The sequence below is a fragment of the Magallana gigas genome, chromosome 4, assembly GCF_963853765.1.
Source record: "Magallana gigas chromosome 4, xbMagGiga1.1, whole genome shotgun sequence".
NCBI classification, from domain to species: Eukaryota; Metazoa; Mollusca; class Bivalvia; order Ostreida; family Ostreidae; genus Magallana; species Magallana gigas.
This window is the reverse complement of record NC_088856.1, coordinates 55,912,669-55,984,757: the sequence shown is the minus strand read 5'-3', so window position 1 is coordinate 55,984,757 and position 72,089 is coordinate 55,912,669. Positions and strand designations below refer to the sequence as shown.

The 72,089-nt window shown below is 33.6% G+C and overlaps 2 protein-coding genes and 2 long non-coding RNA genes across 5 annotated transcripts; 2 read left to right on the top strand and 2 right to left on the bottom strand.

Annotated features, from left to right (window-relative positions):
• The first annotated feature begins 25,373 nt into the window (after positions 1-25,373).
• LOC109618535 (uncharacterized) lies at positions 25,374-31,213 on the top strand. The gene is made up of 4 exons (XR_010712705.1): positions 25,374-25,720; positions 25,988-26,009; positions 29,288-29,491; positions 30,664-31,213. It is a non-coding gene; the product is annotated as an uncharacterized lncRNA (long non-coding RNA).
• A 6,124-nt stretch (positions 31,214-37,337) lies between these two features.
• On the bottom strand, positions 37,338-48,701 carry LOC105326464 (copine-8). 2 transcript variants are annotated; one of them, XM_011426516.4, is made up of 20 exons: positions 48,540-48,701; positions 48,194-48,234; positions 46,810-46,853; positions 46,484-46,587; positions 46,209-46,248; positions 45,936-46,009; positions 45,280-45,340; positions 44,478-44,581; positions 43,730-43,834; positions 42,854-42,895; positions 42,144-42,219; positions 41,890-41,946; positions 41,345-41,406; positions 40,308-40,460; positions 39,956-40,031; positions 39,619-39,746; positions 39,187-39,289; positions 38,796-38,853; positions 38,370-38,443; positions 37,338-37,691 (listed from the first exon to the last, which is right to left on the bottom strand). In XM_011426516.4, the coding sequence occupies exons 1-20, from the start codon at positions 48,611-48,613 to the stop codon at positions 37,491-37,493; spliced, it is 1,677 nt and encodes a 558-aa protein (XP_011424818.3). In that variant the 5' UTR covers positions 48,614-48,701; the 3' UTR covers positions 37,338-37,490. The 2 variants fall into 2 exon arrangements, with proteins under 2 accessions (XP_011424818.3, XP_065939199.1); XM_066083127.1 differs by lacking the exon at positions 37,338-37,691 and adding an exon at positions 37,947-38,023.
• Positions 48,702-51,975: 3,274 nt separating this feature from the next.
• On the top strand, positions 51,976-57,764 carry LOC105326463 (large ribosomal subunit protein eL20). Its single transcript, XM_011426514.4, has 5 exons — positions 51,976-52,055; positions 52,454-52,633; positions 54,977-55,106; positions 56,515-56,624; positions 57,619-57,764. The coding sequence occupies exons 1-5, from the start codon at positions 52,038-52,040 to the stop codon at positions 57,709-57,711; spliced, it is 531 nt and encodes a 176-aa protein (XP_011424816.1). The 5' UTR covers positions 51,976-52,037; the 3' UTR covers positions 57,712-57,764.
• A 9,740-nt stretch (positions 57,765-67,504) lies between these two features.
• LOC136274982 (uncharacterized) lies at positions 67,505-70,998 on the bottom strand. The gene is made up of 2 exons (XR_010713452.1): positions 67,911-70,998; positions 67,505-67,826 (listed from the first exon to the last, which is right to left on the bottom strand). It is a non-coding gene; the product is annotated as an uncharacterized lncRNA (long non-coding RNA).
• Between the last annotated feature and the right edge of the window lie 1,091 nt (positions 70,999-72,089).

Sequence of the window (72,089 nt, the reverse complement as noted above, 5' to 3'; positions counted from 1 at the left end):
GGTGACGACCGGAAGTTATGACGAACAAAACAAAAGTGTTTAAACACATCTACAGCTATAGGTCTATCATCCCACAAAGTTTGAATGTTTAAGTCTTTACCGTTTCTTAGATCTCGAGGTGACAAGCTTTTTGTCGCGGGACAGGAAACGGACGACCGGAAGTGAATTTAGAACATTTTTAAATAAAATCCTCTAGATCTTTTTATTTTCTGTCATTCCTGAAAATTTTATAAAAATCCATCAAGACATCTCTGAGAAATTCACGAGAGAAAAAGGGGAAAAAAATAATAATAACTAGACACTTGTTGCTATAGCAACAAAAAGGTCTTCCGTTCCTCATGCAAAAATCTGCACATAAAAATCCATTTCTCTTGTGAAAAGAAAAGAAATATAATATATACTAAAAAGAAATTCCCAAGAAATTATTTCCAAGTTAAACAAAACAAAAAGACAAAATGTCAATTTTTGAGTTCTTTCTGTGACGACCGGAAGTTAAGCCGTATTATACATACAGAGCATAGTAAACATAACTTCATGCATTTTTTTGTCTTTCCTCAAAGTTCAGATGTTCAGTTTTTTGTTTATTATAATATTTCTTTGAGAAAAGGTTTTTGTCTTGGGACAATTTAAAAAAGAAATTACCAGAGATATTTGAGATGTCTAACCGGAAGTATATTATTTTTTTGCATTTTTTTTACCATGAATAGATGACATTTTGTATTTCTATTGCTAAATTGATACTTCCATGCTACATAAGAAAACATTTTTATAAAATCAAATTTGGGCGCACTTCCTGTGACGACCGGAAGTTATGCCGGATTAAACAAAAAAGTTTTTACACATGTACATACATAGGTCTATCATCCCACAAAGTTTTGTTGTTCAAATGGTAAACGTTTTTGAGATTTCGTCGAAATAAGGTATTTTATCTCGGGACAGGAAACGGACAAACGGAAGTGTTCAATGTAAATTATATTAAATATTTGTTGTATACTTACCTTTTGTTCATTAGTGTTCATTTAACTTACTCAAAATGTCAAAGAAAAACAGTTAAACTGATAAACAGCTCGATTTTTTAAAACTCTTCCTGTGTGGACCGGAAGTGACGGCTGACAAAATGAAACCGGTTAAACACATCTTCAATCAAATGTCTATCATCCATGAAAGTTTCGTGTGTTGATCGTTTATAGTTCGTGAGATCTCGCGGGTACAAAATGTGTTTTAAAAAAGCTACCTGAGATAATTGAGATATCTCACCGGAAGTAGAATTTTTTTTTAATATTACATCGCAGAGATTTCCTATGTATAGATTTATTCTATGGACAAAAAATTTAATGCGTAAAAATAATTATTTTTTGAGTGCTTCCCGTGACAACCGGAAGTTATGACGAACAAAACAAAAGTGTTTAAACACATCTACGGCTATATGTCTATAATCCCACAAAGTTTGAATGTTCAAGTCTTTACCGTTTTTTAGATCTCGAGGTGACAAGCTTTTTGTCGCGGTACAGGAAACGGACAAACGGAAGTGAATTTAGAAAATGTTTAAATAAAATCCTCTAGATCTTTTTATTTTCAGTCATTCTAGAAAATTTTATAAAAATCCATTAAGACATCTCTGAGAAATTCACAAGACAAAAAGGGGGGAAAAAAATAATAATAACTAGACTCTTGTTGCAAAAGCAACAAAAAGGTCTTCCGTTTTGATATACATGAATCAATTTAACCGTAGACATTGCTTTTCTTACATAGAGAAAATAGTTAATATGATAAGTATTGTAAATGATATATCCAGACGTTACTTCCATGTAAAACAACGAGATTGAAAAAGAAATAAATTTTTGAAGTACTCTCTGTGACGACCGAAAGTAATGCCGAACTAAACAAAACAGGTTATAAAGTTTGGTTGTTAAAAATATGATTTATTTGAATCCTTCCGGTGAAAACCAGAAGTAGCAGTTGACAAAATAAAACCCGCTAAACATATCATCAATCAAATGTCTATCATTCATTAAAGCTTTGTGTTTCATTCACTTACAGTGACAAAATTCTTGCGGGCATCAAATTTGTAAAAGGGAAAGCTACACAGAGATATTTGAGATATCTCACCGGAAGGAACAGTTATTTGAAAATTTAACATTATAAAAATGACACATCTAAGATTGTATACTGATATATTCATTCCATGTAAAAGAAATAAATAAAGAAAAAACATATTATTTGTTGTGCTTCCGGTAACAACCGGAAGTTACGCCGAACAAAATTAAATAGTTAAAAAAAAAATGTACATATATAGGTCTATCATCCCACAAAGTTTGATTGTTCAGGTCGACATCATTTATGAGATCTCGTCGAAATAAGGTTTTTTGTCTCGGGAAAGGAAACGGACAAACGGAAGCGTTCAATATAAATTGTATTAAATATTTCTTGTATACTTGTCTTTTGTACATTATTGTTCATCGAAGTCACTACAAATATCAATGAAAAACAGTTAAACTGATAAAAAGTTCGATTTGTTTGAACTCCTCTTGTGTGGACCGGAAGTGACGGAAGACAAAATGAAACCGGTTAAACATATCTTCAATATAATGTCTATCATTCATGAACGTTTTGCGCTTTGATCACTTATAGATTCTGAGAACTTGTTTGTACAAAATGAGTTTCAAAAAAGCTACCTGAGATATTTGAGATATCTCACCGGAAGTAGAATTTTTTTGTTGATATAACATTGCATTGATAACTTATGTATAGATTTATACTTATATATCTATTCTATGGCAAAAGAATTTAATGCGTAAAAATATTTATTTTTGAAGAGCTTCCGGTGACGACTGGAAGTTACGCCAAACAAAACAGAATAGTGTAAACACATGTACATACATATGTCTATCATCCCACAAAGTTTTATTGTTCAAGTTGTCACCGTTTTTGAGATCTCATCGAAATAAGGTTTTTTGTCTCGGGACAGGAAACGGACAAACGGAAGTGCTTAATGTACATTTTATTAGTTATTTTTTGTATACTTGCCCTTTGCATTTTATTGTTCATCGAGCACACTACAGATATCAAAGACAAAAAGTTTAACTGATAAACAGCTCGATTTGTTTGAACTCTTCCTGTGTGGACCGGAAGTGACGGAAGACAAAGTGAAACCGGTTAAACACATCCTCAATCAAATGTCTATCATCCATGAAAGTTTCGGGTCTTGATCACTTATAGTTTCTGAGATCTCGCGGGTACAAAATGTGTTTTAAAACAGCTACCTGAGATGATTGAGATATCTCACCGGAAGTAGAATTTTTTTGTTGATTTAAAATTGCATAGATAACTTATGTGTAGATTTATACTTATATATTTAATTTGTGGAAAATAAATTTATTACGTGAAATGACTATTTTTGAAGTGCTTCCGGTGACGACCGGAAGTAACGACGAACAAAACAAAATAGTTTAAACACATCTACATACACAGGTATATTATCGTACAAAGTTTCGTTGTTCAAGTCTTTACCATTCTTGAGATCTCGAGGTGACAAGCTTTTTTGTTGTGGGACAGGAAACGGACGACCGAAAATGATTTTTGAAAAAATGAAAAAAACGTCCCTAGTGTTTATTATTTCCTATTATTCCTGAAAATTTCAAGGAAATATATCCAGTCATCTCTGAGAAAATCGGGGAAAAAAATAAGAATAATAATAATAACTAGACTCTTGTTGCTATAGCAACAAAAAGGTCTTCCGTTCCTCATGTATTAATCTGCACAATAAATCCAGTTATCTTGTAAACAGAAAATGGATATAATATATATAAGCTTTGTGTCTTGATCTATCACAGTTTCTGAGATCTTATTTATACTTTGTTTTTAAAAAAGAAGGCTATCTGAGATATATGAGATGTCTCACCGGAAGTAGAACTTTTTTTTACCATGTGTAGATGACTTTTTGTATTTCTATAGCTAAATGTTACTTCAATGCTAAATAACCAAAATATTTAAAAAAAAATCAAAATTGGGTGTACTTCCTGTGACGACCGGAAGTTACGCCGGATAAAACAAAATAGTGTTAACACATGTACATACATAGGTCTATCATCCCACAAAGTATGGATGTTCAAGTCGTTACTGTTTTTGAGATCTCGTCGAAATAAGGTTTATGGTTTCTGGACAGGAAACGGGCAAACGGAAGTGTTCAATCTGAATTGTATTCAATATTTCTTGTATACTTGCCATTTGTACATTATTTTTCATTTATCTAACTAAAAAATATCAAAGGAAAACAGTTAAACTGATAAACAGCTCGATTTTTTTAACTCTTCCGGTATGGACCGGAAGTGACGGAAGACAAAATGAAACCGGTTAAACACATCTTCAATCAAATGTCTATCATCCATGAAAGTTTCGTGTCTTGATCGCTTATAGTTTTCGAGATCTCGCGGGTACAAATTGTGTTTTTAAAAAGCTACCTGAGATAATTGAGATATCTCACCGGAAGTAGAATTTTTTTGTTGATATAACATCGCATAGGTAACTTATGTATAGAATTATAGTTTTATGTTTATTCTATGGAAAAGAAATTTATTGCATAGAAATAATAATTTTTGAAGTGCTTCCGGTGACGACCGGAAGTTACGACGAACAAAAAAAAATAGTTTAAACACATCTACAGCTATAGGTCTATCATCCCACAAAGTTTGGGTGTTCAAAACTTTACCGTTTTTGAGATCTCGAGGTGACAAGCTTTGTCAACGCGGGACAGGAAACGCACGACCGGAAATGAATTTTGAAAAAATGAAAAAAACGCCTAGAGATATTATCATTGTCTTTCATTCCAGAAAATTTCAAAAATATCTATCCAGCCATCTCCGAGAAATCTTGTGGACAAAAAAAGGAAAAAAAAAAATAATAATAACTAGACTCTTGTTGCAAAAGCAACAAAAAGGTCTTCCGTTTTGATATAGAAGTATCAATTTAACTGTAAGACATTGCTTCTCTCACATAAATAAAAAATGGTTACGAAAATTATTGTGAATGATAAAAATATCAAAATTGGGTGTACTTCCTGTGACGACCGGAAGTTACGCCTGATAAAACAAAATAGTGTTAACACATGAACATACATAGGTCTATCATCCCACAAAATTTGGTTGTTCAAGTCGTTACTGTTTTTGAGATCTCGTCGAAATCAGGTTTTTGGTCTCTGGACAGGAAACAGGCAAGCGAAAGTGTTCAATGTAAATTGTATTCAATATTTCTTGTATACTTGCCTTTTGTACATTATTTTTCATTTATCTTACTAAAATATATCAAAGGAAAACAGTTAAACTGATAGACAGCTCTTTTTTTTTAACTCTTCCGGTATGGACCGGAAGTGACGGAAGACAAAATGAAACCGGTTAAACACATCTTCAATCAAATGTCTATCATCTATGAAAGTTTCGTGTCTTGATCGCTTATAGTTTCTGATATCTCGCGGGTACAAAATGTGTTTTAAAAAAGCTACCTGAGATAATTGAGATATCTCACCGGAATTAGAAATTTTTTGTTGATATTACATCGCAGAGATTTCCTATGAATAGATTTATTCTTATATATTTATTCTATTGACCAAAAAATTGATGCGTAAAAAAAAATATTTTTTAAGTGCTTCCGGTGACGACCGGAAGTTATGACGAACAAAACAAAAGTGTTTAAACACATCTACAGCTATAGGTCTATCATCCCACAAAGTTTGAATGTTTAAGTCTTTACCGTTTCTTAGATCTCGAGGTGACAAACTTTTTGTCGCGGGACAGGAAACGGACGACCGGAAGTGAATTTAGAACTTCTTAATTAAAATCCTCTAGATCTTTTTATTTTCTGTCATTCCTGAAAATTTTATAAAAATCCATCAAGACATCTCTGAGAAATTCACGAGAGAAAAAGGGGAAAAAAATAATAATAATAATAATAATAAAAAGAAACATTACAATCACTATAAGGTCTTCCGTTGGAAACGGAAGACCTTAATAAAAAACCTTACAATCACTATAAGGTCTTCCGTTGGAAACGGAAGACCTTAAAAAGAAACATTACAATCACTATAAGGTCTTCCGTTGGAAACGGAAGACCTTAAAAAGAAACATTACAATCACTATAAGGTCTTCCGTTGGAAACGGAAGACCTTAATAATAATAACTAGACTCTTGTTGCTATAGCAACAAAAAGGTCTTCCGTTCCTCACATATAAATCTGTACAAAAGATCCATTTCTCTTGTAAACAGAAAACGGATATAATTTATACTGTAAAGGAATTCCCAAGAAATAAACAAAACAAAAAGACAAAACGTCATTTTTTGAGTACTTTCTGTGACGACCGGAAGTTACGTCGGATCATACAAAACATAGTAAACATATCTTCATACATTGCCTTGTCTTTCCTCAAAGTTTGGATGTTCAAGTTTTTGATAGTTATAATATCTCGTTGAGAAAAGGTTTTTGTCTCGGGACCGGAAACGAACGAACGGAAGTGATTAAGAAATTGAAAATACGTATTTTAGTACATTTACCTATGATACGTTATTGTTCATCACATTGAGTAAAATGTTAAAAAAATTCTAATGTTAAAACAAAACAAAAAATCTTTTATTGCTTGAACACTTCGAGTGAAAACCGGAAGTGACGTACGACCAAATGGAACCCGTTCAACACATGTTCATTCAAATGTCCATTATCCATACAAGTTTTGTGTCTCGATCTCTCACTGTTTCTGAGATCTTGGGGGTAGTTTGTTTTTTTAAAAGAAGGCTACCTGAGATATTTGAGATGTCTCACCGGAAGTAGAACTTTTTTTGGTTTTTTACCATGTGTGGATGACCTCCTGTATTTTTGTAACTAAAATGTTACTTCCATGCTAAATAACCAACATATTTTTAAAAAATCAGAATTTGGTGTACTTCCTGTGACGACCGGAAGTTACGCCGGATAAAACAAAATAGTGTTAACACGTGTCCATACACAGGTCTATAATCCTACAAAGTTTGGTTGTTGAAGTCGTTACCGTTTTTGAGATCTCTTCGATATAAGGTTTTTTGTCTCGGGACAGGAAACGGACAAACGGAAGTGCTTAATGAAATTTAAATTTTTTGTATCTTGATTAATTTCCTATTTTTCATTATTATTCATCAAAGTAGCTAAAACTATCAAAATAAAAACAGTTTAACGGATAAACAGTTTGATTTGTTTGAACTCTTCCGCTGTGGACCGGAAGTGACGGACGACAAAATGAAACTGTTTAAACACATCTTCAATCAAATGTCTATGATTAGTGAAAGTTTTGTGTCTTGATCACGAACAGTACCTGAGAACTTGCGGGTACAAAATATGTTTTAAAAAAGCTTCCTGAGATAATCGAGATATCTCACCGGAAGTAGAACTTTTTGGTTTATTTAACATTGCATAGATGACATATGTTAGGATCTATACTAATATTTTTATTCTATGGAAAATAAATTAAATACGTAAAAACAAAAATTTTTGAAGAGCTTCCGGTGACGACCGGAAGTTACGACAAACAAAACAAAAGTGTTTAAACACATCTACAACTATAGGTCTATCATCCCTCAAAGTTTGGATGTTCAAATCTTTATCGTTTCTGGAATCTCGATGTGACAAGCTTTTTGTCGCGGGACAGGAAACAGACGACAGGAAGTCGATTTAAAAAAAATGAAAAAAACGCCTCGAGATACGACCATTTTCTATCACTCCTGAAAACTTGAAGTAAATCGATCCAGCCATCTCTGAGATATCTTGTGGACAAAAAATGGGAAAAAAATAATAACTAGACTCTTGTTGCTATAGCAACAAAAAGGTCTTCCGTTCTTCATGTATAAATCTGTACAAAAGATCCATTTCTCTTGTAAACAGAAAATGGATATCATTTATACTGTAAAGGAATTCCCCAAAAATACAAATACACAAAGACAATATGTCAATTTTTGAGTACTTTCTGTGACGACCGGAAGTTACGCCGGATCATACAAAACATAGTAAACATACATTCATACATTGCCTTGTCTTTCCTTAAAGTTTGGATGTTCAAGTTTTTGTTAGTTATAATATCTCGTTGAGAAAAAGTTTTTGTGTCGGGACCGGAAACGAACGAACGGAAGTGATTAAGAAATTGAAAATACGTATTTTAATACATTTACCTATGATACGTTATTGTTCATAATATTAAGTAAAATGTTGAAAAAATTATAATGTTTAAAAACCAACCTTTTATTGCTTGAACACTTCGAGTGAAAACCGGAAGTGACGTACGACCAAATGGAACCCGTTAAACACATGTTCATTCAAATGTCCATTATCCATACAAGTTTTGTGTCTTGATCTCTCACAGTTTCTGAAATCTTGGGGGTAGTTTTTTTTTTTAAAGAAGGCTACCTCAGATATTTGAGATGTCTCACCGGAAGTAGAACTTTTTTTGGTTTTTTACCATGTGTGGATGATCTCTTGTATTTTTATAACTAAAATGTTACTTCCATGTTAAATAACCAACATATTTTTAAAAAATCAGAATTTGGTGTACTTCTTGTGACGACCGGAAGTTACGCCGGATGAAACAAAATAGTGTTAACACGTATCCATACACAGGTCTATAATCCTACAAAGTTTGGTTGTTGAAGTCGTTACCGTTTTTGAGATCTCGTCGATATAAGTTTTTTTGTCTCGGGACAGGAAACGGACAAACGGAAGTGCATAATGAAATTTAAATTTTTATATCTTGTTTACTTTCCTGTTTTACATTATTATTCATCGAAGTAGCTAAAACTATCAAATATAAACAGTTTAACGGATAAACAGTTTGATTTGTTTGAACTCTTCCGCTGTGGACCGGAAAAGACGGAAGACAAAATGAAACTGTTTCAACACATCTTCAATCAAATGTCTATGATTCGTGAAAGTTTCGTGTCTTGGTAACGTACAGTACCTGAGAACTTGCGGGTACAAAATATGTTTTAAAAAAGCTTCCTGAGATAATCGAGATATCTCACCGGAAGTAGAATTTTTTTGTTTATTTAACATTGTATAGATGACATATGTAAGGATCTATACTAATATTTTTATTCTATGGAAAATAAATTAAATACGTAAAAACAAAAAAATTTGAAGAGCTTCCGGTGACGACCGGAAGTTACGACGAACAAAACAAAAATGTTTAAACACATCTACAACTATAGTTCTATCATCCCAGAAAAGTTTGGATGTTCAAGTCTTTACCATTTTTGAGATCTCGAGGTGACAAGCTTTTCGTCACGGGACAGGAAACGGACGACAGGAAATGAATTTTCAAAAAATGAAAAAAACGCCTGGAGATATGATCATTTTCTATCAATCTTGAAAACTTCAAGTAAATCTATCCAGCCATCTCTGAGAAATCTTGTGGACAAAAACTGGGAAAAAAATAATAATAAAAAACCTTACAATCTCTATAAGGTCTTCCGTTGGAAACGGAAGACCTTAATAAAAAACATTACAACCTCTATAAGGTCTTCCGTTGGAAACGGAAGACCTTAAAAAGAAACATTACAATCACTATAAGGTCTTCCGTTGGAAACGGAAGACCTTAAAAACTAGACTTTTGTTGCAAAAGCAACAAAAAGGTCTTCCGTTTTGATATACATGTATCAATTTAACTGTAAGACATTGCTTCTCTCACATAGAAAAAAAAGTGGATATGATAATGATTGTGAATGATATATCCAGACGTTACTTACATGTAAAACAACGAGAATGAAAAAGAAATCAATTTTTGAAGTACTTTTTGTGACGACCGGAAGCAACACCGAACTAAACAAAAATGTTAAGCAATTGTACAATCATTTGTCAATCTTTCCTCAAAGTTTGGTTGTTCACGGCTCTGCCAAATCTAAGATCTCTTTGAAACAATATTTTTTATCTCGGGACCAAAACGGACGAACGAAAGTGATTAATAAAAACAAAAGCTGGTATTTCTCGTGCATTTGCTTAATGTACATCACTGTTTATCGGGCTAGATGAAATTTCAAGAAAGTCAGTTAAACTTGTTAAAAACAGGATTTGTTTGAACCCTTCCGGTAAGAACCGGAAGTGACAGTTGACAAAATTAAACCCGTTAAACACATCCCCAATCAAAATTCTATCAATCATGAAAGATTCGTGTCTCAATCACTTACAATGACGAAAATCTCGCGGACATCAAATTTGTTAAAAGGAAAGCTACATAGGGATATTTGAGATAAATCACCGGAAGTAAAATTTATTTGCCAATTTAACATTATATAGATGACATATGCAAGATTGTATACTGATATTTTCATTTTATGTAAAATGAATAAAACAAATTTTTGAAGAGCTTCCGGTGACGACCGGAAGTTACGCCGAACAAAACAAAATAGTGTATATACATGTACGTACATAGGTCTATCATCTCACAAAGTTTGATCGTTCAAGTCGTTACCGTTTTTGAGATCTCCAGCAATCAAGGTTTTTTGTCTCGGGACAGGAAACGGACAAACGGAAGTGCTCAATGTAAATTGTAATTAAGATTTTTTTGTACTTGCCCTTTCTACTTAATTTTTCATCGACTTCACTACAAATATCAAAGGAAAACAGTTAACCTGATAAACAGCTTTATTTGTTTGAACTCTTCCTGTGTGGACCGGAAGTGACAGAAGACAAAACGAAACCGGTTAAACACATCTTCAATCAAATGTCTATCATCCATTAAGTTTTGTGCTTTGATGACTTATAGTATCTGAGATCTCGTTTGTACAAAATGTGTTTCAAAAAAGCTACCTGAGATATTTGAGATATCTCACCGGAAGTAGAATTTTTTTGTTGAGTTAACATCGCATAGATAACCTATTCATAGATTTATACTTATATATTTATTTTATGGAAAAGGAATTTTGTGCGAAAAAGTAGTTATTTTTGAAGTGCTTCCGGTGACGACCGGAAGTTATGACGAACAAAATAAAATAGTTTAAACACATCTACAGCTATAGGTCTATCATCCCACAAAGTTTTGATGTTCAAGTCTAAGCCGTTTTGGAGATCTCGTTGATACAAGCTTTTTCAACGCGGGACAGGAAACGGACGACCGGAAATGATTTTTGACAAAATCAAAAAATCATCTCGAGATATTGTCATTCTCTTTCATTATAGAAAATTTCAGATAAATCTATCCAGTCATCTCTGAGAAATCTTCTGGACAAAAACTTGGAAAAAAATAATAATAATAACTAGACACGATCTCGTTGCGAGCAACGAGGAGGTCTTCCGTCCGATTTTAAGAAAAGGAAATGACATTGCCCTTAATATTCGTCAACGAAACATATCTGTAAATGGAGATGGGATCTAAGAGTTATGTATGAAAGACTGTCTACCCCTCTCTTGATCTCATAAGAATGCTCTTGTCATTTCAAACACATTTTGTTCAACAAGTGTTTAGGAATATTGTAACGTTCTCGAGATATCTTGAGAAGGTCGTTTTAGGGGCCGACCCTGTAACTCCTTTTAGGGACCGCATAAGAAAGAAATTAAGGTGGCATATTGTTGAGCTCAATATTTTGAGCATCATCTGTTCAATATTGCTTTTCAGAATTTTCCTCCATTTTGAGATATTGAGGATCAAAGTTTTGAACTTATGGCCCCTTGAAATCCCTAATTACGTAATATAGGAGTAAACGATTGTCATGTATAGATAAATAACATTATAATGAACATAATTGCTTCTATAATATATCACAAAATATTTCACCGTAAAAAAGATAAAATTAAAAGACTTTAGAGCTCTCTCAGCCTCTTATTTGAAGGGCCAGCCCCTTTTTCTTGATGTCAAATAAAAGCTCTTGATGTTATAATGTTTTTTTGTTCTACATGCTTTAGCAAAATACTATCGAGAAAAGAGATATTGAAAGAAAACCACGAAAAATCACGACGCTTTTTCAACCGTAATTTTCGAGCTCGGGCGAGCTTCGGCGCTTTTGGTAACAAAAAAATATATGTACCATATTTCAGATCTACAACCTTTTGTCTACAATCCCTGAAAATTTGAACTCAATATCTCAAATAGTTTAGGAGTTTATCCCCGGACAAGCCGACCCTCTGAAAATCGTTAAATTGTGAATATCTCAAAACCGGAAGTGACGTCATCATTCAAAAAATTTTCCAACAAGGTTCAGATCAATGCCTATCAGATCTAAAAGTTTGACATAAATCGGTTCAGCCGTTTATGAGAAATCGCGTGCACAAAATCGGTAAGAAAAAAAAGAATAATAATAATAGGGAAAAGGAAACCGAAGAAAAACAATAAGGTCTTCCGTTGGAAACGGAAGACCTTAATAAAAAACATTACAATCACTATAAGGTCTTCCGTTGGAAACGGAAGACCTTAAAAAGAAACATTACAATCACTATAAGGTCTTCCGTTGGAAACGGAAGACCTTAATAAGAAAGAAAAAACCTAACAATCACTATAAGGTCTTCCGTTGGAAACGGAAGACCTTAAAAACCTTACAATCTCTATAAGGTCTTCCGTTGGAAACGGAAGACCTTAACTAGACTCTTGTTGCAAAAGTAACAAAAAGGTCTTCCGTTTTGATATACATGTATCAATTTAACATTAATTTATTTAACAATTTAAGACATTGCTTCTCTCATATAGAAAAAAAATGGATATGATAATTATTGTGAATGATATGTCCAGACATTACTTACATGTAAAACAACGAGAATGAAAAAAAAATCAATTTTGAAGTACTTTCTGTGACGACCGGAAGTAACGCCGAACTAAACATCAATGTTTACCATTTGTACAATCATAAGTCAATCTTTCCTCAAAGTTTGGTTGTTCACGTCTCTGTCAAATTTAAGATCTCTTTGAAACAATATTTTTTGTCGCGGGACCGGAAATGGTCAAACGGAAGTGATTAATAAAAACAAAAGCTAGTATTTCTCGTACATTTGCTTAGCGTACATCATCGTTTATCAGGCTAGATGAAACACCAAAGAAAGTCAGTTAAACTTGTTAAAAACATGATTTGTTTGAACCCTTCCGGTAAGAACCGGAAGTGACAGTTGACAAAATTAAACCCGTTAAACACATCTTCAATCAAATCTCTATCATTCATGAAATCTTCGTGTCTCAATCACCTACAGTGACAAAAATCTCGCGGACATCAAATTTGTAAAAAGGAAAGTTACATAGAGATATTTGAGATAAATCACCGGAAGTAACAGTTATTTGAATATTTAACATTATAAAGATGACACATCTAAGATTGTATACTGATATATTCATTTCATGTATACGAAATAAATAAAGAAAAAAAATAATTTTTGTAGTACTTCCGGTGACGACCGGAAGTTACGCCGATCAAAATAAAAGAGTGTAAAAACATGTACATTAATAGATCTATCATCCCACAAAGTTTGATTGTTCATGTCGACACCGTTTTTGAGATCTCGTCGAAATAAGAATTTTGGTCTCTGGACAGGAAACGGACAAACGGAAGTGCTCAATGTAAATTGTATTAAATATTTTTTGTATACTTTCCTTTTGTACATTATTTTTCATTTATCTAACTTTCTAGGGAAACAGTTAAACTGATAAACATCTCGATTTGTTTGAACTCTTCCGGTGTGGCCCGGAAGCGACGTGTCTTGCTTACTTATAGTTTCTGAGATCTCGCGGGTACAAAATGTGTTTTAAAAAAGCTTCCTGAGATGATTGAGATATCTCAGCGAAAGTAGAATTTTTTTGTTGGTTTAACATCGCATAGATAACCTATGTATAGATTTTTACTTGTATATTTCATTAATGGAAAATGAATTTAATGCGTAAAATTACTGTTTTTGAAGTGCTTCCGGTGACGACCAGAAGTTACGACGAACAAAACAAAATAGTTTAAACACATCTCCATACACAGGTCTATCATCGTACAAAGTTTCTTTGTTCAAGTGTTTACCATTTTTGAGATCTCGAGGTGACAAGCTTTTTCGTCCCGGGACAGGAAACGGAAAACCGCAAATGAATTTTCAAAAAATAAAAAAAAGTCTCGAGATATTGTCATTCTCTATCATTCCTGAAAATTTCAAGAAAATATATCGAGTCATCTCTGAGAAAAACGGGGAAAAAAATAAGAATAATAATAAAAAGAAACATTACAATCACTATAAGGTCTTCCGTTGGAAACGGAAGACCTTAATAAAAAACCTTACAATTACTATAAGGTCTTCCGTTGGAAACGGAAGACCTTAATAAGAAAGTCGACAAAAACAATATGTCTCCCCTTTGAAAGGGGAGACATAATAAATTAAGATGTTCTATTCGAAAACAATTTCGACAGAAATAGTGTTAGTTGTATGAAAGCATCTTAATGGTGAATATTCTAGTTAATTCAAATCATGATTCCTGTAGGTAGAGTGAGGCCAGGATGGAGAGGGTGGAATTCCTATAGGACTTTATAATAGTATACAATTATTTATTGCTTCAGAAGTCAATATACCAGAATATTTTTCCCAAGGTCTAGGCAACAGCTCAGTATGATCTTTAACCAAAGACCAACGCTTAATTGTTTACGATGCTTCTGTATGGCATTTCTAATATTCAACCAAATTTTGATGGTCATGTTATAAGCGAGATACACATCTCGCGATTCTTTTTCTTTGAATTGAAGTAATAATTCCAGTTTAAGACCTGAAATAAATCTGATAAATGCTAACTAGTTAACTATATTTAAACTATTTATTCATGCTTAAAATAAATGAGAACAGACAGAAATCAGCTTGAAAAAGAATTCTTACCGTGTTATTGAATTGATGTAAACAAATGCAAGGCACAAACCTTGTTTTCATTAAAAGAATAGTGAGCTCTGAATCTTGCTTATAACTGTTTAACTGGTACTCGAATTTTCCTTGATCGTAGAAGTGCATTTCTAAAGCTTTGTAAACAATAAAAAAAAGGAAAATTAAACTTGACTAAAATCGTGACCATACACCATTCATGTTGATTTTAAGAATATTTGGAGTTTAAATTCACATCCTTTTATGGACTTTCAATTTAGGATCTTTCTACCTACATTCTCCAGAGATGTTGTTTATGACTTATGTTTTTGATAATTATAATTTTTTGTTATCAACTGTTTAGATATTCGCTTTTTAAATTATGGTAGTCACAAGTATTCATTAACTAGATTTCAGAGAGTTTATTACAATGGTTAAAATAAACTTTGCAAATAATCAACGACATCTTTCATGTTCATGATATTGTTGATTCATGTCAATAGCAACCATCGTGACCGTTTTGTAGACTGCCAATGTACCAGGTGAATGCCTGACGGGTTCTACTGACGATCAGTGTGTGACGCTCTCCAGTAAGAACGTCCATTGTATTCGAGGTGGGTTATCTAGTAATCTAAATTTTACTCAGGAATCAGGAAAAACACATGTAGTAAGATATACCTACATGTAAATACAGTTGTTTCATACTTTATTTCTAGCAGTAGTTTTTTCAATTGAATTAACACCTTTACAGGCTTTATTCAGCTTTTAACATTGATGTGGTAGTGGTTTAATTTGTATACAAATTATACAAATCTGTTGAATCGCGTTCAATTGAAGATACTTTTTGTTATAACTGTTTTAAAGTTTAAAACTTAAATAACAATAAATATGGAATAACCACAACAATAAATAACTTCAACTAAAAGAAATTAAGGCCACAATTGTACATGTATACATCATTCAATTTAGTTTAGATTTTTCATCCCTGTCCGCTCTTCTAAATACTCAGCAATGTATTTAGGGTTTTTTTTGTATTTGAAGTTTCAAGAATATTTTAAGCCATTAAGAAAAATGTTGGACACAGAATATACAAAAATGAACAAAACCACATTGTATAATATTCATGTGTAAAGTGTAAATGTCCGCGCTTGCAGGGGATATCATGAAGAATTTACACAAATAACGTAAACACACAGCTGTATTGATTAATTTCTAAAACAAATTGTTTTTCAACATCACTTATTTCTATGTATTATGTATACCATTTAAAAGCATTTACTTTTAAATGCCTTTGTTCAACCACAGAAAATGTTTAATGACTAGACGTTAATAGAAACGACAGATTTTACTGTTTATTTATCGAATATTCTTTTTACCATTTAATGCTTACTCACGATGGGCGGTGAAGCTCAACAAACTAAAAGCATCAGGTTTTACGCTAAAAGTAACAAGGAATGATAATACTTAAATATTTATTATCCTTAACTTTTTATGCTGATGTTATTTTGCTTGCATTAAATCTCTATGAGTTTGCAGAATTTGACATATGACAACTGTGGTGAATTTACAGCTTTTTTTAACATGTTTAAATTGCGTGCCATATAATTGTCGTAAATTCAAGAAAAAGAAAGAAAAGAATCAACAAAAATCATGCAAATTATTTTGACTAACATTTACATTTTAACTTTTTTTTAGTACTGCAAAAATAGTCTTGAAGAAAACAACTAAGGAAATTTGATCGAATGTCCTCTGTTTTGCTTTAGATTTATTTTTGTATCAGCTTAAACCAAAAAATGCGAAACTATATTAATATCGTTTAATAATATTTTGTGCAGAACAAATTTTACTTATGACAATAAACTTAACAATATTTTGAATTCGACAACTAAAACCATGAGGAAACTACTTCCTTAATGTTTGCTGCAAAAGTCGGTACGAGTTTAATCGCATAATATTTCAGTATTAGCTATTTACTGTATGATGGAAAGTAGATAAATTTTCAAGAAATAATAGTCAAACTAGACTCTTGTTGCTATAGCAACAAAAAGGTCTTCCGTTCCTCATGTATTAATTTGCACAAAAAATCAAGTTATCTTGTAAACAGAAAATCGATATGATATGTACATTTTGTCTTTCCTCAAAGTTTGGATGTTCAAGTTTTTGTTAGTTATGATATCTCGTTGAAAAAAGGGTTTTTGTCTCGGGACCGGAAACAAACAAACGGAAGTGATTTAAAAAATGGAAAGTATATATATTAGTACATTTACCTACGGTACGTTACTGTTCACCACATTGAGTAAAATGTTTTAAAAAAGTTAAAATTTAAAAAAAAAGTTCTATTGCTTGAACGTTTCTAGTAATAACCGGAAGTGACGTAGGACCAAATGAAACGCGTAAAACACATGTTCAATCAATGTCCATTATCTATATAAGTTTTGTGTCTTGATCTATCACAGTTTCTGAGATCTTGTGGGTACTTTGTTGAAAAAAAGGCTACCTGAGATATTTGAGATGTCTCACCGGAAGTAGAACTTTTTTTTTACCATGTGTTGAAGACCATTTTGTATTTCTATAGCTAAAATGTTACTTCAATGCTAAAACACCAAAATATTTTTAAAAAATCAAAATTGGGTGTACTTCCTGTGACGACCGGAAGTTACGCCGGATAAAACAAAATAGTGTTAACAGATGTACATACAATTGTCTATCATCCCACAAAGTTTGGTTGTTCAAGTTGTGATAGTTTTTGAGATCTCGTCGAAATCAGGTTTTTGGTCTCTGGACAGGAAACGGCCAAACGGAAGTGTTCAATGTAAATTGTATTAAACATTTCTTGAATACTTGCCTTTTGTACATTATTTTTCATTTATCTAACTAAACATACCAAAGAAAAACAGTTAAACTGATAAACAGCTCGATTTGTTGGTGTGGAAACGAAGTGACGGAAGACAAAATGAAACCGGTTAAACACACCTTCAATCAAATGTCTATCATCCACGAAAGTTTCGTGTCTTGATCACTCATAGTTTCTGAGATCTCGCGGGTACAAAATGTGTTTTAAAAAAGCTCCTGAGATGATTGAGATATCTCACCGGAAGTAGAAATTTTTTGTTGATGAAACATCGCATAGATAACTAATGTATAGATTTATACTTATATATTTAATTTATGGAAAATGAATTAAATGCGTAAAATTACTATTTTTGAAGTGCTTCCGGTGACGACCGGAAGTTACGACGAACAAAACAAAAGTGTTTAAACACATCTACATACACAAGTCTATCATCGTACAAAGAATGGTTGTTTAAGTCTTTACCATTTTTGAGATCTCGAGGTGACAAGCTTTTTCGTTGCGGGACAGGAAACGGACGACCGGAAATGAATTTTGAAAATATGAAAAAAAGGTCCCTAGATTTTATCATTCCCTATTATCCTGAAAATTTCAAGAAAATATATCCAGTCATCTCTGAGAAAATCGGGGAAAAAAATAAGAATAATAATAATAACTAGACTCTTGTTGCTATAGCAACAAAAAGGTCTTCCGTTCCTCATGTATAAATCTGTGCAAAAGATATATTTCTCTTGTAAACAGAAAATGGATATAATTTATACTGTAAAGGAATTCCCAAGAAATAAACAAAACAAAAAGACAAAACGTCATTTTTTGAGTACTTTCTGTGACGACCGGAAGTTACGCCGGATCATACAAAACACAATAAACATTACCTTGTCTTTCCTCAAAGTTTGGATGTTCAAGTTTTTGCTAGTTATAATATCTCGTTGAGAAAAGATTTTTGTCTCGGGACCGGAAAGAATCGAACGGAAGAGATTAAGAAATTGAAAATACGTAGTTTAGTATATTTACCTATGATACGTTATTGTTCATTACATTGAGTAAAATGTTTAAAAAATGCTTAAGAAAAAAACCCTTTTATTGCTTGAACACTTCGAGTTAAAACCGGAAGTGGCGTACGACCAAATGGAACCCGTTAAACACATGTTCATTCAAATGTCCATTATCCATACAAGTTTTGTGTCTGTATCTCTCACAGTTTCTGAGATCTTGAGGGTAGTTTGTTTTTTTAAAAGAAGGCTACCTGAGATATTTGAGATGTCTCACCGGAAGTAGAACGTTTTTTTTACCATGTGTAGATGACCTCTTGTATTTTTATAACCAAAATGTTACTTCCATGCTAAATAACCAACATATTTTTAAAAAATCAAAATTTTGCGTACTTCCTGTGACGACCGGAAGTTACGCCGGATGAAACAAAATAGTGTTAACACATGTACATACACAGGTCTATAATTCTACAAAGTTTGGTTGTTGAAGTCGTTAACGTTTTTGAGATCTCGTCGATATAAGTTTTTTTGTCTCGGGACAGGAAACAGACAAATGGAAGTGCTTAATGAAATTTAAATTTTTATATCTTGTTTACTTTCCTGCTTTACATTATTATTCATCGAAGTAGCTAAAACTATCAAATATAAACAGTTTAACGGATAAACAGTTTGATTTGTTTGAACTCTTCCGCTGTGGACCGGAAGTGACGGAGGACAAAATGAAACTGTTTAAACACATCTTCATTCAACTGTCTATGAGTGGTGAAAGTTTTGTGTCTTGATCACGTACAGTACCTGAGAACTTGCGGGTACAAAATATGTTTTAAAAAAGCTACCTGAGTTAATCGAGATATCTCACCGGAAGTAGAATGTTTTTGTTTATTTAACATTGCATAGATGACATATATAAGGATCTATACTAATATCTTTATTCTATTGAAAATAAATTAAATACGTAAAAACAAAAAAAATTGAAGAGCTTCCGGTGACGACCGGAAGTTACGACGAACAAAACAAAAATGTTTAAACACATCTACGACTATAGGTCTATTATCTCTCAAAGTTTGGATGTTCAAGTCTTTCTCGTTTCTGAGATCTCGATGTGACAAGCTTTTTAACGCGGGACAGGAAACGGACGACAGGAAATAAATTTTCAAAAAATGAAAAAAACGCCTAGAGATATGATCATTTTCTATCAGTCCTAAAAACTTGAAGTAAATCTGTCAAGCCATCTCTGAGAAATCTTGTGGACAAAAACTGGGAAAAAAATAATAATAAAAAACCTTACAATCTCTATAAGGTCTTTCGTTGGAAACGGAAGACCTTAACTAGACTCTTGTTGCAAGAGCAACAAAAAGGTCTTCCGTTTTGATATACATGAATCAATTTAACCGTAGACATTGCTTCTCTTACATAGAGAAAATAGTTAATATGATAAGTATTGTAAATGATATATCCAGACGTTACTTCCATGTAAAACAACGAGATTGAAAAAGAAATCAATTTTTGAAGTACTCTCTGTGACGACCGGAAGTAATGCCGAACTAAACAAAACAGGTTATAAAGTTTGGTTGTTAAAAATATGATTTATTTGAATCCTTCCGGTGAAAACCGGAAGTGGCAGTTGACAAAATAAAACCCGCTTAACATATCATCAATCAAATGTCTATCATTCATGAAAGCTTTGTGTTTCATTCACTTACAGTGACAAAAATTTTGCGGGCATCAAATTTGTATAAGGGAAAGCTACACAGAGATATTTGAGATATCTCACCGGAAGGAACAGTTATTTGAAAACTTAACATTATAAAGATGACACATCTAAGATTGTGTACTGATATATTCATTCCATGTAAAAGAAATAAATAAAGAAAAACATATTATTTGTAGTGCTTCCGGTGACAACCGGAAGTTACGCCGAACAAAATAAAAAAGTTTTTTAAAAAATGTACATATATAGGTCTATCATCCCACAAAGTTTGATTGTTCAGGTCGACATCATTTATGAGATCTCGTCGAAATAAGGTTTTTTGTCTCGGGACAGGAAACGGACAAACGGAAGCGTTCAATGTAAATTGTATTAAATATTTCTTGTATACTTGTCTTTTGTACATTATTGTTCATCGAAGTCACTACAAATATCAATGAAAAACAGTTAAACTAATAAAAAGTTCGATTTGTTTGAACTCCTCTTGTGTGGACCGGAAGTGACGGAAGACAAAATGAAACCGGTTAAGCATATCTTCAATATAATGTCTATCATTCATGAACGTTTTGTGCTTTGATCACTTATAGTTTCTGAGAACTTGTTTGTACAAAATGAGTTTCAAAAAAGCTACCTGAGATATTTGAGATATCTCACCGGAAGTAGAATGTTTTTGTTGATATAACATTGCATTGATAACCTATGTATAGATTTATACTTATATATCTATTCTATGACAAAAGAATTTAATGCGTAAAAATAGTTATTTTTGAAGAGCTTCCGGTGACGACCGGAAGTTACGCCGAACAAAACAGAATATTGTAAACACATGTACATACATACGTCTATCATCCCACAAAGTTTTATTGTTCAAGTTGTCACCGTTTTTGAGATCTCTAGGAATCAAGGTTATTTGTTTCGGGACAGGAAACGGACAAACGGAAGTGCTTAATGTAAATTTTATTAGTTATTTTTTGTATACTTGCCCTTTGCATTTCATTGTTCATCGAGCACACTACAGATATCAAAGACAAAAAGTTAAACTGATAAACAGCTCGATTTGTTTGAACTCTTCCTGTGTGGACCGGGAGTGACGGAAGACAAAACGAAACCGGTTAAACACATCTTCAATTAAATGTCTATCATCCATGAAAGTTTCGGGCTTTGATCACTTATAGTTTCTGAGATCTCGCGGGTACAAAATGTGTTTTAAAACAGCTACCTGAGATGATTGAAATATCTCACCGGAAGTAGAATTTTTTTGTTGATTTAAAATTGCATAGATAACGTATGTGTAGATTTATACTTATATATTTAATTTGTGGAAATTAAATTTATTACGTGAAATGACTATTTTGGAAGTGCTTCCGGTGACGACCGGAAGTAACGACGAACAAAACAAAATAGTTTAAACACATCCACATACACAGGTCTATTGTCGTACAAAGTTTCGTTGTTCAAGTCTTTATCATTCTTGAGATCTTGAGGTGACAAGCTTTTTTGTTGTGGGACAGGAAACGGACGACAGGAAATGATTTTTGAAAAAAACGTCCCTAGTGTTTACCATTTCCTACTATTCCTGAAAATTTCAAGGAAATATATCAAGTCATCTCTGAGAAAATCGGGGAAAAAAATAAGAATAATAATAATAAAAAGAAACACTAGACACGATCTCGTTGCGAGCAACGAATGGGTCTTCCGTCCGATTTTTTAATAGATTAGATCAAACTTATTAATTCAAAGATAAAATCGTAGACCTAAGCGAAAGATAGTAAAATAAAAATTGCGGCACTCGGGGCTTGAACCCGGGTCGCCTGGGCCATATCCACGACTCTATACGACTGAGCTACTCAGACTCTCGCTTCAGAACTTTGACGCTTAGTTTCTTGAGAATGCCTTGATCGATTTTAAAGCAAATTACATATTCTGAATCAGTGAAAGGGTCACTATCAACCCTACAGAAAAATATCAAAAAGGGAAAAAGTTGAAAAAATCGATTTTTTTTGTCTTTCCTTCCGGTGACGACCGGAATTGACGGACGTTAACCATTTAACATAAGGGCATCCTTCCAAAGATAGATCTATCATCGCTGAAAATTTCAAGTTTCTATCTTCAACCATTAATTAAATATTCGCTGGACAAAATGAATTTTTAAAAAAAGTAAACTTAACGACGTTGACGAACGGAAGTGACGTCATATTCGAAAAGATACGTATGCATAGCTATAGTTACTGTCTTCTATCTGTGAAATTTTTGAGAAAATCCGTCGAATCGTTTTTGAAATATTCGGTTTTTAAAAATTTGGTGCAGGAAAAAAAACAAGAAAAATAATAGGTCAAAAGAAACCTAACGAAAACAATAAGGTCTTCCGTTGGAAACGGAAGACCTTAATTACAATCACTATAAGGTCTTCCGTTGGAAACGGAAGACCTTAATAAGAAACATTACAATCACTATAAGGTCTTCCGTTGGAAACGGAAGACCTTAATAAATCATTATTTGTCATTTATGTTCTAAAGCATTGAGATTAGATGAGCTTAACAATGGTCTTAAAAGCAGTTTTAAAAAGAGTTTGTGTCAAAATGTTCACCTTTTTACACACTGCAAATTTTTAAAGTGACATTATTAATTAATACTAAAGGCAATTAAAAAAATGATTTCAAAACATTGCCTTCAAACCTTGTCGTTACCACTTTATTGCACAGGTGATACGATTTATCAGTCTTGACCGCTTTGCTCCTTGATACTAGGATAAAAGTTATTGACAGTTTATATTAGAAGGCAAACTATTCTAATATGGCTTCATAGTAGATAAGTTTTGCTATTTTTCCATCTCTAGCCTCGCTTGCCATGGTAACCGTTACCACAGTAACCAACTTTTAGTGTCTTTTTGCGTTTTACACCTAGGTGTATCCATATATAAAATATAAAGAATATTGGTTACCATGCGTGGCCAGACGTAAATTATTGAATTGATAATAAGGCCCTGTCCCGAAAGTCCCGTGATTTTGTGAAAGCAGGGAAGATACTGGTAGTGTGTCTATGTACTAGAAACTTTAATGAGAGATTTTGTAAACAACACATCAGTTAGGTCATGCTTATTACGTCCACAGATGACTTCTTAAAAATTCTGAAAATGTTATATTAAAAAGACAGAGGTGTACAAAGAACTATTTCCAAATGTCCTAGAATACCTATTTTTGTCTTGTATACATTCATCTGTTAATATTATAAATTTTACAATGTAAGTCAACAACGTTCGTTCATTCTGTTAACACTACAGGTATAGGTTTTACATTTCAGCTGCACAACATTTTATTCCTAATTTTTACCATTGGCTGTGATAAATTGCAAATTGTTGGTATGAATGGGTCTAACCTTCATTGTAAACGTACTTTTATTAAAAGGATAAGGTTTTCTATTTTATCTTTGATTTATCTACTAAGGTAGAGTCCAAACTCATAAGGAATCGAATGCATGGTTTTCACAAAAACTTTCAACTTTTTTAAGATAATGATTTGTGTAAATTAGATAATTTGAAGGTACATTCTTTTTATCATAATATTACATAAATATCCTTGGACAATTTGTTCAACAAAAAGTTAAGAAAACTTGTTTACTTTTTAAAATGTTGAGAGGCTGACCCCTAATCCCCTTACATTTTCCTATAGGATATTAATTTGTAAAGGTAAATATCTCACCTGTCAGGTGAGACACGCTAAAACAAAAGTGGTTATATACTCTCTAAACAATAATCTATCATTTGGTACCTATGGATTTTTATGCAACTGCGTCATAAGCGGGTGCAAAAATGACACCTTGACACTGGCATATTTCTACTAAATGAAATAGTCAGAGGAAAAGTACATATTTACAGAGTTTAAGGAGGGACTATTTTTGTGGCGGAAGGTGTTTAAAAAGATAATAAACAATTTTCTTAACTCAGTTGTTTTAGGATACTGTCACTTTAGCTTTCTTATTTTCAGTGCAGACAAAACTTTTAGATTGTTTGTGCAATGTTTCGAAAACATACTTTAACAGTTTTTCTATCGAAATATATAGTTAACTGTAAGTTAACAATTTAGGTTAACAGTGTAGGAAAAATTAAAAAATTATTTTATTTTATTGTTTATTTCGGTAGAAAGTACCTCCCAATGATTAGATGCCATATTCCAACCAAATTTTATCTTCGAAATGTGTTATTGCGAACGATTAAACAGCAAATAGTCATCCTCTGTCCAAATTACGCCAATGCGTTAAAGGTTGTTAAAAATGCACTGATCACTTTTCAATCAAACCCTTGAAACTTGCACGGAACTTATATTGTCTAATTGATAAATATCGATCATGTTTGAACCTGGGTCTAATTGCTTATAGCCCTATTTTAATGGGTTTTTTAAATTGACCTTTAAAGCTATAGGAACAATTGCAGTGAACTATATGAGAAATTTGCTTTTCATCTTGTGTTTTGTTTTTGAATTTGTGGAGCTTTTTTAGGTTTGTTTGTTTGGTTTTTTTTAATTTCTTCTCGTGGCATTTTGATAGAAATGATATCATATACTTGTGAACTGTTTACAATGATGACCATCTGGGTTTTGCCACGATTGGTTTATTATTTCATCTTTTCATTGTTTCGCATTGCTTGTACATATGTCTCCATTATTTTTTGTGGAGAAGGGGAAGAAGATTGATGACGTAAGTTGGTATCAAAGTTATGGACGAAACACTGAGTAATTGTACATAAATAGCTCCGAAAAAAAGTTGTGATTTCTTTTATTTTATACGTTTGAAGATTACATTACGTGGTTATGAGGAGTTTTCAATTGCAAACAGTGAGCAAAACACCGTTTTTATGCAAAAGTATACAATATGAATTTCCCTTTCCCAATTCATCTTTTCGAGCAACAACCATTGTGAATTGTCAGAGAAAAGACAAATCGTTTTATTGCGTTAGTGTGGATTCATTTAGGTAGATGAACTTAGTAAATCAATACTCAATAGCAATAAGAGCGCCAGCGTATTTAGAGCTCACCTGGCATCATGAAATGGCGGACTCATGTTTTTGTCGTTCTTTTCCCTGTTCATGTCAACATATGTTTTTCTCACCAATGCTTTCCTAACGAGATTCAAGCGTTTTTAAAAGGAACACTAGCGGATTCTGATTTCACATCTTTGCTTTCTCTGGAAGATAACAGTTATGGGAAACTGTTTCACAAGTGTTTGTTTTATTGTGAAAAAGATAAACGGTGCATTGGGATTCAGATCTGTAAAATTTCTGAAACTCTGTTCCAATGTCGAACATGTTGTGAATGGAAGAAAGCGAAAGGATTCACTTTCACGTATTCGCCTGACTGTAAATACATTGAGATGGTAAGCTGACTTGTCAAAAACTTATTGTTCCAAAAATTGGGGATGTAAATAGTTTAAGTTCATTGGAATAATTCTAGAGATAACTCTTTAATTTGTAATAAATGATTAGAAAAAACTTTTACAACTCTGTGAATGGTATAATTCTGATTTCCAAAAAGTAGTTTCATTGCAAATTCACCATTAATGTAATACGCAAATAAATAGTTGTAATATAAACAAGATTATACAACTTTAAAATAATCAAAAAAATTATATATTTTGTTTTAGAAAATTGACTTCGAAACTAACCGTAAGTACACTGAACAGTAATAAGGAAACGTCAACATTCACACTTAACAGATCTAGATATTTCATACTTGATAACATCCCACGCTAGCACGGGAATTAACAATTTACACATTAATGTGCTGCAATGCCTAATATATTGTTTGATTTTGTATATACTTTATCCGAATTTTTTTTCTTAAATGCTTTCTTAACATGTTTTATAATATTAAAATATAAAAAATAAACCAACTGCATGTGTATGTATGTTACTTAGCAAATTCTGAAACAAAGTTGTCAAATCCAAAGTATGTGCCCGCCGGTTAAATTGCATTTCACTTTTCGCTATGACGTTAACTAGTCAAACCGCATTCCTGGGCACCCTGTTCTGGAAAATTATTTCCATCAAAACTAAAATCGCATTAAATTGCTACAATTTATTTATTAATTTTTTGTTTAAACCAAAAAGCTCCAATCCAAGGTATCTGTTTGCGATACATAATGAGCTCGTCCTACACTTTTTACCATGGCGATAATATCTCAACCCCGTTATTGGTAACCCCTCTATGAAAGCTCTCACCAAAGCTTGGGCTCAGCAAACATTCTATTTCATTTAAACTAAAATCGCACATTCAAGAAACAAATTGTCCTATTTTAATCATTTAATGTTTGTCAAATCTTAACTTCTACGTATGCTCTAAGTATGTTTCCAGTAAATATATTTACTCTTTATAAAATCATTAAATATTGTTTCATTGCAAGCATATATTTCGGTAAAAACTTCCACTGAATTGGATCAGCCAAAGCGTGTCCACCAGTCCAGGGATGGGGTCAATTACATTGGAAAGTAATTAATTAAATTACAATTACTTGCTTAAATTCTTCAATTAAATTACCATTACCATTACAAGAGTTTTCAAATGTAATTAATTAAATTACAATTACTTTGCAGATGTAATTGATTAAATTAAAAATTACATTTTCATCAAAATTTACTAAAACCATGATTTATCTACAACACATAAACATTTAAGGATCCGAGGTATGTCTATAATGTGAATAAAATTTTGTCATAATCAAAATACTTTCACTGTTTAATAATTTGCTTACTACTCTTGTAGTTAACAATTTTTGGAAAGAAAAAAATATAAAGTTGGTTTTATTGTTTATTTGAAAACGCAGGTACTGGTAGTCACAATATGGAGGTGTCCCATACACCCTGATATTCAATAAACATTTGAAAGTCATATCCCCTTACCTACACCTATCATGTCAACTATAGTATTTCCTGCATGCAAAACTATTTTATGAAAACTTTCTCCTTTGCATTTTTATCACTAGTTTTTCTTTATAAGTACAATGCCAAATACAGGTTAATCTCAGGTAGAGGACAGACTTTAATTGTTAACAAAACACAATTCACACCTATTGTTATGTACCTACATGTAATTATCAAATGTTTGCATTAAGGGAACACACCCTGTGGACATGTAAGGCTCCAAAAACTAAATCCCATTTGAGGCCATGCATTTTAGCTCTATGTATTTTAGGCTATCAATTACAACGCATGACTTAATTAATAGTTTATATAATTTAGATTACACTGATTTTGTTTATAAATTAAACAGTGATTTTTTAAACTAATTCAATGATAATTGACACACTAATTATCCTAATAAGAAGGGAAATGAGTATTTTTTAAGAAAAAAGATGACAAGCAAATCATCAAATACATGTACTTAATTAAATTTGGGAAACTTATCATTAAATATTGAATCACTGGAAAAATTCATTTTGAAAAATATTAAGTATGATATATATAACAAAAGTTCAATGCTTTTTAACTACTCTTCCTAATTTGACCTTGTACCATTGATAGTGTCGGAACAATGGGTACTGGAAAGCTTCATATTTATATCAGTGTGTAATTGAAAGTAATTGAAAAGTAATCGGAATTACATGCATTTTTTGAAAGTAATTAATTAAATTACCATTACATGTAATTGAAAGTTTGGCCAATTACACATTACTTTCAATTACCTCAAAATTTGCAATTAATTACACTCAATTACCATTACAAATTACCATTACCCCATTCCTGTCCACCACCTTACTCTTATTTTTGCTATACATGTATTGGGCTGGTTCATCAAAAATGCAAGTAGGTTTTCAATTAAATATTTAATAATTACTTATCGAGCAAAATTCAATTATAGCTTACGGACATCATATCACACATGTTGAAATGCCAAAGTGTAAGCAGTTACTCTGGTGCGGAAATTTTTGGTCTATTGGCAAAATTTCTTAATTTATAGTATAGATTTTGAGATAAGAAGTACAGTACACAGGGTTATTTTCGCCCGGTGATATTTTCGCCCTTTTTTATTTTCAAACGATTTTGCCCCGTCTTGAATTCGCCCAAGCAATGTTTTGCTTAAATATTTGAGACTGAAGTTCGTCCGTTTTTAAATTTGCCCGCTGACAACAAAAATCGAAAGGGGCAAAAAATGTATGTACACTGAATCAAAACTTCAGCTGCACATTACTCCTGCTGTTACGTTATACTGTTTCTAGATCTTTGCTCTATTTTTTTTCAATGTCTGACATTATACCTGAGCAGAATTAATTCATTGCAACCTCAAATCTATTGTTGTGTTTCCTTGGCATATTTTGAAATCTACAAATCTCATTATTTTTTCATTACAAGACATGTTCAATTCTTTTAAAATCAATGCATGATTATACATTGCTGCTTGAATAAATACTGGATTGCAAAACAAATGATATGACTTTCCTTCACCTGAAGTTTAATTTTGAACTGCTGAATCAAACTATATCGCGGGTTTTGCTCTAAATATTTTTGTGTACATTGATATTCTTTTAAGCAATAGAGAGAGAGAATAGTTGAAAAAATATATGCTATTTATTTTTACTGATACATCTTCTGTTTTTCTATGCAAAATGCAATGAGCTTTCAAATTCTGTCGTGCCTTTAAGTTATTTCTGAACCTTTTGAAACCTCTTGAACAAAACAATGCTCAAATCTATATCTGTGAAATTGTGTTTTAAATATTTATATTATTTGCATAAACCTATTAATACGACAAAGGAAGTAAATTTTGATGGAAAAAAATTTTTAACCTCAATATTATCAATAAAAACTCTTTTAAAAATAATTTTATGATAAACTGAAATCATTCACAACCAACAACATTGTATTAACTAAATATAATTCGTTTGGAACTTATAAACAGAAAATAATTTGCCTTTCTCACCTTTAGATTCTAATTGTTTTTTCTACAGTGGCATTTAACAGAACAGCAATATTAAGCAGCGAATTTGATGAAATGCACAAGGCATCAAACGCAGTTGATGGGATAAAGATGTGTTTCTCATACAATCTAGTGGCTTCCTCATCTATATCCACACAGCCTTGGTTGTTGATTCAGTTGGATGCTATATACAGTATTGGCAAAGTAGTGGTGTATGCTAGGAATGATATATATGGTATGTGGAACTAGTCTGTAACAGAAAAGGAAAAATGTTACATTCATTATATCGATAATATTATGAGAGTTGTTTGGAAATTACTGAGACAACACAAATATTTACCTTTCAATGACGAATTTTAATTAAAAATGACATAATCATTAAATACCCCTGCAGGAATAATTAAGCAGAGTAATGATACAAAATAATTAATAATTATTATAGACCGTTACATAAACAAATCCGTGGTCGGCATACACAAACTCAGAGTAAAAAAAAATAAAACATTAATTCTACATTTTAAGTGTTGCTAGACCTACAATCAATGATAAAGAAAAACAAATCTTACATGTTTGTTTTGCTACTTATTGGGAGTAACTTTTGTGCAAGTTTCTCTAGTGTTCGACTTTATATACGGAGATAGTACAGAAATAGTTACCAAGCAAGAGAAATCTGACTGCGACGATCTATTGAATTTTGACGTCACAGGCGGCACAGCGAAAAAACATGTACATCAAATTGGTTAGAATCTCAAAAAGACATTTTCTGGCCAAAATTGCTTAAACAAAGATTATACGATGTAAAGGGGTCAATAGATTCAGTTAATCATTGGGTATTCACATATTGCTGAAATAGAATTAAAACAAAGGGACAAAATTACAAGTACTATTTACACACAAACTGATTTCAACAGTTTTAAGATGTGTACAAAATGAATGTAAAAGAACTTTCACAGTAAGTTGACTTTGAAAAGAAATAAATCGATTTTTTTTCACAAAATCTGTGTAGTGGTGAGATTATGTAACTGTTGCCATTTTAAAAGAAAAAAGATGAGAATTGAAGAACTGTCCATATTTTCCGTTCGAATGTAAGGTCACCATGTTTAAAACATAGGAGCAAAAAGACGCGTGAAATGACGTTCCGATGGTTGCTCCGGGTCAATAAATGTACGTAGGCAAGATTGTTAGCTTATCAGGAAGGAACAATTAATTGATGTCATTAACTTCAAAATTTTCGCATATCCGTATCCTAGCTAGCTTGCTTGTGAAATTTGAATGATTCATATTTTTTCCCAAGAGAGTAAGAATAAATGTCTCAAAATTTTCCAAACAACCGTCGTAGTTTGATTTATTTTTCTTTAAAAAGTTTACATCTTACGTTGTTGTGATGATGATGAAATTTCGTTCCAGCAAAAGAAGCAAACAACATTATAGTTTATATCAAGGATATTGATGTCAGCAACGTATGCGGAGGGATATATAAAGGTCCTACCTTTAATAGTGACGTCATCTACTTTATGTGCCCCTCCGAGTCTAGAGGCAACAGTGTCCATATCCAGAAAACGACGACGGGTCAGCTTGGATTTTGTGAAATTGAGGTGTATGAATAGCCAGGGAGTGCACAAATTAAAATAAACTCTTAAGTTAACTCAGGGTTTGAGTTCTCAATTTCGGATTGTTATAAAGTTATGAGTAAAATTTGTTCTAAATACATTATTGACATGACATTCGATATTTTTACTATATTAAAAAATTGCTTCAAAGTTGGACTATTAGCAAATCAGAGGAAATTCGGACTAAATTTTTCAGATTTTGTTCTTCTCTAAAATGTTTTTCGTAGTACTGTAATATTTTAAGTTAATATTTGCTATGTTGGTCAACATAATTTTGTGTACTTTTTGTTGGTTTTTATCTTACTTTTTCATTTAAAAAATCGTATGGAACACACTATAAAAATATTGTAAAAATGCTTAAAAACGATGATAGACACTTAATACCTTATAATTTTGATCATTGACCTCATATAAATTTAATGACAGCTGAGTAAGATCAATATTATTTAATACTAATTGAATTAGTATTATCATCATTCAGTATTTTGTTACATTAAATAAAAAAAATTGGTAATTAAATTTTAATGCTTTGCATCAATTTCGTGTCATTCCAATTCATAAACTGTATTTCAATTTTAAAAGATTTTAGCAATTTGTATTATTTTCACAATTAAGAAAATCTCAATCATATTGTAAAATTTCTAGGGAGTTTTCCTAAATTTTCAAAACATTATTAAATGGCCAATTACTCTAAAAGTAGGTCATTGACCTTCTTTTTGAAAGCGAAAAATAACACTTCCATGGAAGGTCTTAACACAAATTACGAGGGTAAAAAAAAAAGAAATACGAAGACAATGTGGCTGTCTATCATATATTTTTCATGGAGTCATACCAATAACAGATTAATCTGTGCACCAACACTTATGTTATTGTGTTATTGATATGTGAAGTTTTAGTCGATGGTTTATCATTATCATCAGTTGATTTTTTTTCTATTAAAGAATGAATTCAGTAATTGTTTTATACGATATCAATTGGTTTGGGGCAGTTTACGCTTTATAAACCGCTTATAAAAAAGCGTAAATTGTTTCAAACCATCTTATATCGTATAAAATTAATAAATATTGAATTCATTGCTTATAATTAATTTTTTTTACTCTTCATTGTAGATAAAAACGGTCATTTGACCTTTAAAATGCATGACGTAAATTGTACAATGTTCAAACGTAACGTCGGGCGTATTGATAAGTTTTTGACTTTAGTTTTTATGACGTGTGAAAAATTCTTTATACGATATAAAATAATTCTTCAGCCAATCAGAAAGCGCGTTACAACCAGAATTATATTATTACTGAGTAAACGTATACCTTTAGCAATTTCACCAAACACATCGATGGAAACAAAGAAATAAATACATATTATTATCAATATTAAATTATTATTTCATTTTTTTTTCAACAGACTGGACTAAAGTTGATTTATTGTATGTGTTACTGATTGAAAGTTTGTTAATTCCATTTCAAGTTATTTTGCAAAAAATACCATAATCATTTAAATTAAATTGATATCACTTACATGTAGTATTGTGTAAAACATCAACACGTTTCCTATTCTTGCGATGATCCAAGACTCTATTGGCGAATCAGTTACTCCAGTTTTTCTTGTTGTACTTGGCTATCCTTTATGCTTGCTCTCTTGGGGCCAGAAGTGCAGTTCAAAGCTGTTCTTGTTATTAACTGTGGCTCTTTTTCAGATTACGCGCCTTCTCTATCTCCATTGCAGTATGAAAATGATTTCACTGGATCCTCGTGTCTACATAGTCTTAGCAGGCCTGTATTTGGATTAGTATCATATCGAAATATTCAGAATTTCCAGAATATTCTTTGTAGCATATGGAGTGGTTGGATCGTCTGGTCATTTCATAAAAGAGATTTGTTTTATACCACAGCTATGGTAAAGCTTTAGCTTGGTACATGTTGGTATTGACGGTAGTGTACTGGGCAGACATCTAGATCTTTGCCTTGTCCAGCCTGCTGTTAATGTCTTCCTTTGTATTGCCCTTTGGTTTGATGACAAATAATAGTAACTAGATCTTGGTGGTAGTTCGTCATAAGCTTTCTCTTAAGCATGTCAACATTTGATGCATTTGCCTCCTTTTTCTTGTTGCTGATTCGTAGCCCACCTGTTGGTTTTGTTTTTCATATGCTGGTGTGTCTGACACTGCAGTGCATGGTCGACTGAAATGTCGTAATTATACAAAGATGGGAACAGGCCCAGCGGATCCCCCCTGGGGAGTCATTAGTTATCTTTTTGGTGACACAGTCGTTAGCCGAATTGAATAGAACTGCAGATAATATCAGCCAGTTTTAACCATATTTTAACATGAAAATATGTCCTGATTGTTACTGAAATAACTAACTTTTTTAAAAGAAACTCCTGAAGTGGTAGATCAGGTAAAGTTCTATAAGTCGAAGGAGGATCAAAATGATTCCTTAGTATATGCAATAAAAAGACGACCACAAAAATTTTAATGCCTGACTCTCTGAAATATGCATAGATCTGATCGGCACATCATGGGTGTTTTTTCGAAACCTGCTGTGTATAACGTCAAAAGACATGACTTTCTTTAAATTATAATTTTCATCGTCTTGGTCAGCATCATTTTTCCACATACAACAGAATGCTTCAATCCCAGTTGTTGTTCTCATTTTTTTTGGACCTTGACAGACCGCCCTTTGCACCAGTCTTCAGCCCTGTTTTCCTTTCCACAGAGCTATGACCAGTTCCTGTGGGGTGGTGGCTGACAAATCCATGGTCCAGAATAAACAGTTGCTGTGAGATAATGGCTGACAAATCCATGGTACATAATAAACAGTTGCTGTGGGTGGTGGCTGATAATTCCATGGTCCAGAATTACCAGTTGCTGTGGGATAATGGCTGACAATTCCATGGTCAAGAATAAACAGTTGCTGTGAGATAATGGCTGACAAATTCATGGTCAAGAATAAACAGTTGCTGTGGTATAGTGGCGGCTGACAAATCCATGGTCCAGAATTAACAGTTGCTGTGGTATAGTGGCTGACAATTACAAGGCCCAGAATGAACAGTTGGTATGGGATGATGGCTGACAATTTCATGGTCTAGAATGAACATTTGCTGTGGGATGATGGCTGACAATTCCGAATTCAAGCTTGTGCATGAACTATGCTGGTTCCTGCGCTTTAGGGGTGGGTCAGGTAACCAAAATAACACACGTTTATCTGAATCGGGGTTGGGATTCCATGCTTAAAGTTTAGGAAAAGTGCATCACAATATGAAATGACCCTTTTACTTGTATCGTTAACAAAGTAGTGCGAGATGTAATTGTGTGCAAATAGTGAAATTCACCGCATGCCTGATACTAGTACTATACGTGCGATCTTAACCAATATAATTCATAATTATGTTAAAAAGTATAAACTCTTTGATTTCTAAAATTTAGAAGTTAAAGGCAACATTCGGTTTGCTTATATTATTTATCTAGGACTTTTTTAATTGCAAGTCTCCCTTGATCGATATGATATAATTTTAAGCAGGGAAATAGAGTCGGGTGATTCTCAAATAACCTGAAGGGTTTCATATTTAGTACTTCAGTTCTTTCTGAAGTGTAAAGCTAAAAATTCTAATTTAAAATTGAAGGTAGATCTGATGGTTAACCAGCTTTTATCGCTCGTATTGATGGATAGGAAAAGTCTGCTCATTAACTGGTTCCACTCTCAGTCATACAAAATAATGAGGTCGTATTAATTTTCTTAGAAGCGCCTTCATTCTCTAAATTACCTGCATTATTCTCTTTATACATGAAGTATGAAACATTCTTTGTTTTCAATTCGCAAGATGAAAGGGAATTTTTATTTTTTTATTACACCCCATACAAAACGAAATCAATTTCTCGTCATTCAGACAATTACGTATGAATTATGCTGCTTGAAGATACTTTTGTGACAAAATAGGAAGACAAAAAATCAACAGATTTTTCTACACATTACTTTTTTGCATCATAATTGCAATTTGGGTCTCTAATCATTGAAATTAAAATGTTAATTTTAGAGTTTCCGAATCATTAAGGTCATTTCAATTTTCAAACACATCCAAAACCCGAGAATTTTCAAACCATAAAAAACCCGAGAACTTTTTTTTTCAAAAAGAATGATCGTAATATGACCAGTGACATTTAATTATAACAATCAAGTCAACATTTTTAAACTATTATGATAAAGTTCATAAATTAATGAGTAATCCACAAATTTATGATTTACAATTTATTTTGGAATTATAATACCTACAGGAACCTTTCTTTTAATTTTATAAGAAATAAATATGTTAATTAGATAATACATCAACAACACAAACATATAACATTACAATGTAGGAGCAGTACGTCTTAATACCTCACTGTGTTGTGCAAGATCTATAAATAACATCGTAATACAATTACATGTATATTTAACTAATGTTAGTACACGGTAGAAAATCAATATTGTCAGGTATATATATATGTTACATCATAGTATAATAATTATATGTGTATCTTTTTTATGGAATGGTAAAGGCTAGGAAAGAAACAACAGTGGGGCGGTATAAGGGTGTCAATAATTAACATACACTTCAAAGAAATATAAGTATATTTGTATAAGTCTGTAAAAACTTAAATAAGTCTGTATGTATAAATAATTACTCTGATTACTTGTTTTAATCCGTAATCAAATAATGATCAACGATAAAGATAATTCACGTTATAAGGTTGTACATACAGTATATATACATAACACAAACCAATAAGCACCATTAAAATACAAATAAATCATACCTGGATTAATAAAGTAAATACTCAGTCTATATATACATACAGTCATGGTACTAATCAATTGGACATTATTGAAAGTGTTGCACAGGACTTTAATAGATTTAATTCTTTTCCCTCCTTTACTTGTCATTTTTCATATTTATGAATGTACTAGGGTTTCTTGTAAAATACCTACTTCTGTACTTTACTATGTTTAATTTATATAATCTGATGAGCTGCAAAGCTTAAAGAAATAAAGAATGAATGAATTAAAAATTGTCACTTTTCTCACATTCCTGACAAAACGCGTTCAATTCATGTCATTCCTACCTTGATTTATAATAATCTTCTAAATCTGCAGGTATATATTAAACTATTGCAATGTCATTAACTGTTTTGTTCATTAAACTGTAGCGGCCAAAAAGATCAATATCCATACAGTTTGAAAAATGCTCTATCTTAAAAAACAAACTTAAAGATGAGGATATCGATAATCATCACATTGAAGTTTAATTTTCATTTCAGTTTACAAATTTTTTTTATGTAAGTAATGTAATAAATACTTTTCATTCAGTATAAAATTTTTATTTAAAATGAAATTTATAGTCATATGCATACAAAATAATCATGTTTTCATATCCTACTTTTCAGAGAAGCAGTTGTATATATAACTGCACTTATTAAGATTAAGATACATGGATTAAGGTTTGACATCCAAGTAAATTCATGTCAATAAATGGAAGACAATATCAAAATGAAATAAAATCAATAAGCTCAACTAACCTGAGGATATAAAATACGACAGCTTTCATTACAGTAGTCAATGCTTTAGAAAAAAGTCGTTATCTAACTTTTACCAATAGTAACATATTATGTTCTGCATCTCAAAGTTAATACAATAGGCAGAAATGCTTCTAGCCAGAGCTATAGGATGAAGATCAAGATTAGGGAGAAAAAACTAAATCAGGCTAAAGTTACAGGAAAAAATGCCAATTGTATCTTACAAAATGTTGTGTGTTTTCTGACTTGATACTATGGGCAGAATGCCTCTGTGCTACATGTATACAAAGAAGATAAACACTGACAGAAAACACAAGTAAGTATAAGTTACAGAAAAACATTAACAAAAATAGAAAGATGATTTAACTAATTTATAACATTAGAAATTTTTACAATAAAAAATAAGAAAAAATGGAATGGATCTTTAAGCATTTAAAAAGGTAAAGATTTAAGATATACAAGGTAAAAAAACCTAGTATAATTTATTTACATTATACAGAACTTGATTATCCATATATTGCTGTAAGCATTATGCAAAGTGTACACAACCATCTATCTAATGAATAATTAATATCTAATTAAAAAAGCCCAGAAACACAGGACACAGTACAGCAATATATATGAATAGACAAGAATAACGTCAGATCAAAGAACTGTTCTTAAAAAGAACAATATATTACTATAGTCATGGGAAAACCAAACTGCATTCAATAAACTTAAAAGTGACTGAATTGTAACTAACTGGTAGTTCTTTGCCATTAGGTCACCTGTTTAGACCCTTCATTTACCATTCAGCCGACTGAATGCCACAGATTCATCAAGTCTTACTGCTTAGTAGATCAATGTAAACCAGTTTACAAAAATTTCATTAACAAGATCTGAACTCTGAACTTCGAGAATCCAAATACTAAAGTTGCTGCAGAGAGAAAGGAAATGTCAGCTTTGAAGGTTAAAGTTAAAGTTCCTATTTATGGTCAGTGACACAATTCTGAAAAACGTCAACAATCAATGCCAAAGGATATGGTTTGTACAAAAGTCATTGTCAGATACAGGAAGTGATGTCATAGATTGTCCATTAATCATTGCTCGGACACAGGAAGTGATGTCACAGATGAGATGGTGAGCTGTCTTTGGAGCGGAGGTTTGGGTTTGATGTTGCGTGATTTCATGTAGGACAGGAACTGGTCCGGGATTTCCTCCAGGACTTCCTTGGCAAGAATGGCCTGTATAGTGGCAGGGTTCGCCCCCGCCCGACCCATGAACTCCCTCATAGGGACGAACTGTGGAGTCAAAAAGACAAAACTATAGCTATATAGCTAATGCTTGACCTCCACAATCTTATACACTTATCTATAACACATGACTGTGTACACACATACCGACCCTTATTTATATAGTGGCAGGGTTCTCCCCCACCCGACCCATAAACTCCCTCATAGGGACGAACTGTGGAGTCAAAAAGACAAAACTATAGCTATATAGCTAATGCTTGACCTCCACAAACTTATACACTTATCTATAACACATGACTGTGTACACACATACCGACCCTTATTTATATAGTGGCAGGGTTCTCCCCCGCCCGACCCATAAACTCCCTCATAGGGACGAACTGTTCAGTCAGAAAGACAAAACTTAAGCTATATAGCTAATGCTTGACCTCCACAATCTTATACACTTATCTATAACACACGACTGTGTACACACATACCGACCCTTATGTCTGAGTAAAATATGTGTCAATGTATGTGAATTATTGTAATATAGATTTATCGCTGTATTTATACTCTACTTACGAAAAATGTTTACTTACTTTAATTTACAGACTAAAGGTATAAACATCAATATCATAATCATTGTTTTTTAAAAGTACTAATACTCTATTGTACTCCTATCTATTACAAACATCTGTACACGCTCTCCTTTTTTAAGCTTTTTATTTGCAATATACTCCGTACCTGTACAATATCTCTCTCAGCGTAACGTCCACGTGACGAAAGTCTGACATCATCCCCGTCCAAAATGTTCATCGCTGCAACATTAAACGGTACAGATCTTATAAACATGTGCATGCATTAACACAAATAGTCTTACAAAAAAGCGTGAAAAAAACTAGATTAAGATTATGAATCAATCATGAAAAATATGTTGTGAATACACGTTTAATCCTCCTTTCTACAGTGTATTATAAGTTCAATGTGACCTTTTATAACAAAGGTTAATCAAACTGATTTGACATGAACATTGATCCTGAAAATGTAATATTTATTTACTGTTTAAAGTTCAATTAAACTTAATTATTATTGAAACAAAGTGAATTAATTTCCATGATAGAATAATCAAATTCCATATTATTCCAAGAAATAATTACAAATTTAACTGACCTTCAAAATCAGCATCTCCCACTCCGACAATGATGATAGAGAGAGGTAGAGAGGCAGCCTGTCAGTTCATCATAAAAAATTATCACATGTCGTAAATAAATATTCAAAGTTACATTTAACAAGTAAACAATTCATTATTCAGTAGAAAAAAAGTATCAGAACATCTTCATTTACAGGAAAACTTGGTTATAACAAAGTGCCATGGATGAGTACCGGTAATTTTGGTTATGTTTTAATCATGATATTAATTTGTTTTATTCAATATAATAATATTGCATTTTTAATATATGAGTCGAAGTGAAATCCATTATACTATAAGCATGAATTCATCATCGTGTTCGCTGTAAACGTGTTTTCACTGTAGAGCACCATGTAATCACCAGAGACTTACATTGACAATGGCTTCACAGGTCTGGGGCATGTCGGTGATGATTCCGTCGGTGATTATCAGCAGTATAAAATAATCATTACCATCACGCCTCTGGGCAGCAAATCTTCAGAGAGAGATGAAAAAGTTTTATTCACAGAGAATTTGGTTCCAGCTTTTTCCCTAACATCAATTGTAGTTACTTTTAAAGCAAGAATTTTTTTTTATTTCTAAGAATAAACAATATTCAATATTGATGCAGTATGGTGAAAAAGCATTTAAAAAATTTAATATCCAAACAAACATGTCTGCATATGATAAATAAGTAAAAATTCTGAGTGGTCTCAAGGAATGGAAAAATTTCTCATCACGGTATCTTACCTTCTCATGGTGTCTTATCATGTTTGAGACAAAAGAACAGAGAGAGAGAAAGAGAGGGAGAGAGCTGAGACATACTTGGCTACATGGTTGATACAGGGAGCAAAGTTTGTGGGTCCGTATAGCTGTACGGACTGTATGGCTTTATGATAGGACTCCAGTACCCCCTCGATGCCCTGGCAGTATGGATTGTTTGGATTACCATTCTAAAAAGACATTATGCACAGTTAAATATCAGACTTTGGTATTCACGTGTACGACATCATTTAAATGTTCTGATTGTTTTACATGAAGCTTGAATTGGTTTTATCGTACAGTTTGTCTGGCATCTATAATCAATACCTTGTACAAGCTAATTTTTACTCTTCACTCTTTTACACAATTGGCAAAAAACTAAGAAACAAAATTATTTTACCAAGGCAAATTCATGGGAGACCACTCCATCTGGTGGGAGTCGGGCTCCAAACCCAAGCGCAGGGAACAGCTTGTCTCTACAAGGAATAAAGAATCAAATGTTGTCAATAAAATTCTTCAATTCATGTCATAAATGTACTCAAATCAGACCAAATGCAATCACAATAATTATTCTTCAAAGAAAAATTTTCTCATCAAATTTGTAAAATTGCTCAATTTTTCAAAGTTCAAGTTGGGTAAAATATTTCCTTTGCAAACCTCGAAATGAAATCAAAAATAAAACTAGGTCTGCGGCATTAGATTTTGAAATATTTGAGAAATTAGAGATAATTTAAAATTATTGTTGGTCTTACGTGTCGTAGTCCTGAATGATGTTTCCGACTGCCCTGAGAGCGTTGGCGTAGGGGTTGGGTCTGTAAGGATTGATGTAATGGAGGGAGGAGGGAGACTTAGGGTCGCCGTTAGAGGCCGTGAAGTCCACAGCAAAGGTACAGTGTAACTGACACCTGTTAAACATCACAAGAGTCAAACATTGATAGAGAGTAAATACAAAGCGAATGTACAGTGAGCTGACACCCGTTAAACATCACAAGAATTAATCGTTGATCCCCAGAAGTCATAAAAAAACTCTAATCTAACAAATCTGGGGATGCTTCTACAAAAGTGTTTTTGAAAAAAAAAAATTGCCAATTTTTCTTTATTTTTTTGCATTTAAAAAATACTGATTACTCCAAATCCTGACCCCAAGGAACAAGTTTTCAACAAGCGAGTTTCAAACATGAGAAGATCAGAATATAGTTACATTAATTTTATTATGTGCATGTACTTAGTACAAGAGGGGGTGAAACCGAATGCAAGTTTGGAAGGGCGAAATAAAAATGGGGCCAAAATAGCCCTGTATAAAGTAAGTACATGTGCACTCACCCTACGTACATGTGTATTCACCCTAAGTACATGTGTATTCACACTAAGTACATGTGAATTCACACTAAGTACATGTGTATTCACACTAAGTACATGACTGTGTATTCACCTTTATATATAAAATAGTGCCTGTTTGGGAGGGTAACTGTTGAAATTGACACCCCGAGACAACCATTTTTGAGGGGTGTCAATTTCAACTGTTACCCTCCCAAACAGGCACTATTCATTTTGTTATACTGAATGTCTTAATTTTAAGGAAAATTTTACTGCTTTTATATAAAAATGAAGTGAATTCTACGGCGAACCGTACGCGCATAATATACGCGCATATAACAATTCGTTGTGTTTCCCGTTGCCAAGTGCGTTGCTAATGCTGAGGGTAATAGAACGGATTACCAACTGCGTCTAAACCAATCAGATTGCAGTATTTAACATGAAAGTATAATAATAGTACATGTGTACTCACCCTCCTCTGACATAGTCCAGGAAGGAGTAGACCTTCTCTATCCGACAACTCATCAGCTCCACCTACAGGCAATACACAGCATCAATAGTTACCACGGCAACACTTAAGTACATGACGTATAACCTTAACATGAAATAACACGGATAGATTATCATTGCAACGAATCATTATGTACTATAGTCTATAGTAATCATTGTTAACATGTAAACTATAGACACAGAACTATAAAAAAGATTGACCGATTCAGATGACAAACTACGGTAAAAATCAATGTCTTAAAATTTAACCTAAATCTTCATGTTGTTTGAATGGAATTAGAGGTTTTAGAATCACCTCATTCCTGTCTTGTGGTGATACTGACTTACCGTTCCTGTCTTGTGGTGATATTGACTTACCGTTCCTGTCTTGTGGTGATATTGACTTACCGGTCCTGTCTTGTGGTGATATTGACTTACCGTTCCTGTCTTGTGGTGATATTGACTTACCGTTCCTGTCTTGTGGTGATATTGACTTACCGTTCCTGTCTTGTGGTGATATTGACTTACCGTTCCTGAGTTCTTGTACTTGCTGCCTTTCTTTGCTTGTTTCTTGGGATTTATGCACTGAAATGAAACGATCAAGGATGGAATCTCTTTCATGCACTATATCAATGCAACTTTTACTGTTTATGAATTGAATGAACAGATAACATCTTAAAGATGATGACATTACTCATCATTTAACATCATTTAACAGGCTGACAATCAAAGAGCATCAAATACATTATAAATTGGCTTGAAATTGATTCCAATTACCATACCTCGTACACGTTCTGAGGACTTGGACCCCTCGATAGCTCCCTCATGTTGGTCATAAATTCTCCGATAAAATCATGCCTTAAAACAAGCATAAATCTCCATAAATTAATGCATCATTGACAATAGCACCGGTACATGTATTTTATCTTGTCATGATCGAGTATTTTAATGTCTTTTGTATTTCTTTACAATAATTTATTATGACCAAGTTTTCATTACCATTATGTTTCTTCATATAGGTTAATGATCCTTGACACCCCGTGACTTCTACTTTTTATGACACTACATCACAATATGATGATTTTAGTGCATTGTGAAACAGTTTATACCACCCTAATTTGTTATCTATCTCTGTGGCGCAGTGGGTGTTCCTTCAGTCTACCAACTCACAGGTCCCAAGTTCGAATACTGCAGGGTTTTTTATTTTCATGAACAGTGGTAAAATTTAAAAATTTTATTTTTCCCCCCAAAAGTGAGATTTTTTGGGTTATTTTCAAGTTCAACACATGCTAAAAATCCATATCTTTATGTAATTTAGAAGAATGGGCTTGTAGGCAGAACTTTTCCCAGGTGTGTGGAGGACCCATAATTAAGTCACAAAATTAAGTCACCTAAGTGAACTATTTTTCTTACTGATGTAAATAGTGACTGTCATTGAAATCAAAAGTGTTTCCAGTATATGTATAAGTTCATATAAATGGCTGACACTCACCCTCCATCTGCATCCCAGTCATAACATTCAATCTTGATGGTCCTTAAAAATAAATTAGCGAAGAAACATTTTTATTACTGTAAATTCCTAATTAAACGTGAGGAATTAATATCCGCATAAAATCGCGAGAAGCATCCTTTGCGGATTTTAAAATTTTAAAATCTCGTCATTATTTTCTGAGTTGAAAACTATAATAAAAAAGGAGAAAAGTTCAACGTTCCAATTTTATATTCTCGCGATTTGATCAGAAGCCGCGGGATCACAGAATTAAGTACTTGCGTAATATAAGTAATTTACAGTATATGATTGATTAATTCCTAGCTCTCTGATTGGCTCGTATCCATCTATCTAGAAAAATCAGAACGTTACATTCACCTAAACGTGAGTTAGGAGTTCAATGTAACATTTGATTTTCTCTACATTGGACTAACAATAGATCTCCAAATGAAATATCGATATGTTCCGCTATGGATTCAAACTAAAATCTATGCTTGATAGCCCTCAATTTGATATGTCTGTATCAATTCGTCACTGAATCGTAAAATGAAATAACTTTTGATGTTTTCTCTATCAATACGATGATTTAGCCTCCTGCTTGGTGATTAGGAAATTTGGGTAAGTAAGTTTTTTTTTCTTTTGGAAGTATAGGTATACTCCCCCCACCCCCCACGGATTAGGATTTTCATGATTTTGGGAATTACTTTTTTCTCAATATTTCTGAGGATTAGTCTAGCCCCCCCCCCCCCCCCACCCCACTTTCAATTTGCTTCCGCGCCAGTGTATACACCCTGCATGAAAAAGTTCACCATACTCCTATATTAGTCCCATAAATTTCCCCAACCTAAAACTCTTCGTTACCAAATGAAACTGCCCTACCTATCATAGTCTCCGTTACAAAGTGACCTGACAGGAATCATGAACGGCTTCCATGTTGGGTTCAGTGTTTTCTTGATGACTTCCGTTCTATGAACCACAGTGAACCTAAAATAACAATAAACTGACTCTCAAAGCTGGTTTTAATAATTATTGTTGATAATAATGCTTTTTTAATACTAAATATTGCTCATGACATTTTAAGGTCATCTTACAAATATATAATTTTAATCAATAAGTGATTCATCCCAGTTAATCGGCTTAGCACCAATATCAAATTTTCCAATAACTGGATATTGCTACAGAAACTTATCTTAAAGGGCACGATCATGATTTTTATAAACATTTTGGTTTTTTTTCCAATTTAAATCAAAAACATGGCACAAGTCTTGTTTACATATCAAAGAATTGTAAGCTCCATATCTTGTTTTGGTTGATCATAAAAAAATGCATTAATAATTTAAAAGCATTAAAAAAAACCTGAACTTTATTTATTTTACAACGATTGATAAACAAGTTCTACAACTTATACTAATATCTCTCGTTGGCACGGATGTTAGTGTGAAGGGGTTATTGTTGTTTAAAAGCATTGCTAACAATAAGATGAAAAAATAAAATTTGACCCAAATCATGACTATACCCTTTTTATGATATTAAGAATCAATCTAATTACAATGTAATGCATTACGACTTATTTAATTATTTCCCACTATGCTTTGTGCAAACACTGTTTTTTTCTAACCAAACTTACGAGCCATCTTCATTTGTTTTGTAGAACGTCAAGAAAGGGTCCGATTTTCCAAAGAAGTCTTTCTTGTCCAGCTTATGGGCACAGAACTGCATGGTGGCTTGTTCCTGAGACAAAATTAATAACTTAATTTTCAGGAAATTTTCTTTGGTGATCAAATGTACATAATTTTGGTAAATTAGATCCATACATGTACTAGTAATTAAAATTGTTCAACTTCTGCAGTACGATAAAGTGTCTTTGACAACTAGCTGCTGTATGTTGTATGCAAAAATCTAACATACTGTACAATAAGGAAAGAATGGAGAGCATCAGATGATCATCATTATTACTTATTAGGTTCGTTACTGACTGTTTACAGAAATTTGTGGGGTCATTAAAGTCCATAGAAGTAACGAACCTAATAAGTGTTTTGTTTTGTCAAGGACCTACAGTTTGATATGTAAACAAACAAAAGATAATATATAACGATTAAATTCATAGCTTAATTCTCTAATTGTTTACCTTCCTTGTCAGTTGTTTGTGCAAACCTTGATGCTATTGTAGGATCATAATATTACGTCACGGGCAAAGGGGGGTCACTCTAAATATTTTGGGGCTTAAAAATTAAAGGTATGGTTGAACGTTTGTGTAAAAAATCAGCTCAAATAACGTTACGTCCGCCATGTTGTCGTTTAAAATTTGACGCTTGCCCTGTAAAGAAATTTATGAGGCAACCACGTGATGCGATTCATCCAATGACGTCGAGACATTCTAGTCCGAGGCAAAACAATTAATTGTAATGCTATCCTAAATAAGCCGGTACCTTACAACTGCTCTGTTCCTCGGCCCCTACTATTATCGTCCCACAGTCCCTCTTGTGGCCCCTGAAAAATATCACATCAACAAACTAGTATCAATATTCTAATAAAAGGAAAAGTGTGAGTTAGCTCACATACCAACAACTATTGAACACATAGGTGTAGTCAATGGCAATGTATGGCATTGCATTAAATATAACAAACACCTGTAGTAATTAGGAGGTAGACATGACATACCAGCTATTGTACTGCAACATATCATCGTCGGAAACCCACGGCCAGTCTCGCATACGCTTACTGAATACGAAACTGGCCGTGGGATTTCCGACGATGCTGCAATATATGTTTTGGTTTTATCCTGTTACTGGTACAGTAATCCAGAATATTTCATATTACATATTATTAATATGTATTTACACAACAGATTAAATTGCACCACTGAAGACTGGTTTTCATTGATGGATAAAAATATGTCCTTTAAATCCACGAGCATCCAAATAAAAATCTGGTCAGCTGTTTTAGAGCCGTCGAACCTATTCACTATTAATGTGTATATTCAGATATTTTTTCGGCCAAAAGTGCAAAATCAAAAGGGCCGTAACTCTCAGGAACATTTCAGACATGAAAGTTAAAGTGTGGGTGTGGGGGGCGTGTCACTTACTGAAGGCGCCTCAAAAACTTGCTCCCTGCACACACAATTTCTCCCAGTGTGCACTCCATTCTTCCAAGGAAGTCCTACAAATATATTGACTAACATGTCAAAAATACAAATACAGAACAGACAATAAGCTAGCTTTGTTTCATAAAATGAACATTTATTGTAATTATATCAAATATAAATAGAAATAATGAAAATATCTTGTACATATACTAACATGTTAATACAATCTCTCTCTCTCTCTCTCTCTCTCTCTCTCTCTCTCTCTCTACTTACATGCTTTGATAAGTCTGCACTCTTTGAATCCACATCATACCTGTAAATGTTAAGGAAACTGAATAAAGGTCTGCTACCTGTAACTATCAGGTTACTAAATACACATGCATCAGCCAACATTTAGAAATCAGATCTGCTTGCATGTTGTCAGTGAACCACCAAATATTGGAGTCAATTAAAAACAATTCACAATCAACATTTCAAATTTCAAAGAATGAAAAGTATTTATTATAGTCACATATGGTACCAAGCATTGTAAAATATGATATACTTACACTTCAAACTTTAATTTCTGGCTTTGTTCAAAATAGTAATGCATCACAAATTTCTTGACAAAATCTGGATTCAGATTGTTCCATATAATTTCTGTCCTCCCAAACTGAAAATATTTCATAAAAACTTAAAATTTCCAATCAAGCATACATCAATATTTTGTTGAGGGTAAGTATGTTACAAAACAAATTTATTTAAGTCAAGGTTTTAAGTTAAAGGCCAAGTCAACTTAAGGGAATAGTTAAGACTTGTCGAGTTTTTCTCATCAAAAGCCTTTAAGTTATGAAAGAAATTGTTAAGGCTGAGTCTGACTTATTGTGAGCTATACCTCTCTCCATGTTCTACTTTGATCTTCTGTGAAAAGAACCACCACTGAAAAAAATAGAGAAGAAAATGCAAGTAATCATTAAATATTATCAAAGGATAATTTCAGAGTCTAAGGACATGCAGACATACATGTTTTAGCAAAAAGCATGTGGATACTCATGTGCATATTGTTTAATACTAGTACCACAGTGCTCCTGTTATTTTAGAAATCTTCTTAATGGTGTCCTAATTTTTATTTACATAAAAAAAAATTAACCACTATAATGGAAATCATTGAATGCTTCATGTGAAGTAATGTGATACTTTTAAAATTTCTTATAGATATTTTCTAGCTGTTTTTTGTAATGTTACAAATTCCACCACTATCTACTGTTTTTCCCCAAGTTATCACTTCCATCACCTTTTGACATTGTTAACATAAATAAACATACCTGTCAATTAAGTACAATTGAAATCAATAAAAGGGAAAAAAATCCGAGACTTTCTCATTGACACGTACTTTATCCGTTTTAACCCGTGGTGAGAAACTCACAGGAATGAAAACAAATTTCTTACATGAATTTATAATATCACTGACATGATAATGGGAAATATTGACAATGGCATCTTTTTTTCCATTTGGAAGTACTTGGAACACTTTGCACAATAATATATATTTTTGTAACAAGTTATCATTTTGGTACTTTCATGTTGCTTGCAATGCAAAATACCCATAGACTTCATTATTTTTTAGCTGCACCATGTATTGAAATCTGATATGCTAGTAGGGTGCTTCACAAAGCGGAAATCATTGATTTTTAAATGAACATGCATCGTTCAAACTCTGGGGTGTTTATGAATATCAAATAATTTATGATAATTAAACGATGTGCTACATAAATATCTTGGGACAGATATAAAACAGATGAAGCTCAGGAGTATGAACCACAATTGGGCTCAATCTCAAGACCCTTCAAACCAATGTTCCACCCACTGAACTAAAGAATTACGTCCCTTGGTACACCCACTAGCTTATAGTGTAGGACTGCAAACCTAGCGGTCCGTCCAATACTGGCGTGCGACCAGTTCTCGCCAAGTTCTATTTCTCGCCAGTACATTTTGACATCATTTTTTCGTATATAATTTTATGTGTTGATAAAATGACGTCACAATGACAAATGTATTGGCGAGAAATGGTACTCGGCGAGAACTGGTAGCACACCAGTAGACCTAGATATCTATGACCTAGGGGCTATAGGCTAGGCTAGCTACTACTATCTGGAACGCAGCCCAGTACTGAACCTATTATGCACACACTTAGTACAGTACAACAATACTACAGATGTAAATTACATGTATGTGAACATGAAATGTTAATTAATAATTCTGTATGAGTAGAGCCTTACTTGGATCCGACTTGGAAAACACATCAGCATCAATAAGTTTCCTGAAATATATAGATGATCGTAAAGTGTACAAACGAGAGAGAGAGAGAGAGAGAGAGAGAGAGAGAGAGAGAGAGAGAGAGAGAGAGTAGCCTACGATCAAAAATATGTAATACACACATATTAATTATCTTTTATTGATTTGATAGTCAGTAAATCATACATAAGTTCATATTCTAAACCATTTCATTTCATTAACAATATTCGAGGAAATTCGAACTCGAAATAAATGTAAACAACCTATTTTCATGACCTAATTGTTTAACAAATTGTTGCATGAGGGAAATAAATCTACACTGCTCCTTACCTGCATGACACAGACAGCTCTACCAGGGTAGCGGGTGCCACGCCCGTTCCTGGCTGAAACGACCCACTTTCCATTTCTTTATTTACTTTCTTTCCGAATATTCTACCTGCATTAGATTACTGACACGAAATAAACAGAGGCGCGGTAGTGGCGGATATTATTTACATCGAAGGATTTCGCAATCCGATATATATACGTATATGGCGTGTGAAATACGCAGTAATTTTAGAAAATTTCCAATCCTTAAAGTTTCTTGCACAATAGCTGTGGCATGTAAAAAACAATGAACAAATAACATCTCTCTCTCTTTCTGTCCCTCTCTCTCACATGTACATAACACTGGCGTCGGAAGCAAATTGGAAGTGGGGGGGGGGGGGGGGGGGGCTAGACTAATCCTCAGAAATATTGCGAAAAAAAAAACTATTTCCAAAAATCGTAAAAATCCTACTCCGTGGGGAGGGGGGGGGGGTTACCTATCCAAAAAAAATATTACCTACCAAAATTTTTATTCCCCAAATCATGAAATTCCTAATCCGTGGGGGGGGGGGGGGGGGTAGGCCTATTAATTACTCCAACTTTCTCAATCTTTCAAGGTTATTTTCCGGCGATAAAAAAGTGTGGGGGAGGGGGGCTAAACCCTCTAGGATATGCTTTTGTGCCTAATGGTTAGGTCTACATTTGCAAAGCACCCCCCCCCCCCCCGGTTCCGACGCCTATGCATATTTTGGAAACTCTCAGGATTTCATTACGCTAGACAAATTTCAACGGTGTAGTATTTTTATGTTCTTTATATATTGTGTGTATTGTAACTTAACACATGTAGCTGCTTATAGTAATACATATGTAAATAGGCATAGCATGAAGAAATAAAGATTTAAAGGGGCATGGTCACGATTTTGGTAAAATTTTATTTTTCTGTTTTTATTATTTAAAATGCATTATGAATGCATTTCTAAAATAATGATCAAATGAAATTTGGGTGCCCGTCGATGAGTTTTACATGTAAGCAAGATACAGGGCTCACAATTCTTCGTCATGAAAACAAGGCTCGTGCCCTGTTTTTGTTTACATAGGCTCAATATACCAGTAAAAATATTTTTCAAGCTGATTTGTCTATATTTATTCTTATTCGTTTTAAGCATAAATAAACAGCTCCTAACAATTAACACATTCATTTTAGGTCTAAAACTAAAGTTTTCACTTCAACATTCAAAATGTAAACAAAAGCTTTGTTTACATAGCGAGGAATTGTAAGCTCTGTAACTCGCTTATAACTCAACAAATGACACTCAAATTTTGGTTGCCTATTAAAAATGCCGTACTGAAGCATTATAAACATTAAAATCGAAAAAATAATTCTTGAACAAAATCGTGACCATGCCCCTTTAATAAATGAATGAATGAAAGAATGAAATGTAAAATATCAAAATCGTTAAAAAAAACCCCAGGAAAATGTCAGATATTTTGGACTAAAACAGCCCATGCATTTTAGTTACGCACTGCTTGGGTTCAAGTGCAATAGGAGACCGGGGGGGGGGGGGGTAATTGCTAAAACGCGGAACGGAAAACGGAACGGACGGAAATTTTAACGGAAAATCTTATTTAAAGTTGTTTACTTGATAGATTTGTTAAGTATGCTAAAAACGATATACTTTATGCTATTTAAAAAAAGAAAATGAAAGATTATCATGCAACATGAGATAATTTATTAAAGAATAATTATTTCCTCAAAATTAACAGTACATGCATTGAACATATTTACAGTTTAATTTATTTCAATTGCATCGTTAACAGGTATATGTGTATTTTTTTAATCGTCCAAATGTGCTGCATAAATATTTTGGGGTCGACATACTATAGTCCCAATTTAATTATCATCAGAAAATCAAAGCAAGCAACGTCTAGAGCTCTCGGCTGTTCGGATCATACCGTATGTATATAGCTGCAGGAATGAATAACTGACAAGAAGGATGCAAACGTAAACGAAATTGCATTACTAAAATACTAAAAATTAATACTAGTTTCACCAAATACCGGGTATTTTAAAACAGTAGAAGTTGTAGACAACGAACACCAATATTAGAGAAAAAAATAAGATATAACACACCCCTGGACCCACCGTGGCGGAGGGGGGGGGGGCTCAAGGCGGTCCCACAGACCCCCTTTCTAACACTGGCGCCCCCTCTAACTTCAAATCCTGGATCCGCCCCTGCATTGTGACCAGTCACCCACCTACATGTACATGTAGCTTTGTGTTTTTAAAGACTCTTCATTGTTTATTATAATATAAGCTAGCATGGTTAATTTTTACATCGTCCCATTGAACTATACCTAGATCTTTTTTTAAACTGATCAATTTACAGCCATTCGTAAGAAAAAAAATAAAAGGAAATGTTTCCTAATTATATTTCTGCAAGGCATATGGTTTTGATGGAATTTCCGCAGACCTTTTAATTGTTCAATAATTGTATTACTTTTAAGTGTATAATCACAACAAGAAATATCACAAAAGTCTATATTTGATGACCTCAATTTTACCCCCCCCCCCAATCTCTAGAATTCAGGAGATTTCGGGGGGCTTCGCCCCCTCAACCCCCATAAAAATGAAAGGAAATATTTCTTTATATCAATTTCTCCAAGGCAGCGGTTTTTAATGGGATTACTGCAGGTCTTAAAAAAATGTTCTAATATGACTGAATGTAGCTAGCCTACTTTAGAGAAGATATATAATAAAAGTCTTATACTAAATTTGAAAATTTCATTTTTACTTTACAGAATCTCGTGAATCCATGCAGGAGCATGAAAAACGTGTACATGCAAACATGCAAATACGCGAACCCAGAAATCTATCAGGAGGGTCAAGTCTTGGTTAGAAATTCCCCGGCATCCGCGGGAGTCCATGCATATAGTCCAATCCACACCTTGCAAAAGTTGTTCCCCTTTGCGGGGTCAACCCAAAGGTCAAAAGGGAAAAAACAACTTTTCCCTTCTTTATGCAACCAAATATTTGGGCGTCCTGTGAAGAAATCTCTTAGGATTTAATTTATTCCTTTGATGTGTGGTTTGCCCCAACTTGGGGCAATCAAAATTCACAAAGGAAACCGATTTCTAATGTCAAATGACGAAGTTACAATCCTCTAAACTACAAGGGCTACTGTGAGAAATATATGGGTTTTTCCCCAAAGATGGCGGCCAAGGGAGATAACTTTTGTAAAGTGTGGATTGGTCTATACCCCACCCCCTTTTTTCAATACACGCATGTATCCTGTGTTCATAACATATTTTGAATTACCGCTCTCACTCAACGCATTGTTGCATTTCAATGTTTTTAACAAATAATTACAAAAACAATCCGTTGGTAAAAACAGTCTGATACAATGCGTCATTATTATTTGAAAAAAATATAAGATCCGCGCGCTGTATTTTTCACTTCCGGTGTTGAACTGCGAGATTGCGCGAGAAGATGCGTGATCCGGTCTTTTCCTCGTGTCCACCATAATGAAAGCTCGTGGAGATGTAATATTTTTATTAAAATGTTAATTATGGATTGTTGATGTAGAAAAAACGAAGCATTATCGCAATATTGTATCACCTTTTATGAAAATACAGTCACCCAATATCTTCATTGTCCTTAAAATTACCAAAGATAGACGATAAATGTAAACACGTGGGGAAGGGGGGTTTTGCTGTGGATTGATAGAAAAACTTTTTAGAAATAATACGTTCGATCTTGATTGAACGATTTAAATGAAGCAAATAAATAAAAATATAGATTTTAAACATTTATTAGACTGGAGAGAATATTAGCTCTCGTTAATGATTGACTTGCTGTAAATTTTATTTTGTTCCATGTTTATGTTAAATCACAAAGGCTCTGAGATTAGATTACAATGTGTTATTTTTATGCTCGACAGTTGAAGGAGTACCAGGTGGTCGGGCGGATGATGCCCCGTCCCAGGGACAGGGTCCCCGCCCTGTACCAAATGAAGATCTTCGCCCCGGACAAGTGTACAGCTAAGTCCAGGTTCTGGTACTTCGTGTCACAACTGAAGAAGATGAAGAAGACCCAGGGCGAAATTCTCCAGTGTAAAGAGGTAACAAATATCAGGGTTTTATTTGTTTTCAGTGTTGTACTGGAAATTCTTGACTTATTCCAGAGAGTCAGTGGATTTTGGAAAAATACATGTACCTTTATGTCATGAGTAAAAAATCATTACATTTTTTTATTGATTTATCATCATTAGTTTTAACTAAATAAGATACAATATAAACAGTCAGAATGTGAATTGATCATATATTATTATTTATGTATAGAGAATCTTTGCGAACCAAGGGTTGTTGATCCACATCATCACTCGGGAACGGTATTTTAATTTGGAATTTTTTCCTGGATTGTGATTTATGCATAACGTATCTGAAGTCATTTACAATGTTTTCATCACGAAAATTAAATACTTATTGCTAAATGATCCCAACACATGTAGCTCAAAACCCTTATTTTTTCTAGTCTTTCTGATTGAGACCTCATGAAAGCATACGATGGTTCAATAACAAGCAAACACTTAATTGTGTACCAGCAGAGGCATGCACTCATTGATTAAGCACCCTACAAATAAATTCTGTATATAACATTTAACATTATTCCTAATTATTGTAATCACTACAGATCCTCGGCCATATAAACATTATTTCAACTTGTTAAAATCAATGTCTGTGGGTATAGTCCACTAATGCATTTTCCATAGGCGGTAATGTTAACGTTATGGTTCATAGCTCCGGCCCTAATTTTCGTTCAGCACCGAGGGACCTCTTGAATGAAAGCTCATCAAATTGTCTCTTCCCTGTTAAAATTTCGTGGTGTGAAGTCAGATTCGTTTTCCGGCAAAATGCGTCTGTATTGAAAAACTCTGAAAATGAAAGTAAAAGTAGGGAATTTCTCAGTTTTAGAAAAGGTGTACATCAAACAATTTCAATTCTTTTCTTCAAATGATAATTCAATTTTGACACTTGTTTTTGAAATTGCAAATCCTCTTTTCTGACATGTGTCAAGCATTCTGATTTAAAATATCCCAATAAATGTATATACACTCTGCAAGTATAGGGACTATTTTGCTTAAAGGCACTACTTTGTTGTCCTACCGATTCTAAAAATAGTTAGAGGGATATACCCCTGTGGAGGCTACCATTACTGCATCAGTGTTGTTTAAGTAAAACATCTTTCATTGATTAAATTATAAATAAGCTGGGAGATTCTCTGGTGAAAAAAATCTCGACTTTTAGTAGCACTATATGCCAAGAGTTCATGAGGAGCGGTGCGGATCAGAAACCATAGGCTAACAAAGATGTGTGTCGTGTGTAGAGCTGTATATTTAAGCTGTTTATGAAATCAACTTTATCAAACAAAGCTCCCTCATTATGTACTATAGATGTGATATATTCTCTGTTAGATTAGGTTTTTCAAGTGTAATGCAGAAGGTGTAAGATACACATCAAGTTTCGTATGATGCGTACCTATTGGGGCAGTAATTTCAATTTCAGACTGTGTAACTGTTTTGTTCATGTCTGCACACTATTTTATCTGCCAACATTATCCTCACCAACATCTGATCCCTCATCGGACCTCATTTATAGGTCATTGTAATGAGTGTTTTGTTGGACAAAAATATCCCAGATTTTCTCATACATTTCAAAAAAATATAAACGAGTTGATAAGCATTTAACTATTTTCATTTTCACAGGCTGATATCGTTGCCATATCAACTTTTGATCTCAATTTCACTTACAATTGAAATATATCCTGGAAAAGTTGGAAGACTATCAATAGTGATTTTGTTTAAGATTTATATTGGCCCTCAGGCCTGCACTTTAAATCCACACACAAGAGAAAAAATCTTTGAAGGAGTGAGATAGAAATACTTGGAGTTGCTCTACCTGTGGTTAAACATCATCTGATACCATTGATAGACTTAAACATGAAATGTATTTTTAAATAAAAAAAATTCTACAGATGTTGGAACACAACCCACTTCTTCATTTAATTAGCAGTTACTAAATATTTAAGGGATGTTTTTAATTGTGAAGACTTTCTCAAAGTTTACGGCAGCGTCAAATTTTTGATTGACAGCTTTGAAAGCTGTAAACAAAAGAAAAAATATTTGATTGATGCAGAACTTTTGAGCAGCCAATGAAAAAGTGGGCTATGTTTTTAGAAGGTTAGATCAAGTCGAGTAAAATTAAAAAGGGGCTCGATGATTTAACGCCCTCTGCCCCTTCTTAATTGCTAAAATTTTACTTAGTAAGATCTAAGTTTACTAGAAAAGCAGCTACATGTACTGTATACTAGTATTAGGCAAATTAATATTTATATGAAGTGATATGAATATATATATAGTGAGTAGATGTTTTACTAATGTAAACATCATTTTAAATTTACACAGATGTACGAGAAGCACCCCCTGGTGATCAAGAATGTTGGCATCTGGTTGAGATACGTGTCCCGTAGTGGAATCCACAACATGTACCGTGAATACCGTGACCTGACATCCGCTGGTGCTGTTACACAGTGCTGTAAGTAAAGTTTTATCACACTGTGCTGTAAGTTAAGTTGTACTGTAAATATTTATCACACTGTGCTGTAAGTTAAGTTGTACTGTAAATATTTATCACACTGTGCTGTAAGTTAAGTTGTACTGTAAATATTTATCACACTGTGCTGTAAGTTAAGTTGTACTGTAAATATTTATCACACTGTGCTGTAAGTTAAGTTGTAATGTCTGTAAATATTTATCACACAGTGCTGTAAGTAAAGTAAAATCATACTGTGCTTACTGATCATGCAACCAGTGCTGTTAGTAAACTTTTACAGTTAATAACTCAAGTGCTGTAAGTAAACATGCATTGAAAATAACTCCAATGCTTTAAGTAAACTTGTATTGAAAATAACTCAAGTGCTTTAAGTAAACTTGTATTGAAAATAACTCCAGTGCTTTAAGTAAACTTGTATTGAAAATAACTCCAGTGCTTTAAGTAAACTAGTACCTTAAATACAACTATTTGCACCACATTTACATCAGGAGTGTCTAACAGGTGCTTGAGAACTCTCGCCATTTTATGTTATACCTGTAGCAAAAACTTTGGCGAGTATCATGAACAACCCCTCCTCTGAACAGGTCTATGCTGCTACACATCGGTGTAAACTCGTGAAAACTGTTATTTGATCAATAACTACTGTTGCTAAGTAACATATACACTTAAAGTTAAAGGGGTTGGGGATAATCAAAGCTTATAAAGATTTTAAAAAAGAGATATTAAAGACTGTTTTAGAGAATATCGGAGAATGACTCGATTTAAAAAAAATTCTAGGTTGTCCAAAGCACAGACAATAAGGAATTTCTTACTGTTTTTGGGTTCCAGCAGTTTTCATTGAATCTGTATTGATAGAAAAAATATTAAAAATTGTGAAAAGATTAATCTCTCTTCCAGATTATATTTTAAGACGCAAATCTGTATTTATATTTTTTTGACTTGTATGACCAATTAAACTATGTACATATGACAGTTTTGGAAAAGGCTGTTGGTGTATAGGGTTGTCTCTAAAAATTGAAGTAGAAGGAAGAAATAAAAAAGTAGGAGGGGGTCTGGGGGGGTCTAACTTATAGTTAGGTTGTGTTTGAAATGCAATAATAGCCAGGTAATTATGTCATTTTAGGCGGAGGAATCATTATGTTGATAGTGAATTATTCTGTTCATTTAACTTCATTAGATTATTTACTGTGAATTGAATGATTGAGAAATATTCATTCTTTATATAATTTATTTAATAATAGGGGTGGGGGTTGGTGATTCAACCTGCTTAAAATCTTGAAGTGTTAATTTTTTCCATTGCTTATACCAGTATAGGTAAAACAGAATATTTAACAGAAATAGTGCTGATTTGTAATCTGTAACCTTGACGACGTTCTGTTGTGTGTTGTAGACCGTGACATGGGAGCCCGTCACAGAGCAAGAGCATCAACGATCCAGATCATCCGCGTGGAAGAAGTGGCAGCCTCAAAGACTCGCCGACCAAACATTAAGCAGTTCCACGTAAGTATAGGCTATATCCATTATTAAAACTAAAGGGACTTACTCTAGGCTTTGTCAAGTTACCAATTGCTTATTGAGCACTAAGAATTATTCGTGCACACCATATAAATGCAGTACCGTTACACACATTTCTGAATGTAGCATTCATGCCCTATGATAATTGCAAATTAGTAATGAAACTGCGATCAGAATTTCAATTATATTCAAAAGTGGGAATTCTGATGCAATTCTTAGGTTATAGATAACTGGGGGCCCATTTAATCTGGTGAGGTAAGATAAGTCATCATAAAAATGTATCTTATTCAATAAAATTCATAAAAAATTGTAATACATTGACTGGAAATTGAGTAATAGATCTTTGATGATTGATAACTTGGGGCCCAATAAATCGCATGGACATAGGGCAAGTTTTTTTAACCACCAGTGAGACAAGTAAAATTGGGAATCGCTCTGGTCCACAAATTTTCATGCATAGTTTAGTCGTTGTCCACTGGTATTACAGGCATTGCATTGTTTTACATGGACAGCTGCTTCACTAGATGCTCACAGCTGCTCTCTGGTCCTGTACCCCCCACCCCCTCCCCAAATTCTACTATGTGTATTTACTGTTGTCTAGTGTCTGTCCCTTCACCCTCTCACACTTCCCAGTCTTCACCAATTAAAAACCAAATGACAATTCAAAAATTGCTGCATTTTGTGAAAAAGAAACAGTTTCTTAACCACATTCATTTTTCTTGGCTATAGAATTTAGAATTAAATTTTAAAGAAAGGAAAATAATATCCTGATCTACCTGAATCATCTATAGTTTCTTTATGACTTGATGCTGGCATTGATATTAAAGTTGTTGATATTTATCATATATATTTACAGTGTTATATTTATTACTAGATTTACATGCTTTGATTTTCATCTTTGATATTTACAACATTGATTTTTTATCTGTAGTATTTATAATGTGGATATTTAAGATGTTTGTTTTTTTTGTCTTTACAGAACAGCAAGATTCGCTTCCCCCTGACTCACAGACTGAACAGGAAGCTACACAAGCCCAGGTTCACCACATCGCGACCACACTTAACGTTCTAAAGCGGGACTGTAGGGGAACTGTGCTGTACATACAAATAAAAAAAATTACACAACATTGGTGTTTGTCATGTTATCCTGTAAAAAGAAATGGTGGGAGTTAAGTCATCATGAAAAGATGTACCGGTAAATTATACATGAAGACCCTATACAAGTGTATACATGCGATATTGAAAGGCAACGTGTGTTTGAAAATATTTTCAAAGGTTTTGCAAAATAACCCTCCAAACCATTGGCAACATTTGCAAAGCTTGTAAGTTGGGGAGGATGTAAGGACTTCTAAAATGGGGGAGGGGGAGGGTATGAGGACTTGCCCTGGCACAGCTGGGAAAGTTTTTCTCAGACTTTCCAAATGAAACAACTCTCTCTTTCTCTCTCTCTCTCTCTCTCTCTCTCTCTCTCTCTCTCTCTCTCCCCCCTATATAATTTGGTTCCGAAATTGTGCTGATAAATAAAAGGGGTTTCAAGAAATTAGAAATGAACATTGGATCCCCTGGGAAAATTTCAAGAGGTGTGTGTGTGTGTGTATGTATATACATACTAGTATGTGAGTGGGGGGGGGGGGGGGCTATATATATTTATATATAGAGAGAGAGAGAGTAAGTCTTAGAATAGAGTGAAACAATCTTTTCATTCTTGAAGAGGGGGGGGGGGGGTCTAGGATCTAGCCATGTGTCACGGTGTGACATTCAATCTTTCGGACTATTTTTAATTATTGTGTAAATTAACTTTTTCGGACTTTGTGTTAATTGTTACAAAAACTTTTCATCTATTTCGACAACTGTTTTATAAACGTTATAAATTCCGCGCAGCATTAATCCCACCTGAGGCACAATCAGTGATGGACAGCTCATCTTTTAATTGACTTCTGTTTATGTTTATTGACACTTAAACTTCTTTCATCTTATTAATCCTTTTATGTACATGCTGCTAAAATGTCCCGAGTTACTCAATAACTGTTTGATAATTGATTTACTTACATCTGTACTTCTTATGTTAATCCTTCATTGTGTTGTTCCATTGTTCATTATATATTATTCTGAATTGTAAATTATAGTCAGTTGGAATCAGACCTTCGGTGCTGATGCATACCAAACTCACGTAAAAGTATAGTTCATGTAAAATCTATATTAAAGTCTGAAAACTAAAACGCGTGTTGGCTTGTTGGAGGTTTCATGAGGCTGGGTTCAACAACAAGAGAATAAGCTCACGGTTGATCCAGTGTTATTCCTGTACGGGAGAGAGCGCCCCGTAATACATGTACCTCGTTGTGTAAATGTAGAAATATTGTAGTGGTCTAGAAGTAATTAAAATTCATGTTATAATACCGGTAGGCCCGCATACATTCAAAGGTTCAAATTCTACTGCTGTCTACAGTGTTAAAATGTATGCTTTCAATCATGCCATCTTGTGATTAGTGTAAAATGAGAACTAATTTTACTGTATCGTATGATTGCGTTTAAAAAAAGACGTGTTGTTTCACGATCTAAACATCTGTATTAACAGTTGTATATTGATGAGAAAAAAGGGGTAAATGTTGCAACAGTTCATAGCAATAACGGTTAAACCTTATGAAAGGAGAGCATGTATGGCGAAGGAAGGCCGCACGTTGCATATAACATCTTTGTATTTTTCTTGTTTATATTTTAACGAGACATTATTATAGTGTCTTAACAAAGAAAATGTGTAAGAAATACTACACTCTCCAAAAATTAATGGTTAAATGTGCAACGCGGGATTTTATTGATGTCTAATTCTAAAACCGGTCAAACCAGGGGTACATCTGCAAGTATCTGCAGAAAAAAATAGGGATACCATGTCATAGAGCTACTGTACCAACAGTTCCACCAATACGAACACTTTGCAGTTTTCGGCGCACAAATAACTTGGCTAGTTTGGGACTGATTTACCTTTTTTTTTACAGTAAATTCGGTACAAATAAGTCGGTACCAAAAATTCCCCAGACATTTTCCTACATATGTCGTCACTTTACTTTCCTCTGATATTCTTTTAAGCACCATCACCATCCCCGTAAAATGAGGTATAGCGTGGATTGTCTAAACTTCTAAAAATGGCAACCCTCAATCCGCACGTAGATTAGACATACTTCACTGAAATATTTTCACAGAATGTGTTAAGAAATATGGTTAAACAATCCAAAACTAGAGTTTTTTTTTGTGCGCCGTAAATTTCAAGTTTTGCGTATTGGATCGAGGAACTGTAGTTCTACGGAATGTGAACCCAAATTTTCCCGTAGAGTTAAGCTATAAAACGCAAGGCGATCTGATGAATCCAAGAAAATTTAGAACTTTGAGGTATGCATGCGCAGTAGAATCTCTCCTCTAGCGCCGCAACAACTCGGCGGCATCTTCACCTGTTTTCCTCAAAGACCATGTTGAAAAAGTTTGATTCAAATCCCATGTAAGACTCCGCAGCGCGTGAGATTAAACTTAACTAGATGCTGTCATTAGACAGTAATACCCGCACCATGTGTTTGCCCCTAAATAACACTGTTTTGTACCAGTTTAATTAAAAATGAAGGCTATATGCAAGCTCCGGTAATACAATTAAAATTTATAATTTTCATAACTGAAGGATGAGATCCCTTCCCATATGATAATACACATCGTGACATGAGCAGCACTTTATGTGCAATTTGGGGTAGAACTGTTTGCAGTGAATTTTCAGTTAATCAATAATCTTAACATTTTATGTCATAGAAAGTATAATGGTCTACATAATTATTACAAACAAAATCAAAAATTAAATTATGCCCCCTCCCGGTTGCCGGTTTTAGATTTGCTTCTGTGTGCCTACATGAACATCATCGTGTGCACAGATTTAGAGAAGGGGTGGGAGTGAGGGGTCCAGACCCCCCCCCCCCCCCCCCCCCCCATGAAAATTCATTTATATCAATTGTAAAATTACCAAAAATACACCTTGGACCCCAATGCTCTTACAGACATGTAAACGCTCTAACCCATTGCGCTTCAGTGTTAGGTAACATTATTGGGGGGGGGGGGGGGTAAATATTTAATCAATATTTAATATACTTTATTGTTTATCTCAATAGAAAGTATACATGTACATCACAATATGCAGGGGTCCTGCACCACCTTAAAGCTGTCATTTACCTAATAAAATAGTGCAAGTGGATTTGAAGAATAGGTCATAAAAATACATGCATGTTACAAATGAATGATCTTTGTCTGAAGTTACGTACACAACACAGGTCTGCATGTCTCATTAGCGGGTACTAGTTTTACCCAGCTCTTCGATTAGATGGGTTCACGTGTATACATACATTGGTGTTGCTAAAACGCGGAACGGAAAACGGAACGGAAAGCGGAACGGAAAGCGGAACGGAAGGGAAAACGGAAAATCTTATCTAATGTTATTTACCTCATAGATTTGTTAATCATGCTAAAACGATATACTTTATGTACCCTTTTAAATTTTTTTGAAAGATTAGCAATATTAGATTATTTATTCAAGAATATTTATTTTCTCAAAATTAACAGTACATGCATTGACCACTATATTCTGTCCCAAAATATCCTCGATTCACTTTTTGCTGTATATTTATATATACATCAGGGTTCAAGCGATTCTCTTTTAGAAGCATTAAACATTCTTATTATTCTTTCTTTAAAACGTCCTCTCTAGCTTATCAGCTGGTATAAATACACGGTTAAAAATAAAGAAGTCTACGGGGTTTTGCATTTCAACAGACCCGGATGATAGTGTTGAAAAATTGTGCAAGGTCTTCTGAGTGACTTCCAAATGGAGAAAAGATGTCAACATTTTCCATTATAAATCGTCCAAATGTGCAGCATGAATATTTTGGGATCAGACTATAGTCCCAATATATAATCGGAAAATCAAACCAGGCAACGTCTAGAGCTCTCTATTCGGATCATATGTATATAGCTGCTGGAATAAACAACTGCTTAGTAATGCAAACGTAAACAAAATTGCATTGCTAAAAATACTAGTTTCACAAATTACTAGTTTCACAAATTACCGGGTATTTTAATGTTTACTGTATTTTAATTTTTGATGTCGTCAGTCCTACGGTTTGGTTTTTCTTCCATCTCAATGATACTGTATCGTCTGTGTGATAAAAGATCGTCTAGAACACCGAAAATTCAATATTGATGTAAGTATATACATGTACATCATATTTTTAATATAAAAAAACTCAAAACACGCATAAAACGCTTTCACTAACTGCGTACGTTACGCTGATATGCCAGCAATACCAATTCAGAAAAATAAGTAAAAAGTTATAGCTAATTTGCTCATTTAATCATGTTAATGTTTCACAATTCGTATACATTTGATTTTTCCGTTTCGTACTCAACTAAAGCCGAATGAATACAATGCTATAATTGATAGACATTCATATGAATATTAATAAGATAACAACATGTTGATAATCATTCATTAGATATAAATAAAAGATACAAAGTAAATCGTTTCTGGCCAGTCTATACCCTTTTTAAGCGATAAACGTGATGATATTTTCCATTCCGTTCCACTTTCCGTTCCGTTTTCCGTTCCGCGTTTTAGCAACACCCATACATACATGTCTGTGTTTTCCGTATGCAGAAAAGGATTAGTTAAGATCAGCTAAAGGAATTCATTATTGTGTTTTAATTGGATTATCATTATGATGTTGACCAATTTAGGTAAGCATAATACATGTAGTAGCAGTAGCACAATATAATGAGATGCCAGCATACATATAAAGTTCTACTTTCACTTTCTAAATGTGATCTCCCTTTGACAGCATATCATCATCTTTATATTTAAATAAGCTTATCATCGTTACCAATCCTATCGCATTTGTAAAGTTTCTGTCATTTTAGTTGCAAAAGTTATTTTTTTCATTTGTCAGACTGCATGCACTATTGAGTTGACCCCATATTGACCCTGTATAAACAATTTCTTATTAAATTTGTGTATTACATGTAAGTAGGTGTAGACACTTATCATTTTTATATGAGTTATAAAAGGAAGGAAGGAGTATTTCTTTCTTAATGTATCATAATGCATCAAATACAATGTAGGTCATGACCTTATGGGACTGTTCTGACCCCACGAAACAGGAAAATACAAAATATCTTCTAATGTCATTATGATGCATCAAATGGTGTAAAGTACATTAATGGCCCCCAGGTGTTGTCTTTAACCCCCCCCCCCCCCCCCCGCCTTTATGAAATAGGAAATGATATGATACACTGTATATTTTGTTAACTTCTGAGATCTGAGATCCTCATCCCTAAACCATATGATTTATTTTTGCTCTTTGTGTCATTACGCGTAAAATTGTTTATAGATTATGCGCCCTTGGAGACACCCTGACATTTTAGAACTAGAAATAATAATTTATCTTATTCATATGTTATACAGTAGTGTTTGATCCATGTGGGTAATTCCTAGCCTAATGATGTCACTGCTTTGTTTAGGAGACTTTACAATTGCCCCAAATAGGCGAATACACATGGAAGTGATGCATATAACATTTTGTTTATAAATCTGTAATAAAGTTGATTCAGTTTTGTATATACTGGTGTTTATATTTGTGTTCCTCTTTAATTTTGTTATGAATGGGTTACCGTATGTGAGTGACGAGTGTCGGGTGAGTGTGCTATTTTTAGATCGAGTATTTAAAGTGACCGGTTTGGGTGTAGTGGTCAGTAGAGGGTCCGTTAACGACATCAGCCGGGTGCCACGTTTTGCAGCTCCTGTTTCAAGATATGGTGAATATCTCAAGTTAGCTTAAAACTAAGGAGAAATGGGTAGCCATTGAATTTTGGATTCTGTTAGACGGGCACATGTTTTCCTAGCCGGTAAGGTTGTTTTGTTGTTATTTTGTACATTTCGTTGGTTATTTAGTTCTTAGTGTAATTGGTAGTATGTTTGTATGTTTATCGGGACTTTATTAGTCACAGTATGTTTTTTTCAGTGCGTAAGGGTGTTTGATACAATTACCTGAAATACAGACTGGTGTGCTAGACGGAAATTTTCCTATGGAAGGTCGTGGGGACAATTGACGAAGGTCGGGGACGCATTCTATGCTGAGTGGGGCGTGGCTTTCTATCCGGGCAGTGTCGTAGACTGGAAGCGAGAGACCTGCGAGTCCGGGGCTTTCGGTTAGGATAGCGACAAGAGGGACAGGAAATTTGACGAGGGCAGGAGCGTCTCGAGTGCATATTGACCTTGAGTTCATTTTCAGAGAGGTTTTAAGTGTTAAAAAAGCGACTGTTATTACAGGCTAATTTTCATATACATGCTTTTGAGCTGAAATTTGAAGTAATTGTAAATTCACAGTATTTTGAATTATTGAACTTTAATATTTTTTTGAGTAAATTTTTCAACAAGAGTTTTATTGGTTGAAATAGCTTCTAAACAACATTTTGTAGTTTACTTCCATTTTATATCTGATACAGTGTGATTTAATTTTGAATTCAGTTGATAGTATCAGATATTTGTTCATTTGTTTAATTGAATTATTATTCTTTTATTTTGTTATGTTCGAATGAGAGTGGTGTGAAAGGGGGAGTGAGAATAATGATTTGTTTTGTTTATTAATTTTTTTTTCAAATTAAACTTGTTTATTTTCTTTACAAAATCTTATTTTTCATTCAGCTGACAAAATCCAAAAAGAATTCATTACAAAATCTTAAAAATTGAATTAAGCAATTTCCAAAATGTTAATGTGAATCACGAGGAAAAAGCAATCAAGAAATGATTTAAAATTTGCTACTGTACACATGTAAGAATGTATTAAGAAGACTGAATCTTTATAACCAGGTTAGATTGGGGGTGGGGGGGGGGTGGGGGGGGGGTGAATGTGGAGTATAAACATTTATAATTTGAATCATTTATTGTTATTAATTTTAACTTGTCAATGAAAACTACTTCTTGATCCCAAGGTAGAAATACGACCTCTGATCATATCTCAATAGATCGATCATTTGTCAATTATGCAAGGTGTAATATAATTTTGTTTGAGAATAACATTTTTTACCAGTTTATAAAAGTTTTTAGACACCCAAATTATATTTTGATTTTAATAGATCATTTGACAAGGGAGGGGGGGGGGGGGGGAGAACAGTTTATATGTGATTTTGTTTGGGAGTGGGGGTTCCAAGTCCTATATTTGACAATTTTTTAATGTAATTTAAAATAAGACTAAGCCATACTACAGTCATGAACATGAATAGTATAGAACAAAACACAAACTAATACATGTACATGTATATATACATAGGAAGTATTACAAAACAGATGATTGATCTATATCTGGGTTCTTAAATTGAATCATATATCATGTACATATTATATAATTGTTTCTTTGTTCAAGGCATTTAAGATGGTATGTAGGTCATGATCCCAAGTGCTCTTCCTGCAATTATTAAATATCATAAAAACCATTGAGATCCCCACCTTAATCCAAAGAAATTATTCCTCCTTAGGTCATGCATGCGCATCAGATCATTATGGCATGCAAGTCATGACCCTAAGGGGTCATCCTGACCCCCTTAGAATAAGAAATTGTCAATTATCTTTAAATTATTGATGTTTGATGATCCTATCTCTATTTTATCTTTATTATTAAGTCTCCCGAATGAAATTTGGAGACTTATTGTTTTTGTACGGTTCTTAATACATGTATTATTATTCTTCATCTTCTTTTTCTTCTTTCCTGCTCTGAACTTGTTTCTCAGAGATAGCTGAACAGAATTGTACAAAACTCTAGGACGGACGGACGGACGGACAGACAGACAGACAGACGGACGGACGGACGGACGTTATTGTTATTGTTTAATCTGTTACATTAAATTGTACATTTTTCAAAAGTTAAAGAAAGGTCACCTTTTCATATAAAAAAGTTTCTAAATCCCTAAACAACGTTAAATACAGTGTACATATGAATAAAATTTACATTTACAATGTAAACATATAAAGTCAAAAGAAAAATAGCATTGCAGCATACATTGAGATAAAACTACTTTCTATCCGTACAAAAGTTTATGTTGAGCTCATCTAATTGAATATGACGATACACCGGCTTCTTGTTACCGACCATTCTCCCAGCACGAAAAGGTCGTCCAATTTATTATTGGATATCACTCAAAAGATTCTTTTTAAATCTGAAGAAAAGTTTCAAACGTATACATGCTCTAATGATCCTGTTGTAGCAGTTTGAATATCTCACGTGATCAAAATTAACTAACATAATTTGTTTGCTTTGTTTGTTTCGGAAGGGGTTCCAGAAAAGACGCCATTCCATAATCGTTTTTGTGTCTTCATTTTCTTGTAAGCCACAGAATGCAGAGGTCATAAATATGACGTAATTTGCAGATTTTGTCACGGATGACGTCACTTGTTCAAATAACGAGGACCTCGGTAGGAAATCCCGCTCAGGCCAATGAACTCGATACATTTGCGTTTCAAAATGAGGTAAAAAGACTTCTTTAAGCCATCTTGTTAATTCGGGGGAATATTCTTCACAACAAATATAAATATCAAAACTACAGTACAGTCTTGTTCTTTTGTTTTACGGAATGTAATGACCTCTCTGATTAAAAGGCAAACCTCAATTTTAAAATAATGCACGGTGAAGACCAATGCAATCGGAATGATAACGAATGCCAGAGTTAGGTATATGTACCAACTTTGTGTTTCACAGACGTCAAACTCTGAGGTATAGCGAATGCTAAAGCCTGTGTCCCTGCACGTGATTCCGTTGTCATCGCCACAGTCATGGTTCATCAGCCAATCTCTGAGCCACAGTTCCGAGCACGTGCAAGGAATGACTGCATCAATTTTTAGAACACAGGTGCTCAAGAACAGACCCCGAAGAACACTGGACACAACAGGGATGGGATTTCCGCACAGATCTATCGAGGACGCCTTTTCCAGATTTCGCAGAAACGAGTGAGGAATGGCAGTTATCCTGTTGTTTGATAAATCGATGTATTTCACGTTCCGTAGAAATTGCTCTTGTATGGAGAAAAATGGTAGTACGGGGAGGCCTGACTGGCACAACATCTAAAGCGACCTCCATGGAAATAGAAGATATCAATGATTCGTATCCTGTCTTCTTCTGAGGGACAAGATGTCGGATAGTACACAAATGCGTCGGAGGAACTGTTGTCGCTAAGTCCTGCGATCCATTTTGTATACCCTGCCTGGTCGTTATAGATGACCTCAATGCCTCCCCCAATATGTCCACAAACAAACAACAGAATAAGCGAAAGTATCATTTCTTGAACCACACAAATCTTGAACTACAATAGATTAACAGGGAGGGATATTTCTTTAATAACAGTCTAAGAAAATTCATTACCAAAATTTTTTTTTTTAGAATCATGCTTATGCGTTCTTGTATCTATCAAAATCAAACGACATTTATTCCATCAAAAGGAATCCAATACGGAACATTATTTTATCTTGACCTAGTTTATTAAGACTCTGATAAGGAAGTGATCGATATTTTGACCGCTCTTTTTTTTTTATATCAGATAACGTTTTTCAAAAATATCTTTTGAGTCCTGATGTTCAAACTTTTCAAAGTTAAATAAAACACTTTAATCACCAAGTTAATTACGATATCAGAAAATCTATTTCTGTACCCTGTGTATAATTGATTAAAGAGATTTGTTAAAATTTTTTTACTCCCTGTTACTCGTTTCCATTAAAATGAATAGCTACTTGTTTTATACAAGAAAAAAAGGGTTTGGCTCTGGCTTTCAATAATTTGATAGACACAAAATGTTAGGGATTAATTCTGTTATTCTTTAATCCAATAACATTGTACATCTATAAGAAAAGCCACCTTTTCATAGAAAAAAGTGGTTTCTAAATGTCATAAACAACATTAAATATAATCTACATGTGAAAACTATTTACATTCAAATATGAAAAAGTCAGAAAGAAAATAGCATGCATTGAGATAAAACTACTTTCTATTTGTACAATAGTTTGTGTTGAGCTCATCTAATGGAATATGACGATACACCGGCTTCTTGTTATCGACCATTCTCCCAGCACGTAAAGGTCGACCAATTTTCTCTTGGATATCACTCAAAAGATGCTTTTCAAATCTGAAATAAAGTTTCAAACGTATAAATGCCTTCATAATCCTGTCGTAGCAGTTTGAATATCTCACGTGATCAAAATTAACTAACATAATTTTTTTGCTTTATTTGTTTCGGTACGAATTCCAGATATGGCGCCATTCCATATTCGTTTTTGTGTCTTCATTTTCTCGTAAGCCACAGAACGCAGACGAAAGAAATATGACGTAATTTGCAGATTTTGACACGGATGACGTCACTTGATCAACTATCGAGGACCCCGAAAGGAAATCCCGCTCAGGCCAATGAACTCGATATATTTGCGTTTCAAAATAAGGTAAAAAGACTTCTTTGAGCCATCTTGTTAATTCGGGGGAATTTTCTTCACAACAAATATAAATATTAAACGTACAATCTTGTTCTTTTGTTTTACGGAATGTAATGACCTCTCTGATTAAAAGGTAAACCTCAATTTTAAAATAATGCACGGTGAAGACCAATGCAATCGGAATGATAACAAATGCCAGAGTTAGGTATATGTACCAACTTCGTGTTTCACAGACGTCAAACTCTGAGGTATAGCGGATGCTTAAGCCTGTTTCCCTGCACGTGAATCCAAGGTCATCGCCACAGTCATGGTTCATCAGCCAATCTCTGAGCCACAGTTCCGAGCACGTGCAAGGAATGACTGCATCAATTTTTAGAACACATGTGCTCAAGAACAGACCCCGAAGAACACTGGACACAATAGTGATTGGATTTCCGCGCAGATCTATCGAGGACGCTTTTTCCAGATTTCGCAGGAACGAGCGAGGAATGGCAGTTATCCTGTTGTTTGATAAATCAATGCGTTTCACGTTCCATAGAAATTTCCTAGTAAAGTGTTTCAAGGACAAGATCTCGTTATTGTCCAGGAGTACTGTTGTATTGTGGTATTGCCAGATATGTGTCACTTTTCGAGTGTCGCTTGTTTTTAAACCTCGAAATGAGCAGTTCAGGAACACTGTTTCTAATGATGGCTTATCATAGCATTCGCATAGACTTGGACAGATACTGTTGTTAAGACTTGTTCTGAAGATGTCGGTTCTATTTTCACGGAACAAGTAGAATACATCATGCGGTTGTCCTGTGATATGGTCAGTGCAGTTTAAATTAAATGCTCCTAATCTGACTAATTCCCTTGCACTGTGAAGAGGAAAAAACAGTTCACTTGAACATTCAAAGATGGAGTCACAGAAAATGATGTATCGGTAAAATTTCAAATTCGTTAAAAGTGATGGGTCTCTCTCCGTTTTAAAGAGTTTGGCAATGTCTGGAAATGGTTTCAAACATCCGTTAAGATGGAGATGTAACCTTCCACCTCGTTTATGATCTTTATGTTCAATAAACGTATTTATTGACCAGTTGCTATAACAATCGGGGTATGGACTATCAACGTCACAGTTTATGATCTCATCAATGCAGTTGTTGGAGAAATCTACAAAATGGAACACTCTATCCGGATAGAGGTTGGATATATTTACTTTTGTCAGTGTTCCCCTTTGACTTTGGAAGTTCATGTCTTTAAGCTGAAGGTGGGGAGAAAATAGAGTACTCTGATCAATCCAAGCTATGTTATTGAAAGAGAGATCAATTTTCCAAAGGTAATACATCTTGTCAAAAGTACCTTTACGTATGTAAGAAATCCTATTTTCACGGAGGTCAAGGACACTCAGAAAGGTCAAACAAGAAAGGTTCCCTATGGTCTTTATTTGATTGTCAGACAAGTCCAGCTCCAGAATGTTTGGGAATGTGCATTTATTGTCAGGAATTGAGCTAATGTATCCATGGCTATGTCGACACTTAGTAAACGTGTGCTCTGCATTACTCTTGTTTTCCATATAGACAAATCTTGCATCACCAAGAGCACTGGAATATTCTACAAATAAAACATCTTCTCTCACATTGCTCTTGTATGGAGATAAATGGTAGAACGGGGAGGCCTTACTGGCACAACATCTATAGCGACCTCCATGGAAATAGAAGATATCAATGATTCGTATCCTGTCTTCTTCTTCTGAGGGACAAGATGTCGGACAGTACATAAATGCGTCAGAGGAACTGTTGTTGCTAAGTCCCGCGATCCATTTTGTATATCCTGGCTGGTCTTGATAGATGACCTCGATACTTTTCCCAGTTTGTCCACAAACAAACAACAGAATAAGCGAAAGTATCATTTCTTGAACTACAGTCTACAAAACTCGAAGTACAATAGATTAACAGGGAAGGATATTTCTTTAATCACAGTCTAAGAAACTCCATTACCGACATGTTATTTAGATTCATGCTTATGTGTTCTTGTATCTAACCAAATCAAACATTTTTGTCATCAAAAGGAATCCCTATCCAATACGGAACATTATTTTATCTTGACCTAGTTTAATAAGACTCTGATAAGGAAGTGATCGATATTTTGATCGCTCTTTTTTTTTTATATCCGATAACGTTTTCCAAAAATCCCTTTTGAGTCTTGATGTTGAAACTTTTGAAAGTTAAATAAAAAAAAGTTATCACCAAGTTAATTACGATATGAGAAAATCTATTTCTGTAGCCTGTGTATAATTGATTAAAGAGCTTTGTTAAAATGTTTTTACTTCCTGTTACTCGTTTCCATTAAAATGAATAGCCACTTGTTTTACACGGGAAAAAGGGTTTGGTCTGTTAATGTTTTATAAACTGCAGTGAGAGCGTAAACTGTTTCAGTACATTATACCGGTATTTGAGATATATTGAATATGTAGCTACATGTATATTATGTATTCTCCAAGACACTTCTTTGTAACTTTTGTAACATTTAAAGAAACAAAATATTTCTTATTTACATATTAAGAGATATAATAAAGAATTGAAGAGTTGTTTATATAAATAACGATGTTTTTCCAGCTGATAAAATTGCACAGTAGCATGTCTGGTTAAATCGCCAGAAGAACCTTGGCGGATTTTAAAATCTCGTTTTATTTTTCGGCCGGTTTTGAACTACGTAAAAATATTACCAAAAAATGGTGTACGCGTTTTTACGTTCTGGGATTTGATACAGAGCCGCGGAAAATTGGAATTTACAGTATGAGATTTGATCGGCCGGACCGTATTTGATCACCGTATAATATTCAAAATATAAATCCTTATTAATACTGAAACATAAATAAAATTTACAACTATTTTTTAACAGTACAATGTAATTAAGATCTAATTTTTTTTTTAGACTTTTGAGACTGTAGAGATGTATATTCTTGTATTATCTGATAGTCTAGTTGTCTGTTTTATACATGTTTGTTAAAGAGTCTAAAAAAAAACATAAATATACTTTAACTGAGATTTGTACGAGATTGACTTACTCACATGAAATGTTTCTCAATTACTTTCTTAAAGTTTAACTATGATGCACTGTACTGCATCAGTGTGTATAATACCAGACTGATTATAGTACTTAAATCGACCATTAGCGTCACTGTTTTTGCTGTCGCCCATCCGCCGGACTTTTATGATGGTATTCAGTGTCAAACGTTTCTTAGGAAACGGATATTAGTTATATATGTATATCTTTGTGGATTTTACATGTTGATGTGAAGTAGCTATTTATGTCAATTGATCAGGAAGTTTGAACATATCATGAAATATATAGATTGTTCCAAAAATAATAAAAAAAAGAAATGTTTCAGTAAACGATGAGATGACGTTATAATAATATGACAACCAATATGTTTCTATTATTGCCGTAGCTAATATTGTTATCACATTTATATGGTACAGTTGTATATGTTTCACCTTTTTCAGAAAGACTCAAATAGACAGACATTGGTTGTTATCTTTTATTCTATTTTGAGTATGTTGTCAGGATGTATCGGCGTGGTACGTGTAAGGTTTAATCACATGGTTGTCAAAGCTAGCAATTGTAAACAGCGACTGACTCCTAATTTCTTATTGTTCTTAATTTAAAAAAAGAATCACTCAGAGATGTGAAACAAGTTTTAGGGGTCTATATTAGATCACATGGTTGTCAAAACTAGCACTGGTAATGCATAATAACAATAGTTATATTAGTGCGTGTGATAATACAATTAAATGTCATGGTGTGAACACCGACATACTTTCCATTTCTATTAATTTTAAAAAGAATCAGGCATAATAAGTGTTTGTTTTGTAGAGGACCTTAAGTTTTAAGTGTTTTGTTTTGTAGAGGACCTAAAGTTTGATATATAAACAAACAAAAGATAATATAACAATTAGATCACTAGCTTAATTCTCTTATAT

Coding starts and splice junctions, on each gene's coding strand:
- LOC105326463 (XM_011426514.4), top strand. Junction 52,634..54,976: donor AAATTCTCCAGTGTAAAGAG/GTAACAAATATC, acceptor AAATTTACACAG/ATGTACGAGAAGCACCCCCT. Junction 55,107..56,514: donor TGGTGCTGTTACACAGTGCT/GTAAGTAAAGTT, acceptor TGTGTGTTGTAG/ACCGTGACATGGGAGCCCGT.
- LOC105326464 (XM_011426516.4), bottom strand. CDS start 48,613: ATGGAAAGTGGGTCGTTTCAGCCAGGAACGGGCGTGGCACCCGCTACC. Junction 48,235..48,539: donor GAGCTGTCTGTGTCATGCAG/GTAAGGAGCAGT, acceptor TATATATTTCAG/GAAACTTATTGATGCTGATG. Junction 46,249..46,483: donor CAGAAATTAAAGTTTGAAGT/GTAAGTATATCA, acceptor TAACATTTACAG/GTATGATGTGGATTCAAAGA.